Below are 71,973 nucleotides of genomic sequence, written 5' to 3' on the forward strand. Positions count from 1 at the left end.
ATCATTTTAATTTTATTTGGAAGTAAATGGGATAATGTTTGTAATAGGCTTGTTTATTTTGAGCCTAAGTTTTAAGGATGGTGAAACACATCTGCTCAATCTCACCAAGAATCTTGTTAAGACCAAGCACCCAACCACATCTGGCTCCATTATCACTCACCACTGAGAAATCTGCTCAGCCCTACCCATTCACCGGTCAAACTCGGGATAACAGCGCAATATACTGTACATAATTTAAGCTTATGGGAATTATTCTTTTTTTTTCTTACCATGTTTTTCTGCTCTTGTTACGGTCAAAGAAAAGGCTCGAAGAGACTTCTTAAACTCTAGCGCGCTGGTTGACAGATCATCTCTGTAAACACTGAACCGCCCCGCTGAGTGTGACTTGTGTGATTAGCAAGAGTGAAATACCAGCACCATCTGTCGAACTGCCAAGCTACCTGACTGTCAGGGCATGACGTCTGTGATCGCCGGCTGATATCTTCAGGAATCTCAGATGGCTACTTTGATTGATTTCAATTGCATGCCTGTTCGAGCCCTACAATGGACTTATGACCTGCCTAGGGTCTTTTACATTGTCCACTGCAAAAAAAAAAAAGTTCATTTTGACCTTGAACAGTGAAAGAAAGAGAGCTAGATTCTCCTCTGGCTATGTCTCTTCGAGGGTTTCATAACCTTGATAAATAGTTGCAGTCTTACAGTTAAGCACAAGCTGTACTTACTATACTATATTTCTACTACACACATTGAGCTAAATGTAAAGATGACAGTAGCTGATGTATGTTGTGCACAACTTGGCGTTTGTGTGAAGATGTCCAGTCTCACAAAGGCTACTTGTTTGCTCTGCTGCAGAGCCATGGATGAAGCTAAGAGGTACTCTTAGCATTTAATTTGGAGAGCATGCTGGCAAGACACACGTGAGGTGCATATTCAAAGTGAAATCACATCTGAAGCCCAGTGGATACAAAACAAAACACAATTCAAATGCAAAAAGGTGGTTTTAAAACCCTGTCAATCATGTTAGACATAAGGTTAAATCTATTAACTCTAACCAGCCATAAGCTCATGTCATGTCCCTCCTAAAACTACCACGTAAGACTGATGACAAGCCCAGAAGGTGAGTAAACTGAGTGTTCAAGAAACACAACAGCCATCTGCGATGCAGTTTCCTTTCCACCTCCCCCAGTTCACAGACGTCTTGCAACACAACTGTAAAACAGTTGCTTTTCCTTCTGCACATGCAAAAATGAGGGCGATCGATTGAGCTGGAGCTGAGTGCAGGGAGATGCTGATGGTGTGCGGTGGGCCCTGAGCGAGTTGTTGATAGGTCGTCAGGTCACCCACCCACCCACTCCTCATTTCCCATACCGCACTGCTGACATGGCAAAGCTCAAAATGGTAGGCGGTGCTTTTTAAGGTGAGTTTTGGGGTTAAGACCTATCTATCTATCTATCTATCTATCTATCTATCTATCTATTTGTATGGTATGTCTGTCTGTCTGTCTGCCTGTGTTTGTGTGTGCGAAACAGACATTTCTGTGTTTTTATGTTTGTCAGCTTTTCTGGTTATGTGTGTGCTTGTGGGCACAATTTTGCCCACCTTGTATTTTGCATAGCACCACTTGCAACTCAAGTCATTTACTATAAGAATTGCGGTATGTGACTTAAAAGTGTGTCAACACTTAAATATATGCACAGACCTATTTTCTTTTTCACAACAGACATTTTCAAATGTCAGGAGAGGCACTTGTAGAATTAATCAAATGAATGATTGCTCACTACCATTATGTGTACTATTAAAAAGCCATTACAGAGAACCATCATCCACAGTCGCAAAGAAGCAGATATATAACCATATACCTTTCTTCTGTTTACCGTTTACCAGTAATTAATAATCCACTTTCCTTCCAGATATCACCATTTGCACCAATCCCACATTAATTTTTTATTTATTTGTGATTCCCTCTTTTCAGATGTACTTTTAGGACCTTTTGCATTCACACAATGTCTAAGATCTAACCATACAACGTCCTTTTTCTTTCCAGAGGTGCACTTTAGCCTTTTGTGGTATGACTTTTGTGCTGACTTAGCAGGTATTACTCTTCTGTGCAGACCCTGTTTGTGCATCGGGGCTGCACAGTGGAAATGTGCACCACCACCCTGCGGTGGTTGAACCATCCCGCTGATTGTGTGCAGGGGGGGGGGTTGCCTTTCTGTCTAGCAGGCACAAGCTTCAGTCTGAAAGTTTTCTGGTCTTGTTTGATCTTCTTGATTTCTGCAGGTCCCCTTAAAAGCTTTAGACAGTGGAAACTGTATGCTCAAAGTGTTTTGATGTCTTTTTACTGTTATTCCCTGCTTCGTAGGGTTACATTCATTTTTAGGTCATCAGGTGTTCAGTTTGTTGCTTAGTGGCACAATGCATGTGGCAGCTTATCACAGGGTTTTAAGACTCATTGGGTAAGCCAGTTCAACAATCCTTAAAAAGTAGGTACAGGTGATAAAGTTCAGAAAAAGTAGCACCGTTTTATGTGTTTATGAAACAAAATGTGACAGTTCATTAACATTTGAACAAAGACTAATTTGCTTTATTGAAATGCATTTATTTTATTTGTGTTTTCCTCTCTTTCTTTCCTCTTACCTCTCTTTTCTAATTTGCCTAGGGTGACTGAACTGTTGGAAAAAGGTGTACGCAACAAAGTTTCAAATTGCACCAAACATTGCATTAGATATTGTTCGAATTATTATTTTTGTGTGCGTGTGTGCAGTTTTAAGGGGAGTGAAGCCTATTTTTAGATGATGAAAATTGCTTTAAGGGCACACAACAAAATTGGCATCCACCTCTATCAGCGCAATTGTTCTTGCCATATCCAAAAAAGAGCCAATTTTGTCAATTCTGTTTGGCAGCTTCAGGAGGACAGCCGCTACATCACGGACATTTATTATGAAGCTGACGGGAAGTGCTGAAGGTTTGTCAGCAGAGCGAGTATGGAGAGTCTCCGAAAAATGTGACTGTAAGAGCAAGTTTTTTGGGGTTTTTTGTCAATGAAAGACTGAGCATGACAACTAATCCCTGATAAACAGAGCACAAACACTGACTTGGTTTTGAGTATGTGCTGTTGTTGTGTGAGTCAACTCCTCTGTTCTTGTGGATGACTTTTCATCAGTGAGTCATCTTTTTGTACTAATGGCTGATAGATTATTTATACAGTAATTATATGAGCTCAAAAAATAGGATGCTAAATGTGAATTTTGATAATTTTATCTCAACGTACTGTAACATGCAAATAGTTTGAGAATGTAACTGCAACCTTACATTTCTGGATGTATAGTCACCTCTTTCTATACACTGCCAAACCTTTCCTCCACTCAGCTGTGTTTCTTGACCCTTCTCAACCTTCAGCTCATGTCAGTAAAGGCTGGCATCTTTAAGGAGGCACAAGAAGACCGCCAAATGGAGATCCGTCCACATGTGAACTCATTTTTCTGATGCCGAGACCTTATACGGGATCTGTAGGCTGTGTCAAGGTCCAAAAGTTTAAAATAGTAAGCAAAAAACTTAACAGTGTGAAGAGATTGCATAAAAGTGAACACACTGAGAGAGGTGGGTAGAGGGTAACAAGTGCGGAGAAAGGATGTTGGAGGGAGGGAAGATTAGGCATTAAAAGGAAGAGCTGGATGGATGGGTGGATGGATGGATGGATGGATGATGGATGAGGGAGGGAGCTAGAAAGCGATAGAAGCACAGAGAGAAAAAGAGAGAGGGATGAGGATGAAGTGTGAGTTTGGCTCAGTGAGAGCAGCTGTATAGAGGACACTGTGGGTGGAAGTGGTAGAGTCGTGGGTGAGCTCAGAGTTTAACTGCCAACCTTCCCTGGTCTCACAAACTGTCCGTCACACACACACACATTGCACACACGCAGTCATTCACATACATACATCCTGGCTTGCACATGCATACACACCAGCATGCAGAGTTTCAGCTTGACAACCTGGAAAACTTTCTATGTCGTTTAGTATATGCCAGACACGAGAGGAATCTGTCCCTGTAATGAGTCGTGTGCTTTCAGTGCCACCCCACTCACACTGGATGTTACATTGTTGGAGACAAGTTGGTTATAGCAACAGTTGAGGCAATATTGGTGCATAAGAATGAGGGAAATGCAACTGTGTGCAGGACGGTTTGGACGCAGCTTGTAGATGGAAGGATAAATGATCTGGGTGGGAGGGATTTGGGGCGGGGTGGGGGCTGGGGGGTGTTGCTCGGTTTGTGCCAATTTGTTCCCATGCGTGTAGTCAATTGTAGGTTGCCTCTTCTTGCCGAGACTTCTGCTATGATAAATAATGAGAGCACCAGATCCTGAAATAGAGTACCCCCCCTCCCTTGTCCCTGTGGTCCGCTCTTGTGAAGCTCCCGTCCAGCCGTGACTTTTCCAAGTGATCCCCTCCCTGCTGCCTCCTCCGTTATGGTTAGCATGCCGGCTAAATCTGTAGCCGTGCGTCTGTAATTAGGCTTCGCCTTTGCTGGATTGAGTGCTACACACTGGCAGCTGGCAGGCCAGGCCAGCGCAAACACACACAGACACACGCACAGTGATACGCATGAACGATTGCACACAGACACACACTTTATCTCTCATGTAGAATAAGAGGATAGAGGGTCTGATGGTTGCAGCGCAGGGTGGAGTGCTGGGGTTAAAGAGCAAAAGGAGCCAAAACACCGATCGTCACCCACCTCACCTTAGCCTTCATCCTCCTCTGTTCCCCCTTCATCATCGTGATGTCCTCAATGCTTCGACTGTCTCCTCTTTAGCTCTACTCTTTTGTCAGCTTGTCTTTTGCTTTTCATTTCTCCCCACCCCTCACCTCATTCCTTCCTCTTCCGCTCAACCCCTTCCTTCCTCGTCGTACCCCCACCCTGCCACGAAACCATACGCCTGTCCTCACTCTTTTGCTCCCCAAATTCTTTCGATTATTCCCACTTCTCCTCTCTTACCTCTTCCCCTGCTCAACCCATCCCATCCCAGTGCTGTTGAGTGTAGAGTGGGTAGGTTGACCTGGCAACACTTAAAACCACAGTAGTTATGAGAGCTTTTTATTTCCAGCTATATATATTATCAAAAAAAAGAGAAAAGAAAGGGAAAAAAAAGAAAACGTGTGATGTTACCTCAGCCCTGTTGCCGCCCAATGAGGGGGCTCCAGCACAAGGCAGCACGCGCATACAAAAGCACATGCTCATACGCAGATACAGGTATGACTGTAAGTTATAATTCCAAGTGAGGTTTAAGTGAGGTCATCTGTTTTTGTTTGTTTTGTTGTTTTAGAACCACAGGTATTAGTAAGCTTATAAATCAAACTCCATTGTTATAGTTTTAACAGTGACTTGTATGATTAGTTAACTATGATAACTATAAGTATTATATTTATGGATATTTCTATGTGTATGACAGTCAAGAGAGCTATTTTTGTGCTTAAATACTTTTGCTTGACACGAGCGGTGCATCCGTTCCCTCATGTATGTTGGCCCAGATGTCCCAGAACATCTAATAGCATGCAAAGGCATTCCTACCCTATAAAAGTCGAGTGTCTTCCTCAATTAAACGACCATGAAGATGTTTAAATAAAACATTTCCTGTCCTTTCAGCACTGTGTGTTTTTCCCCTCTCACTAGCGCGGCTTGACACCCGTAACTTGTGCTTTTGTGGCCTATAACTGCATGCTTGTTTCTGACAAGAGCCTCTGATTCCGTGTTGAGATGAAAGGCATGAAAGGCCAGTCATTTGTGTGAGCGTGTGGTTTCGTCAACTCTGCCAGGACACTCTCAAGTTTTGCCGGACCCTGTAGTCACATGCCCAACCAGCGGCGTGGCTATTTTAGCTGTTCCGAACTGCAAAACCCACAATCCTCCACTGACCAGCACCCTCTCCTCTCTGCTAGGTATAATGACTATGTGGATATTGATAGACCAGGGGGATTATTATCGTTCACTGAATATGCTTTTATTTTGTCCCACATGTGACTGGCTCAATCTGGAAAGCAGAAAACAAGCAATCATGTATCCTTCTTTCACTCTGCCTTTGTTTTTTTTCTGTCTTTGCTTCTTTCCTCTGTGACCTGAGGTTGCCCCATAATACGTACATTCATGCATATTTTACCTTAAGAATATGTGATTATAACCAAGAATCATAAACATAGAAAATGTCCAAAGCAAACTGAACTAATCCATAAAATATAAACATAGTGTTTTTTTTTCTGAAATGCACTAAATTCATGAAAATGTTATCTAAAGTCAGGAGACAGCTTTCGGTGTGCTCATACTTTGTAAAACATTTAATCTGAGTTGATAAAATCATCTGCTCAAATTGGCTGCTATGTGGATCTGAGGTCAACACCATGCACTTTTGTTTGGAGAGCAAAATGTTCACATATTTTTTTTAGTATAAATAAAACCATTTTAATACAAGCACTCTTGGCTGTAGTTGGGGGTTAATTGGACAGCTATGAGTTGGAATCTGACCTCCTGTGAACCAGCACTGTATGCTGCATAATGTGAAAATATTGTAAAATGTGTTTTAATTCCATTATACTTTAACATTGATGCATGTTTTTCCTATGAGAAAATGTCCAAAATGCATGCAAAAAATTGTAAAATGTGTAAAAGTGTAAAATTAAAAATAAGAATGTGATTCTTCATCAATGTATGTCTTACATTTTTTTGTACATTGTTCAAATGGGACACTATACCATATTTGACTGTTTGGAAAAAAAAGACAGATGATAAAGAAAATAATTTTGATCTCGTTCTCCTATGTCTTTTTTCAGTCAGTACAAAATACATTTTTGCTTGTATTTTTAGCCACACACATGAGTTTATGAATGACTGCTACTATAAGCTTAATATGTTATTTTCCTAGACTTTAGCTTAAGACTGAATAAAACTATTGTGATAAAAAAGCTATCAAAATGCATTCTTCCACTTTATACTTTGGTCCATTTTGATAATGGTCATCATGGTCAATAAGATAAGCATGTACTGATGTATATTTCCCAATGTTTGATATCGTGGCTATGTAGCTGAACTGCCGGGAAAATATGTAATCAGAAATAAAATCAAACACTGGGCACAGTTATGAGGTTCATGTTCAGTTTGGTGTCCTATTGCAAATTTATTAAGAGTTTAAATTTAATATCTTCATGTGATAACTGTTTGTTAAGTCAAATGTACTTTCACATAAAGTAAGTAGACTTATAATCCTACATAAGTAGCTTCACACTGCAAAAGTTTTACAATCAAACTATATTTCAAGTGCATAAAGTAAAGATTTTCAGTACTTATATGTTGCTGATTAGCTTGACCTATAATAATACAGTTTATGTGCAATAAGCAACTAAAGCTTTAAAATAAATGCCATGGACCTGAAACTGAAAGTAGCATAACAAAGAATTACTTAACTAAAGAACAAGTGCATCAAACCAGTACTTCAGTATTCAAGTACATGGTGCTGGGTAGTGTAAGATCAATAGTGACCTAGTCCATGGCATTTGTGGGAGGCTCCTCTGGAGCTCCAGAGAGGGCCAGTGATATTTAAGGCCAGTGCCACCCCATGCCCTCCCTTTGGACATGCCCCTGGACCGCTAACAAAATTTGATCCAGTGTGAGTAGACTATGTCATCAGCACCAATGGTAATGAAAATATTAGCTACTCTGGCTAACACCAGCAATTATCAGGCATTATGGCTGCCAGTATTGTGCTGTTGTCTGCTTAGAGTCTGTACATATTAAACCCACCACCCAATAGTTAGAGGTGTTGTCAGGATTGAAAATGTAACTGTAAAGTCCAGCAGTGAGCATAAGAATCGCAGTCAAATGATTCAGTCGTCATTACCAATCAGTGCACAACTTGCCTTGTCTGATTTTGAACTACACTCCTCAGTACAAGAACTAACAGAAGCATCAAAACTGAAACAGGGTTAGTATAACACAACACCAGCAAAATGTTACCACCATCTTAACAGGCTTATTTGACTGTTTCTCTTAAATCTGAGGCCTAATAGCTGATTTTTTTTTATTTAAAAAAATAGATTTTTTGTTTTCGCTTTTTACTTTTATAAATGTTTCTTGTCAAGTTAGCCCAACTCTGTCTTTAAGCTCTGTTTTTGTCTCCATTAACTCCTGACTGGCTCTTCAGGTGCTTAATACTCCAAATATTCACCAGATAGTCATTTACTGTCTGTCTATTAGTTGCTGAGCATGCAGCAAACTGCAGGTTAGCATAGCTTTTCTTGTATTTAGGGTGATGATATATGTGGGACAGGCTCAGTGTTTTTTGTTTTTTTTCTTTGTTTTTCTGTAACCGCTAACTCAAATATTTTGTATGAGACAATGGAAAGAGAGCAGATCAACTTTCCCTCAGTCTCACTCTCAATAGTTGTTGTCACATCTACACCAGGGGAGTGAATCTGCTGAGATCCACAGATGGATGCTGTTTCTGTTCAAGGGCCATGCTGAGAAAACCACAGCAGACTGATCGCAGGTATCGGCCCGCTGATAACAGACACTGTAACCTTTAAAGCTGTGTCTCTCTGTCTCTGTGGAGAGGAGTGGATCCTGCACCACATCCTGTCAACCCCACATGATCATGGCCTCGACAAGGCTGCTGCAAACATCAGCACGCAACAAAGAGAGCAAAAATGTGGGCCAGCTGAAGGATCGAAACCTGGAAAAGATACTTTCTCAAGTTTTTTTTTCTTTTTTTCAATTCACCGAAAGCAAAGCAGCAGATAGAGGAATCACGTTCACATTTCCTGCTGTCGTGTTTTTAGTGAAACAGTCACACTGCGTGTCCCTCTGTGATGGCGTTACTGCCCAACCAAAGCTCTCCCACCTCCTCTCTCAGTGGGTCAGCTGGGCCCAGGGTGTGTGGGATGTTGCTGTATGTAGAGGGAGAGGGAATCTGTGTGAACACTGTGTAGGAGAGGCTAAGAAAAACATTACGGCCTGGCAGCTATGTTGTAGGGAGTGGAGGATGAGGAGGAGATTTGGGGGGGGGGGGGGGGGAGTGAGGGAAGGGAACACTGGGGGTGTGGAGGGTGTGTGGGGGTGGGCATGGGCATGACAGAGGGGAATGGAAGAGTTGATGTTTGCGTGCATGTGCGTGTAAGGGGTGGGGGTGGCCGCTGAGCTAATATCTCTGAGAGTGTGGTTAGATCATATTCTCTCCATGTCATCCCAGGCTGTGGGTGGGGTTTTGTGGTGGGGCTCGTTGGGAGACGGGGAGGGATGGGGAGAAAGAAAGAGAAGGGAGAGAAAGAGGGAGAGGTAGGAATGGATCTGGTGAAAGACGGGTGGAGGGGGTTGAGAGATGGGCAGTGCCGACAATTCTCACTAAAGCGTACACCAGCGTTACACCCCTGAAGTGGCAAGACTGGTTCACATGAGCTCGTCTCCTGTTTTTTCCCTCTTCTTCTTTTGTTGTTCTTTTGCTTCCTTGAATCTTTAAACTAAGGAGATGCTTTTTGAAGTATGTCACAAGTTTAAGAATTTTGACAGGCGGAAAAAACACACCATTTACCAAGTATTTCTCAGACTGTGGCAGATTGCATTGTGTTGAAGGTATTTCGGGTAATGTGGCAAAATTTGACAAAGATGGGAAAACATGGGAAACTTCAAATACAGTATAAGGCCAAAGGTACTGGGCCACAACTCTTAATGTTTGAATTCAGATCAGCTATAAGTGGTATTACTGGAAAGTGGAAGTTTTTAAGAGCCACAGCAACTCTGCTAAACCACGTCAAGTTCCAGAGTGCTGAGGTACGTAGTGTGTAAAAGTCGCTAACGGTGCGCTGACTCATTAACTGCAGAGCTTCAAATGTTCTCTGGCATTAACATCAGCACACAAACTGTGCGCCGGGAGCTTCATAGTATGGGTTTCAACGTTTCCATGTAGGTGTAAGTTGTTAGGTACTTTTGTCCATGTTGTAGCCCACCTCTTTGGTACAGGATAGATTGCAACAGCTATTATTTTTGATACACAATTTGGTAAAGTCATTTACCTGCCGTTTAGGATGAATTGTAAATATTTTTCTGATTCTTAAGGTTTTATTTGGCATCACTATCTCATCAAAATTTAGACTCCTTTCAAGCCAGTGATCAAACTCAAATATATCCCATCAGACTAACATACAAATGTTAGCATAAAAAAAACCCCTGGTGGCAAACCTGGTGGTATCTCCTAAATTCAGACTTTAATAATACGGCTATAGGCTCTTAGCAGGGGTACCACCGGGGGGGACACTGACCTCCCCCCAGTGGCCCCCACTGGCAAGGCTGTCCTATGTTGGTAATAACTTTAATATATGTGAGCACAAGACACCCTATAATGAGTCAATGAGTTGAAACATTAACTTCTAAAATCTAATTTTGTTTTCATATGTACCCATTTTCAGTGATATTTACTCTGATAACAGGAACTTAACCTATATTTGACAACAACATAATACAACTGGAAATTCTGTTTTTGGTGTGCCACCCCAATATTTTTAGTGCCTCCCAACAAATTCTGGAGGTGCCCCTGGCTCTTAGTCTTCCTTATGGTCTGCAAAAATCAGAAGAACATAATTATACAGATACACATTTTCCTGAAGATTACTGTATTACCGTTTTTACTGTATAGTTACTGCATTTATCTAACTTACTGGTTGAAAAAAAACCCTCCAAAGCCTCTTGTTGTGGTGCCCAACCGTTTGCACAGAACACACCAACTTGTTTGCAAACACTTGCTAGTTGCTCTCTGAGCAGTAGAGAACCTATAAAAAGTATGACATAAATCAGAAACAGACACTGTTTGACTTCACAGTAAAAGCTTTATTTTTTGAAACACGAGGCTTTCGTGCAAACTACAGGCAAGCAAACCAAGTGCAATCAGGTTTCTAGCGCAGCACCTAGCAACAGTCAGCAACCTCCAGGAGCCACTCACAAACCAGTCAGGGGAATATACATTTTCCTTTGTCACTGGTGGTTGTATCACGCCCAAAATGGCAGACAGCTATGTGCGCACAATACCATGCAAGAAAACTCTCAGGAGAGCAGAGAAGAAGGAAATGACAGCTGCTGTGACTTCTCACCGAAACCATGGGGCGTGCAGGTTAGCAAATCAAACTCCAGATTGCTACATAATCCAAACACGGTCGGTGTAATGATAACACAGATTAAAAGACTTGAAGTGTGTGAGTGAAAATACCCAATACTGACATAGAAAACACAGCTAGGTTGGCTAATCTGCAGTGGCATCCAACATACTAATGAAGTTTTCATTCATACTTGTTTTTATCTTTTTCTCCCCCAAAAAAGAAATAACATGAAGAATCTGTAAAAATGGCCTGCATTGTTGCACATGTCAGAGTAAATGGATCTGCTGTAATCTCTGTTAAGACAGTTGACACAGTTAAGCCCTTAATTCTCAAACCACCTCTCTCCCATCCTCGCCTTTCCCTTCTTCTTTCCTCACCTCTTTCTGCAAGTAATTTTGGCTTCTTTCCCATTTCTGCTTTAGTTAGGCACGTCAGACTGGTTTTATGGGGGTTATAATGCAACTTCCACATGAGGGTGTCTTGTTTTGAATGATGACTAGTCTTAGCCCCTGAACCAAGTTTTGCCTGATCCCACTTTGTCACGAACACTCACACCTCTGGGTGTGTCTGCTTATTGTGTGTCTACAATGAGCAGACACACTCATACCAAAAATGGGTATTTGATTGGCTAAGCATGGTTACTGGGGCTGCCAACCATGACAGCTGACGCAAGTAATCAAAAAGACCACAATTTACCATTCAACAATGATTACAAATTGAGATAAATATCAAATGACAAACATGAGAGTCTCCAGTCAAAGTCCTTTGATTGGTTATGCTTCATGTAGTTACATTTAATCATGCTTGTCCTATTCTATAGGTGCTTAACAGTGAGTAGGGCCTTGTTTCTCTTGTGAGTCCAGTTACATGTATTTATTTCATAAATCACAATGTGTACGGGCTGTTCCTAGAGCCACCCCGATTCTCTAATTTAACATCAACAACACTCCTCATAACTCTGCTGCTACAGTAATAAATTTAACAGAGACAAAAACTTCTTTTGCCTTGTTTTTAAAACTTTTGCCTCTGTCGGGGTGTTGCTTTCAAACAGCACTAGCAGCTCAAGTTAAAATAGCTCAGATCAGACTTGCAAGCCCGAGTTCTGAATGCTGGTCAGTACATTGGAGCACCGCCCTGACACTGAGCTGACATACAGCAGGAAGCCATCTGTTTACACTGGTTTAACACTACATACAAATATCACACCAGAAAAGATGTTCAGACACTCTTCCTTTATCTTCAGCGTGTAAAAGAGATCCAGACGGATTAGTCTCGAATGCAGTCTGTTGTCATTTCAGAGACAGCACACAGTGAGCAATAAAAGCTACCTTGCTTTTATCAGAGCCTTAAAAGATAAATTTACTGATACTGACAAAACATGTCAGTGCCACAACGGACAATTTCAAAAGGGAGAAAATCAATGCAACAGAAGAGACATTTTTTTTATTCATGCGTTCTTCTTCCTTGTCAGAACCTGGTGAGTAGATTACCCACAATGCAACACAACTGCAACCCAGCAGAGATTCGGTTGTGTTCTGTTAGTAGCCTCAAGCCTCTTGCCTTAAGCAGAATTAAGTAGCAGATTACAGAGGGCTACAAAATCACCCCCACACTTTTTCATTTGAAAGCTTCAGACCTGATGATGTTGACTCAGCTGACATAATTTGAGAGAATTTCTGAGAGTAAAAATTTGCCTTTCAATCAGCACCGATAAACCTGAACATGTCTGGTGATTAGAGATGTACTGGGGAAATATTTGCTTTGGATTTATTAAACTTACATGTACATAAAAGGTTGCGTTTTTCTCTGAAAAGACCACTTTTACTTTATTTTTCAAACAGTTCTCTCTTATAAAGGACCCAAAGGACATCACATGTAAATGCACTGGGTATGGATCATGTTTCTGTGAGGACTGGTAATGTTGTGAAAGAGTATATTTATATGCAAGCCATTTTTCAAAACATGACCATCTATCCATCCAGTTACTGATGCTTCCTTGGGTTGGGGTTGCTGGGATGCCAGTCTAAACACAGATGTCCAGACCTCCATCTCCCCAGCTATGTTGTCTAGCTCTTCTGCTGGGCGGGTTTCCTATATGAGGCATATCCCCTCCAAGGAAGGCATGCCTCAAATGCTTCACCTAGAAGATCTCCAGGAGGCATCTTGGTCATATGGCCAAACCGCCTCGTCTGGCTGCTTTAAATGTGGAGGAGTAGCATCTTTGCTTTAAGTCTCTCTGGAATGTTTCTCATCCTAGCTCTAAGTGAAATCCCAGACACCCTTTGGAGGAAACTCAGACCCGCTGCTTGTATTGGTGATCCTTTTTGTCTGGTCACTACCAAGAGTTTATGACAGCAGGTGAGGGTGGGAACGTAGATCCACTGTCCTCTCACTCATGAACTCATGAAGACCCAGAGATACTTAAACTTCCCCACACGAGGCAGGAACTCCTTTTCTACCCATAATGGGCCTTAGACTTAGAGGAACTAATCAAAGTCGCTTACAAAGTGCCCCAGAGTGAGACAGAGGTCACCACATGATGAGCTCAGAAGAACCACATCATCTGCTAAAAGCTTAGCGCTTGTGCCGAGGCCAACAAAGCAGAAAGTCTGCATCTAAATATTCTGACCATAAACGTTACGAACAGAATCGTGAAGGTGAAGCAAAAAGCAAATCAACAACAAACAACAAGCTTCACATTCCCAATCTGTCCATCCATCCAACCTTTAAATGTACATTTTCACCAGTCTTAAAAAAGAAGATTGTTGCCTCTTCAATCTGAAAGCTACAACATTAAAGATGTGAAATATTGTCATACTCAACTTGCCGAGGACTCTGTGTGGGATGAGAACACATTTACCATGCAGCTGGCAATGGCTTCCTATGTCTAGTGTCTCTACTGACACATCTCATGAAGTTTCTGCTTTGAAAACATTGCCAAGCTGTAACATGAAGAGGGACTTAACATGACTTTTTTTGGTGTTTCTTTTTTCACCCCACCCCCTCGCTCATGCAGAAAGGTGGAGGAGGACAAAGAAGTGGTTGATGTTTGTACCTCAGGCATCGGGTCATATATGTTTGAACCTTTGGAAGCAAACAGACCTGACAAAAATGTTGATGTTGTTGCAAGCCGACGCCTCCCACACACACCTACACACCTCTAACCCATTGTTAGCTTGATGGACCAAGTTCACTTTTTACAGGAGGAGAAAAGGGAGGCTAAATATTTGGCAGATCGGAGAACAACAGACAGAATATGTATACTAAGGAAACCTTTCAAATTTTTGTTGGTCATGGGTTGTATATATTACGATCTTTAATTGTAATTTAACTTAATTATTTATAAAACAACTCATTTCTTAGTGTTGTCCCTGTATTCATAATGACTGGTTTGGCTTCTGATTGATCTCCGCATATTGCTGATGAATTATCCAGAAAGAACTGCGAAATTTTGAGCATCATAGTATATTTTATTTCTAAGCAATACATACATTACATTGCATATATCATTTCCTCTATGGATCTCTAACAGAGCACTCCACCTAACCATCTCTGGTGATTGTCCACATAATTGAATTTACTGCTCTTATACTTTAAAACCCTCACAATACACACACACGCACACAAATGCTATTCATGAAACAGATTTCATCACCCAAAAGATGGCCTGTAAGCAGAAACAGGTCTATGTGACAGATTTGGTGGATAAGATGGTGACACCCACTCCACAGGTGGCAGGATGAAAGCAACAGCAGCATGTGGGTGTAACTTCGAGTTGATGTTCTGTGTACCGAACGCCTTTTTCTCTTTGTCGTATTCAAAGGGGGAAGTTTTGTACCCTGGACCCCGGCTTCTCGCACGTGAAAAACAGCAGGTAGCAGACGCATGCAGAGACATAATTAAAAATCCTGATTTTAATCAGTGTTGGAGGTGATATTTATGCATGCTGTAGAGGAGACTTGTTTATACAAAATAAAAAAGAAAAAAACCCCCCAAAAATAACATTTGCACAAGATTATTCACTTTTTATCTGGCGAGGAATCAAAATTCTCAGAACTCCTCTTTTGCTCTGCTGCACTGCCCTTGATGTGTCTCGTCCTGCTTAAGTTTCTCAGAAACCCCGGTAATTAACAGGGTGGTAAACCTTGCCAACGGATTTATGCTAATGAATGTGAACCGACCCATCATGTTTGTTTTAAGCGGCTATGAAAAAAGTTGAGAATTTTTGTTTGTTTGTTTGTTTCTTTGAATGTATTTGTGTGTGTGCGTGTGTGTGTGTGTGTGTGCGCGTGAGGGCCTTTTCAGAACTTTCATAGCGAAATAATGCCGGCTATATTTATGTGCATCAATGATAGCATTTAACAGCACGAGATAACAACGTACTGAACAAATCATTTTGAAACCGTACAGCTGTCATTTACAGAAAAAAAATATGACTCAAAATCTTAATAGTTCAACTTTCCTGGAATGAAACGTATTCACTGATATCAGCCTTAATATCTATGTGCTTAACATGGTGATAAAAAGATAAGAAAGTTTGCGAACAGCTAGCATGGCACTGTGCAAACGTAGGAAAACCATCTACATACGCCTCTAAGGACTTTAGAGTGGTTATGTGCCTTCATACCTCATTTTAAAGTATCAGCCTTCATCATATGGACCACGTCGATGCTGACAGCAACCTCTGTAAACTCCTCATCTGGCTTCTTGAGGTCAGAGGACAATGGACATACTGCTTCCAGCTGAGAGGAAGGCAACAATAGCAACTTGTTACAACCAAGTCAGACAGAAGAGAATCTCTGAATGCATCAAATATTGAATCTTGAAGCAGATGGGCAGCAGCAGAAGACCCTGGAGGCTAAATTCACACTGGCTCACCAAAACTGGACATTAGAAGGTTGGAAAAATGCTGACTGGTTTAATGAGTCCTGATTTCCGTTGCAACATTTGAATTGTATGGTCAAAATCAGGCACTAAGAAACATGAAAGCATGGATCCATGCCTTTTTAGTAGACTTTTAGCACCGTAGTACTGATAAAGCATCGTGTAAATACCATAGCCTACCTGTTGATGGCCATGTCCATCCCTCTATGACCAAAGTGTACCCATCTTCTGAGGGCTGCTTACAGCAGGATAACACACCATGTGAAAAAGCTCAAATCAGCTCAAACTGGCTTGTTGAACATGGCAGCTCACTGTACACCAATGGACTCCACAGTCACCAGATCTCAATCCAACAGAGGACCTTTGGGATGTGTTGGAACAGGAGGCTCACATCATGGACATGCAGCTAGCAAATCTGCAGCAACTGTGTGATGCTATATGCTGCAATATGGACCAAAAATCTCTGAATGTTTCCAGCACTTTGCTGAATAAGTAGCACAAAGAATTGAGGCAGATCTGATGACAAAAGTGGATCCAGGTACACTTTTAGGCAGGTCTGGTGATGGTAAAGCGTCAAAATAGGCCCAGTAACCCCATATTTGTTTTATTTTGATTTAATAATTGAAGTTTATTAAAAAATCTAAACCTTTCCTAACATGTCCCACATGTTCAGACAACAGCTGTTGCTAGGTATCACGATCTGTGTGTTTCTGTTTAACTCAACATCTCGCGGGTGATCTCAGAACACACACACACACAGCAACTCCAACTTTCTGTCATCTCCTTCTGGTTTTGTTCTGTCTCTGAGATAGTTTGGAGAAAAGCAAGAATTTTTTTTGTTGCTCAAGCTAAATGTTTTTTGTTTTTTTAACTCGTGTAAATGTGTCAGTTTTGTTTGCACCACTGGAGGCAATTTCAGCACTAATTATGTCTCGCCGCTGAATTTGCATTACAATTACGCCACATCTGAAATCCGCAGTATACCTGTACTTTTCACGAATTGATACTGGCAAGCTTTATTTTTGCTTTTGTGTGTAGGGTTTGAAATCTCAGTGTTGCCTTTTGAAGAATGATTATTTCCTCACAGACTTTTTAGGTTTCAGCAACAACAACAACGCCAAAAAAAAAAAAGAGAGAAAAAAAAGAAAACGCTGCACAGACAGATCAGCTCAGTGTTATTTGTGTTACACCTGCTTTTCTGTCCTATTGTACGATGTTTCTATGCCAAATAAAAAAGAGAAAGCAAATACTGGATTCCTTGTTCCAAAGCGCACTGCAAGGGACAGGACACAAAATAATCAAACACATGTTGGGTGTGTACCAAGAACCTGCAAAAGACAATAACCAGAGGATGCCAGAGCTATCACGTCGGTATGTTCTTATGTCTAATTGTTGCTGGTTCAAACCCTAACCCTAGCCTGGGAATCTTCAGTTTTAATTGTCTGTCAGTTTGTTTGTTTGCACACTGATTAATTATAAAATAGTACGTTACTGTTAAACAAATCCTGCTACAGATTTATTCAAGACAGAGCTAAATAGGTAAGAGCAGCCCACGCAGCTCCTCCTCTGGGCTTAAACAAAATGAAGCCAACACAGAAGAGCTGAAAACTGCACTTCATCGAATGGCCACTTGGGGCTGACTCCAAAGTGAGCCGGTTCCCACAGTCCCTCAATTTAAAAAGCCCAACTTCACAGCTGTAATAAACATGTTTAGCTGCTTTCACCTTTTCTGACACCCCACAGGAGGTGGTGTTTTCTGATAACTCATGCATTTAAATTAAATTAACACTTGACGTCATGCATTTTAGGGGATGCAGCTACTTTAGGTGGCTACCGGCTGTCTCTAAAGCATCTGTTCAGTCTATTGCAGCACCACCTTCTCATCCAAATATGGAGAGCCCTTTCTAAAAAGAAAGCAAAAAAAAAAATCTAATAAAAGTAGACAATGGTGACCATAAAGAATCTGCACACCCAGCGTTAGTGTCCATCTTTGATATGCAGTCTAGCAACTATGATGGACTGACCACCTACCCTTTACCACCTTCCTTCCTTGCATACTGTGTATTTTAAGGGCTCACAGAAGATGTATTGATACTGAGATCACTGTTTTTGCCTCAACACTAGCAAGCTGTGAACATGTCACTGACAGATCACCACGTTTCACGCTCTCCCCCTTAGAAGGCCGTTGGAGTAAGATGTCAAAGGTTGTCTTTATGGGGTTTCTTTAGGAAACGTGTTAGCAAATATTTGCTCATCCTGACACCAAGATGTTACAAGGCAATATTCTCATCTTTTATGATGTTTTTTTTCCTTTAGTCTGTACCAGTCACTCAGGGAAGCACCTGGTACTTTAGCAACTAAATCCCCCAAAGTGTTCAACAGCTAGTCCCAGGTATGTCTGACTGGCAGTCAATGCTATAGAGTGATCCAAAACAGTAATGTTATGAACCAGACAGCTAAAAGTGATTAAACTCACTACAGGGCTCCATAAAGCAGGCGGGAGCTGCAGGTTTGGCTGAACAACCTTTTACTATCTCACGCAGTAAGAATGAGGAAATCCTTTCACATTTCCGCGCTGTTTTCACTTTGTCATTTGATGCCTTACTATAAAAATATGAATCATCGACACTTTAATCAAGTGATGCGGTTGCTTTTCACAAGTGTGGCATTTCCACGTGTTAAAGCGAAAAGGCAAACAGCAGCTTTTCTCTGGGGCTTGTTTGACAGACACAGGATCCACTGAAGCCTTTTGCCCCTCTATCGCCCAGCAACATTTACATCACCGATTACACCCTCTTATTATATTGCCATTATGCTGCATTATGGGCTTCAGAGCAACACAATGGTTCCAACATCTTGCCAGGTACGAGCTGTTACAGTGGAGCACACGCCCAAGTACATTCAGACGCTGTCAGCGACTCTTTACCACCCGTACCTTTCTCAAACTCCTTTCATTTCTCCCCCTGATACGTCTTTTGTTCGACACCTGATATGAACCCCTGGAGCTCCTGGTTGGCACAGGTAAAGGCCCACCCACTTTTTTCCCTTTACCATGCAGATCAGCCTCACTGTGACTATTTTATTCCCAGTTCCTGCCTTACTGCTTGCTTCTAACCCATGCTCCTGGTTTGGAGCTCTTGTCCAGCATCGTGTCAGGCTCCAGACCTTCAGGCACTGGTCAGGCCTAAGAGCACTCTCTCAGCTCAAGTCAGCACCACAGCTAAGCTCTGTCATTTCTCATCCGTAATCATACCACTCCAGTCAAACGTGCAAGCAGGTTTTTAGGCTTGGCTTGTTTTAGTGTTAGAGTGTGTGTATGTGTCACTCCCCTCCCCTAAGCACAGGTGGACTTGTAGGGAACATTGCCAAATAGTTTTGGTTTAGAGGGAGGGAGGGGTGTTGGCTGAGGCTGGTGGGTGTAGCAGGTTTTTTTTTTTTTGTTTTGTTTTGTTGTGTTTCTTAGATAACCGCTTCGTGGAGCGGTACCTTTTCACTCCCCCAAATCACGGACACACCTTCAGAGCAAATTTGAGTGTGTTTCGTGCCTGCTCTCACTTTCACAAGTCTGCCAGTGCTGAGACAGTGCTGTGTTTCCTGACAGGGAGTGAGAGAGGAACTGAAATCAAAACTTCTCTTCTTAAAAGGTCAGTAACATCTCGCTGTCTCTGTTCACTTTTCTGCTCTTTTCTCCGTCACGCTATCATTTGTCATCATCGAAAAAGTCGTAAAGTGAGGTTCGCATTTTCTCTCTGTTCTGGCAAAAAAAAAAAGAAAAAAGTTCAAAGCATACACAAGCTGCCGGCTACCTCCTGCGCACCAGAATCAAACTAACGGATGGCTGACCTTTGCAGAATCGGGCTCTTCTGTGCGACCCATTTTGAATTGCAAATTGCTCCATGTTTCAAACTTTTCACGATGGAAAATATATGTTTAAGAAAATTTAAAAAAAAAAAAGACTGCTCAGCTATGCAGAAACTTTTCTGTGTGCATATCTCGCAACAGATGTGCGCACAGTGAGTGAAAAGACTCCCCCTTTCAAACAGCAACCGCACACCAAGGGAGGAAGCAAGTGAAAGCATGACAGAGCTGGAACAGATTGAAAGACTGATATCATTTTTTTTTTTTTCACTGTTACTTGTTTTTGTTGTAGTAGCAGCTTGTAGAACTACACGAAGATTGATCGCACGTGACTTTAATCTCGCATCTGCGACTGTACGATCGGCCCGAGCACAGCCCGAGCATACAGTGCCTCTAACTGACGAGGTAATAACAAGACGATCGGACACATGGGTTAACATCTGTCCGGCAGGAGTCCGTTTAATCATCGCTTGCGTTTTAGAGCAATCTTCCAATTCGGTTTCACTGTGCAACAGATGTGGGGGCAGAGGTGTGACATTCACATTTATTTCACTCTTCCTGTGACTCCTCATCAAATGCCACGAATAACTTCAAGAGTATCATTACAGGGCGGTTATACGCAATATCTGTAACAAGGTACTGAAGTGTTCTTGAGACGACACGACTGAATCATAGTGCGAGATGTCAACTGTCCTGCTTTCCGTGTTAGTAGGGCTGGCATGGTCCTAACTGAAGTGGCGAATGCGAACCTTCCGCTGATTTTAAAGAAACTTGCAATTATGCACTGTATGCTTCAAATACTGTACAAACTAGCTGTGGTTTTAATCAACAGGTTATGACAAATGATCTCAGTTTCCAGTACCGACCTAAAAACAGGCGGCTGTGGTCTAAAGCAGCTTCACAGCTCACGAACCACATTATTATCGCCAGGTTCTGAATTTAGATACGCAGTGTGTTTCCGTTTATCAGAGAACAAGATGGATCGTATGAAAATGAATGGAAAATTAGAAAATGAGCCGCTTCCTCAAAATGCGGTGTGAGATGATAAAGGGAATGTGAGCAAAACAAAACTTCAATTACAATAAAGCAGCATGTACAGAGCATATCAGCTTGAAAGCTTATCAGCCATCATCGTTAATGGAAAAAAAAACAACCTTACAGAGCTTTCTTTCCTGTTGCTGTGAGGTTAGATGGGGATAAAATCAAGTAGACGCTACCACACCTATTTTCTTCTCACTACAGCCCCACGTCTGCTTCTTTCTCTCTCTAGGATTAGTGATTTGAACCTGATCCTCGCTGGTCTTTTGTTACAGGGCCTCGCTTACGTCGGCTGTGTTTAACAAACATTACCCGGGACAGATTTCAGCCGGTGTTTGTACAATCTCACCTACAGTATGCCGTGCAGATCATGACAAGCCGGTTAGCTTAGCGAGCCGGCGTGTAAGGGCACAAAAAGTGCTTGACTAAGAGATTTTAACAGCCCTGAATCAATTTGTCAAAATGAATGAAGACGCGGCTTCACATCTGAAGAATTATGCAATGTGTTCATTGTGAGACTGACGGTGAATGAGTCCGCACGCCTTCTTCCCACCTGACAGCGTGTGGGCATGCCCATGTAACAGCATCCACACAGGGATACACAATCTGATGCTAACCTTCTGTGACACAGATGTCATCACGGCAGCTGTCCTGAATCTGATTTTTTTTTTCTTTAAGAAAACTGCTCAGAGAGCAGGGAGGACAAAAAAAACGCCCTCCAAAAAAACCTGATCTGTTAGACGCATACCCGCAAAAACTTGTGTTCAGGTTAATGTGCTGCGTGTGTTTGCATGTCTACAATGGCAGAGGAGCCATTTTTGTGCGCACGCGTGCGTGTCCGCCCTCCTCCGTAGGATCGAGGTCCAGGTTTTGTTGTGTGTGTGCGTTTTTCTGTGTGTGTGTGTGGAGTTGGGCTGGGTGAGTAAGCCGCCCCTCACAGATGAATAGAGGATGGGAGGAGGCTTGAAGAGGCTGCCGTGGGTGGGAGGCCCAAGCCCTGCCAAAAAAGCTCCTTCTGTGGGATTTGTGTACTTTTGCGTTCCTCACGAAACACAGCGCCTGGCTCCAACGACAGAAGCTGCCGGGGGGAGGGAGGTAGGCCCTTTCTCTCCCAGGGGTCGGCTCGATCACACCCTCTGCTTTTCAAGCTATATCCCATCTTTCCGTTTACAGTGCTCCTCCTTTTCATCTCCACATCCAGTATTTTTCTTAAAAATAATAAACCGACCGATTATACTCGCACACTTTGACTTCCTGGGAACACCTCTTGCCTCACACTTCCTGCTCACCACCTACCCTGACACTAAACTCTTCAAACACAACATAATCAAGGCATTTGGGTTCCTTTAAGTTATTACTGCTTTACATAAATATATCACTTTACTTTTGAGCTTTGTGTGTCTGTGTTTTATCTCAAAGGTCTCGCAAAACTGCAAAAACAAACTCGATCACACAGAAACTTGTTTCATGTTATGAACTTCTATTAATAATGCAACATTTGCTTTGTATTTACTAAATCAGAGAGGAAATGTGTCTTGTAGTGGTTTTTTATGCATTCCTTAGCAGGGTCACAGTCATCAGAGAAATATTTTTGTCATACATTTCAACATCTGAAATGTCAGTGGCAGCCGCAATTTGTAATGTGGTTGCGCAGTAAAGCATTTCACATACAAATTGTGGGTGTTTCCTGAATGTTACCTAGATAATACAAAATAGGGCCCCTGTAACCACTAGCAACCCACCTAGCTTTAACCTGGCGACAAGCACAAAGAAAGGCATTGGCTCTCGGCAGTTTGGCAATCGGGTAAAATGACTGGCTGGTAAATTAGAAAACGAAGAGCAGCCGCACGTACAGTGCGGGAAAACATATAGAGCATAGAGCTGCGTGTCATTCAGCATCAGGGAGTTAGATGAAGAAAAGAAGAAAGGGAGGAGAAGGAAAAAAGAGAGCGTGATTTCATAATGTCTAAAAGAAAGATCTGGGTTGAATAAGTGGGTCCACCCACCTGTGTGTGAGAGGCAGTGAGAGAGAAAGCAGGGCTGGATGGCAGTTTTAGAGACATGAGTGTGTGGGTTAGGCTAGCTGGCCTGCTTATGCTATCTAATCACTGGGAGAGAAAGGAGAGCAACATGCCTTGATCCACCCACCTACCCCAGACAAACAGCAGTTAGCCTGCTAAGTACTATATGTAGTCGCCTGCAGCTCGAGGTGCTTCACTGGGAGATAAAATGTGACAGAGTTTGCAGGTAACACACACACACACAGAACAATTATGCCTCACTCTGTGCTTGGGAGAAACAGAGATGTGTCAGTCTAGAGGCCACTGTGGTTCACAACTTCCACGTAAGAGTGAGCGTTTGAGTTTAAGCTGCCAAACACACAAACACGCAGGTTTCAGGTCGAAATAACACTAATGAGACATCACTCACTGTTTTTTGTTTTCTATCCAGATTAGTCAAATTAATTTTAACCCTGTCCACGCTGATTTCAACTTTCTTTATCTCAGAATATTTGCTTTCCGTGTGTGGATCATTTTATAAGCTCTGCTTGTGTTTTGTCACAGATTAGTTACCTGTGTGATACCTGAGTGGGTGGGATGAAATTGGGTTCGCCTCCAAAAATAGCTGACCTGCGCATCGGGCTTGTGTATTTTGCCAGCGTGCATGCGGTTCACCGCGGTCCGCCACCTCGTGCATGTGTGTGTGTGTGTGTGTGCATGTGTGTGTGTTCCATGACAGGCATCTGTCTCCCCTGCCCTGCAGCCTGACTGGTTTTAATTAGAAGGTGCCAGAGTGCCCGAGGGCTCTCTTGCTGACACACACACGTACACATGCTCTCTTTCTCACACTCGCACACACACACAAACATGCGTACATACACACAATACCTGAGGGCAGACAGAGGCTGTCCCACCAAGGCTGGCCTCCTTCTCGTTATCACCATAAGGAGTTGTCTTCATTCACCTGACGACCCTTGCGAAACACGCGCGCACACAACGCTCACACAAAAATACCGACACCAAACCAATCCAGCGAACACAACACGACGCTGAAATGCATTCTGAAGTCGCATTGTGCTAGCGGGGGCATGACTCTTTGTACATTTTGTTGGGATTATTACGCCTCGAATACATTCTTCTCAAAAAAGCGGCCTCAAACATGAAGAATGATCAAATTTACCTTTAAGAAAACACTCAGTGGATTCATACAAAGGAGTGCAGCCAACTGTGTGAGACTTTCACTGAGTACTTGCAGTTCTTTACCTCCCTTCTGGCAAAGCTTCCCATATTTATTAGGGTGTTTGAAAAGAAGGCACAATGGGAGAAAGTTAAAGCCCAAAACAGACAGGTCAGCAGACAGGAAACGCCCTCGTCTCACTCACCCGAATGGCATGCTCCAAGGTGAGTTCTAATGACCTCAGTGCAATGACAGATGGGTGTGTATCTCTGTGAATGTTTGTCTGCGAGTGAGCCAGGCAGAGCTTGCAGTGGGTTTGAACACATTCAACCCTCCCTTTGTGTTTAATCAACATTGCATCTCCGAGTGCCTGGCTGTCCTTGGCACTTGAGGCAAGGGATGTTAGACCTGGGAGGCTGCTGTGATGCCCTATCTCTGGATGGAAGAGGAGTGGGGGTAGTGAATGCCTCCCTTTCCTGCTTCTCTCCCACAACAGGCCACACCTGGCTTCAGAGTCGAAGTATGAGTTTGTCTGCCTCTACAGTTTTTATTAATCCTGGGAAGGTCAGCTGAGCTCGTCCCTGAACTGTTTTAGCACGTTCGTGGGCTATGTGTATACTGCTGCACTTTAACACTGATTCTTAGCTGTTATAAGTACTTTTTGAAAAGTCAGAATCCAGAACTGCTTTACAGACCCCCTTCAGGTCAGTGTTCACATTTATCCCATCAGAAAGCGGTCGGTCACCTTTGTGGAGGTGAAATCTATATTTACGCAGCTACTTTTGTCAGCTTTGGATATTCGCAACTTGATGAAACAATATGAATGTCTTTTGGGAACACTTAAGAAAAAGTGATTCAGAACCAAAGTACGTCCATAAGACAGCCTCAACACTCTGCAGGCATCCTTGTAATATCTCTGTGCAGCTAGTCTGAGAAGCATCTACCTAAAGAGAGCCCCAACCTATTGGATCATCAGTTGGTCTGCCTTCTACAGCAACACTGGGTTAGCGTTTTCTGATCTGACGTCCATATCGGCAGGCCAAGAAACTTTGAAAAATATGTTTACAAGCTCTGGGTAGTGACTAAAAGAATGACAGTGCAGATACAAGTGCCAGAAAGGAGTTTTCTTTGAAGGTTGGCTGTGCTCTCCTTTAGTAAGAGTGTGACGAGCTCCTCCACATCGAAAGGAGCCAGTTGAGGCTGTTCGGGGATCTGGCTGTGCCTCCTGGATGCCTCCTAAGTGAGGCTTTTTCCAGTATGTCCTACCAGGAGAAGGCCCTGGGGCTGAACCAGGACTCGCTGGAGAGATTACGTCTCTCAGCTGGATTGGTGGAAGAGGAAGAGCTGGAACATGTGGCTGTGGCGAGGAAAGTCTGGGCTTCTCTGCTCAGACTGCTGCATGCACGGATGGAGCTTAGTGCTTCCAAGCATGCTGCATCCTGACCTTTAGCTCTACTTTATTCTTCTCGTACAAGTGTAACAGATGCACCGTTTGGGCTCTGATGGTGTAAATATTTGAAAATGGAAAGCAATAGTACTCTATAAAAGGCAGGGGGGGAAATCAAAATTAATCATTTTCAACAACTGTCTGGAGACAGGTGGTGGAGGCAGGGCCCTGTGTGCCAAACAAGGCGACCTAAAAAGCACAGCAGTCTAGGATCACACTATTTCATACCAGTGGCACGTGTAAAAATTCACTCTGTGATACGTGGCTGCTGTGCTGCTACGAGACCATCTGAGATATGCTGATGAGATCTTCTCAGACGCGCCAAGAAGAGCCAATTTTAGTCGTTAAGAATCGGACTGCCGTGTTTATGGTGCTGCACAGAAGGCCAAGCTGAGTATAGCACCAAAGTTTTCATGATATCAACTTTATGTAATGATGCTTCACACCCCATCCCCCATCCAAAGTGCCAATCTGGTGCCCTTGTATGTGTATCTTGCTGGGAGCAGCAGGTGGCAGTAAACAGGTACACTGACACACCAGTCAGAGAGACAGACAGACAAAACAGATGACTCTTACTCAGCCCTCATGACTGTGAGCAGGCGGCAAGATCCACCGCTTTTTCCTGGAGAAAGGGGAGGAGGAATGAGTTGTTAGCTTAGAGAAACACAAAAGAATGAGAGACACAGAAAAAACTTTTGATTGTTATTTGCACAGCAGTTAAAAATAGCTTATGTTATTTTGTGATTAAGCTAATTAAACTCATCGCTTCATATGGGATGAAGATGCACTTTTTTTGGCCTTAATGCACATTTCTCACCAGATTTTCTGATTTAAGTCATATAACATGTTCAGGTTGTCCTGAAAAGGAAAAAAAAGGCAGAGCTGAGATTGTACGAGCCTTTTTAAAGGCCTTTAAATTAAGCTGCGTATTAATTTGCCGTAGACGTTTGTGAATTTTCGTCACCAAACACAAAGCTGCATGGCAAATCTGTGTGTTTAACAAATTGCATGCCAGCGCCGCGAGATGACTGTTTTCAATCTGCAGTTCAAAAGCCTGCACTTCTTTTTTTTTGTGCTTTTTTTCTTCCGAGTTTAGAACAAAGCAATACGCACAGGTACCACTTACAGAGCGCTGCTGTGACGGCAGCAGGCGTGTTTAGAACAGATAGTCGAACTTTTTAGGAAGACAAACGCTGTTTTTCTGGCTGTCTGGCTGGGCTGCTAGCAGTTAGTGGCTTACCCTGTTTATATATACTAGATGCCAATGCGAACTGGCCTGGGCTCTCACCCTGTACAAAACAGTGTAAACCACCGTGGGCATGGGCTGCGGTTTGCTTTGGTCCATTTTTTCCCCAAGTGGAAGTGGGCATAGCATAGTCTGATGTACGCTCTGATGTGTACTTGTTTGTGGAGGTTAACTCAACACAATTTGACTCCTTTCACTGTCTGATTGTCGGTTATGATATACGGTCGGTCAGAAATATTTTAGTAGATTTGAAGGTCCAGCAGCCACCAGGAAAACAATGGCTCGCTGTGTGCTCTACGTTCGTGGACGCGCATCTGCTCGGATCTCGCTTGCTGCCTTTAAACAGCAAGACTGCCGCTCTCTCTCATATTGCTTAGGCGGTAAAACTTATACGAATAAAAACAGTGAAGTATGACGAAGGGTGTGGTTTAATGATGTCACACAGGAAAACCCAATGGCTTTTTCGACACTGCGAATGTGCTTTGTCATAACATTTGGCTTGTACGCGTGTGTGTGTGAAAGCAAAGGCAAAGGAAACACTTGTTCTCCCTTTTTCTTTCCCTCCGTCTTGCCATCACAAATATCTGACTCAACACAGAAAGGAGCTTAACAGGCAATCTCGTCTTGAAGTTTAACATCTCGTCAAAACTCCTGCCGAACCCAGTTTCCTCCTCTGTGCTCGAGCCTTTACAGAATGGCTTATTTCTACACCTTTTTCTGCATGAACTTCCTCCTCCTCTCCACAGACTGAGGTGGTGGTGCTCACCAACTGTTACCCTGCCTCGGCGCTTTCTGACTCAAATCAGGACTCTAACGTTGGCCGTCTGCTCTTCACGGCCGGGTTTCTGAAACTTAGTTGAAACAACGGTTCGACAAAGTGAGAAAGAAAGAGAGAGAGAAAAAAAAATAAAAGGTCTGTAAACAGACGCTTGTGGTATTTTTTTTCTTTTTTCTCGTTTGTGGTCTAATTCTGTCTCAGATACAGACAGCTTTTAAATAATACAGCCTTTTAAATTAACGCCACTGACTGAATCAGCTAGTTTAACGGGGTTATGCAGAAGTCTCTCAGGTCAAAATAGGTTGATTTATTAGGTTCTTTTTCCAGAAACTAGTCAGTTCTTGCTATCAGTATTTCTCTAAGGGGGGGGGGGGGTCAGTGTGTGGCTTCCTGTGGAAATACATTGTCTCAATCGCTTTAGATTTATTTCAAGTTTCATTTTTAATAGAATAGAAAAGAGCAGGTGTGGGAATAAAACTAACCTGATTTAAGTTCCACTTGCATTTCTGCTTCTCCTCATCTCAGTCTGAGACTCACCGTGCACAAAGCGCTTTCCCAACTTTTCTCTCCGTCTCTCGCTCCCTCTCCCTCTCTTTCTCCTTTCCATTTTTACCCTCCCTCAGTCTCCCCAAACAACCCCTTCGGGTTTCTTTTGCCCCGGTCCCTTTCTACCAAAATCCACTCTAACACAACTAAAAATTCATTTTGTCTGACCTAAATCAGAGGGTGTCTGCGCCATGGGCTTATTACACACTGCGCTTAAACTTGTGTTGTGGAGGAGGATGGGGTATTATTATCTTCCAGCTACCCACCCTGCTATAAAAACTAGTGGTGCGACATCTCCACAGCGCAGAGCTGCTGCCCTCCCTCCCTTCTTCCTCTCACTCTCTCGCTCGTCCTACATGAGCCACACACAACAGTGAGCCTGCCTGACTCTAAACTCCACACCAGCCACTCGGCTACACAGACAGACCCAAGAATCGCTCTCTGCTCTCCTCTGCTGCGCTGCTTTGCTTCCCTTCATTGGATATTTTTCCTTCCTGGGGTGTTTTTTTTTTTTTTTTTGTGAATGGGTATCTGAATCTAGTGTGAGGAGCTTGTGAATGGACTGACTGACAGACGGGCAAAGAGCGAGGCAGCTGTGTTTCAATTAAAGAGAGCTATGCTGAGAGGTCAAGTGAGGAGCAGCGGAGCTTCTTAGTAGTCTGGAAATACAAAGACACGTGAGAGGAATTGAGAAAGAGAAGGTACGGTAGGTGATGCCTGCTGAAATCTGTGGAATGCTGGGGGAACGTATCAAGACATGTGCAAATTTATTTGGATGTCAGACTTGTGGAACATCCACATGGGTGTGTGTGTGTAATCATTTCTGAGTATTGCAGAGGATGTGTGTGTGTGTGTGCGCGCGCATGTGAATCAGCTTGCACTTTTGGGTTGTGTGCATCACTTAAGCGTTCAAATGAGCGCTTTAGACCATAAAGGCCCGAAAAGGTGCAAACAGGTCAATAAAACCACTTAACGACTCGTGTCATTATTCGGGCTGTGTAGTGTAAACACTGTGCCGTAAAGATGCTGGAAATAGCGCGGGCATTTATAGCATCACAACACATCTCGGAAGTGCCAAACATAGTAGTTTCGGTGGACTTAAGTGCGTGTTTTGTCTCCAAAAGTAATTACACATTACAGTTTCTGTATCTATATGACACTCTCCGTTAAATCCACAAATACTCAGGTAAAAAATTTTTTTAAAAAAGCAGGGAGGGGGCATGTTTTAGAGCACAGACAAAATAGACAAAAAAAAAACATGTTATGGATTTGAGGCTGAGCTGTAAATGATTGTTTACAGCAAGTCAGCTCATAAGACCTCTTAGCTCATAAAGTTACAAAAAGCAGTGACCCGTAGTGCTGTTGTAACTGTTTACTCGCCGCTGTTTTAAAAGTTTCTGGTCTTCTTTTTTTATTCTACATCAAATTCTTTGTTGGAGCCAAATGAACAGAAAAATTGTAAATACGGTTGCCTACAACTGACTGTGAGTGGCACATTTTAGAAAGCATTATTCAGCGGCATGCAGAGATGCAAAACAAGGCTGTGCTGTAATGCTGAGGTGCTGGTGGTAAACTACATGCAGTTACACACTATGTTAAAAGTCTGCTTAATGATTTGTTAATCATATCTCAATTAATCCAATCAGTTTTTAAGCTTTACCTGCCAGTGTGTAGCTTAGTAAAGACACTCAATATTGTCCTGTTTAAATATAAAGTTTAATCAAGCCTGACTTTTTCTTTTTTCTTTTACATTGTAGAAAAATACAAATAAATGTGAATAAATGCAAATTGAAACTGAAACAACTTTTTTTTAAAAAAAAAAAAATGCTGTAATGATCATTTTATACCGTACCATCCTCACTTGTGGTGCTGGATATAAGCTTCCTCTGCTCATTTTTGGTGGTCTTTCCTCAGGCCTAACTGAAGAAAGTATCAGATGAGATTTAGAAACTGTCCATTATTTCAAACTGAATATGTGTGATTGAAAATAAAAAATCTTTCTTGTTTTATTGGCAATAAAGTAAACTTTTGGGGTGATTGAGACGAAGGCGGGTAGCTGTGGGCCACCCTGAAAGGCTCGAGAGATGACATTTAGCGCAAAGAGGCGCTTTAAGGAGCCGTGAGATTTGAACTGACCTTGGATCAGTTCATTCATTTTTAATCAGTCAAGGCTGAGCACTAGCCAAAGGTACAAATAACTGCAGACTTTCTGAATTAATTAAGTGAGCAATGCAGTATAACATTGTATTTAATGGCACTTTATGTATTTGACTGTGAATCTGTAGTTTGAAGTTACTTTGAAGTGCTTTAGTTGGGTTTTTTTTAACCTAAATGCTAACAATACTTAAAAAAGAATGTGCTTTTGTTAAAAAACACATACACTAATTCCTAAAGCCCTGATTGTTCCAAATATGCAGAGGTTTCTGTTTAAATACTCGGATTTTGACCCTGACATTTCACCATTACCGCAAAGAGAAAATAAAACCCCAGTCATGAAGTTTAACTGGCATCGTGTCCTCCTTCCTCACCTGCTCTAATTGACAGCAATTAAGATAAAATATAAAAAATCTCCCCCCCTTCATGCGGCCTAGAGACTCAAAACTAACACTAACCACGGAAGCGTCTCCTTGAGGTGCACTGCTGTTTCACTGGCGATAATGGACTAGTTTACACAGCAGGTCAAATGAATGTCTTCCCTTAATAAGGGGGGTGAATTTTGGCTGTCAATACTGTAAATTATTGGCCGTGCAATTGTCCACCTGTGACAGTTGTTTCGCAGGTGTTTGCTATGGGCAGTCGGTGACAGGGGTAAACTCTGGCTGCTGGTGATTTAGCATGTGGGTCAGGCGGATGAACGGGCCTGACAGGAATAAACTAGGCACTGGGTGTTGGAGCGCACAGGCCAAATGAGCGTCTGCCCGTCACAAGGCTTGAGATGGACATTAGCTGGTGATTTGTGGCCTGAGCGGTCAGGGTTGGGGACAAGTTAGCCACTCTACTCTAGGCATAATGATGATACAGCTGCAACATGGACAGAGCGAGGTGGAGGAGGAGAAGGAGGAGGTGGTGAGGAGGAAGAGGAAGAAGAAGAGGAGAATCATTAGGAGGAGGTGGCGCTGGTGGTCAGTGCCCGCAGAGCAGATGAAGTTCTCGGGAGAAAGACGACACTGGATGGAGGTGACACATAATTTGGGGCGGGAGTGCTGAGTTGAAAGTGTTGGTGACTAAGTGAGGCATGAGAGGAGATGCTGGCCAGTACAGGAAGGCAGAAAGAGAGGGAGACAGAAAGGCCTTTATTAGAGGTCAGTTTAGTAAATGAGTTGAACTTAGTGTGAACTTTTTTTTCCCACACTTGGAAGTTCTTCCTTTAAAGCGGTAATGCAATTGTAGTAGGTGCTATAAGTTTTAATCACAAACAAATTTTGTTAGTTTTTTGGTTTTTAATTCATTAAAAAAGTCCAGCCACCTCATAATGGCAGGTTGTTAAACCTGACGACTACTTACTGAGTTGAGCTTTATTGCTAATAACTTGGAGTTGCTTTGAAAAGGGGACAGAAGGCGAGTCACTTTGTGCCCTTTCTCAAGGCGTCGCCACCCTCGCTCCCCTTGATGGGTGGGTGGGGTGTTGCGTGTGCGTCTAAAGGGCTAAGACTTGTTTGGCTGATGAAATGTCGCTCCAGGACCTTGTGGTGGGAAAGCGGTGCCCTCCTCCCCTCCCTGTCTATGTGGCACATCCTCCTTAGATCCTCTCCACATTGTAATTAGGGGGCCGGCCGCTAAGAGCTAGTGCTAGCTAGTGGCAGGCAAACAGTGGGAACGGGGAGGGGAGTGGCACTCGTCGGTTCAGTGGGTGAACAAACAGCAACAGCAGCACGTGTCCCATAGTTCCAGGAGTGGGTGGGATGGTTCGAGAGCAAAAAAAGAAAAGGAGGAGAAAAAAAAAACGAATGAGAGACAGTGAGTTCGCCAGGCCCTCCCAGTCGTTTTCTCCTGCTCTTATCCACTCAGTGTTGTTCCAAGCTCTGCACTATTGTTTGCCTTGGCAGGCTGTCGCAGGGAGGGGCCCCTCCGCTGGTGTTTGTGCAACCTGTTAGGGAACTTTTAGGGCCATCTGATCTCTCCCTGCTGGAGATTCTCTCACCTTTTTGCCCAGGCTATTAGTTTTAGGGAGGTTGTGCACATGGCGTGGGAATACAATTAAAGAAAAAAACAAAACTCTTCTATTCCTTGTAAAAGTGTAAAGTTGTAGTGTGAGCTGCATACATCCTCATCATCATTTCCATTTTGCAAATCGCCAATCAAACAGCTTCCCCCCCCAGCTCGCTGTGACTTTCACTGTCGCATCGAGGCCAGCGCACGTGCCTGCGGACATATATCCTACACTGCCACCTCCTCTATAGACATTTTAATTATGTCCACACTGTATCAATGGCACGAACATGGCAACAGTTCCCTAGCAACAAGATCGACAAGAATAAACTACATGTAAGATTGGTAAGGTATCTGAATTGTACACCTGCAGGTGAACTTGGGAATTTTTTCTGAAATAGGTTTTTTTCCATCTTGTTTTTCCTTTTTTTTTTTTTTTTTGACTTCTGGCGTGATTCACTGCAGGAAGCTCAAGAAAGTGAGACACTTGGGTCTGTGTGTGTGTGTGTGTGTGGCTTCAGAGCTGGCCCATTTCGGTTCAGTCAACAATGCAGCTGTGGTGTGTGGGGCTGCTTCAAAGTATTTATCTACACATGCCTCCAGTGACCACCAAGTGCGGATGGCTAAGTTTGAGCTCTATTCATAGATGTGAATGAATGAGCACCCTGCCAGCGGAGGTTTGATCACTAGAACTGTAAACAACAGTACAGTGAATCAACAGGTGGGAGCTCAGGCAGCTGTGGAGTGGAAAATGTGAAGAAAGAGAGCAGACCGAGCAGAGATTCATCTGTGCGTTTAGACCATAACGTGCTATATATCAGGCTTTTCAGGCACCGCGCTATAAGTGAAATGAGTGAGGATAGACTGCAAGTAAGCATTTTGACAGGATACAGTATCTAGAGTACAATCTGACCTCTTTTGTCGTTTTCTTCACTTCTCACCACATCGCAGTCTCTCTCTCTCTCTCACACACACACACACACACACACTGTATTGTTCCGATGAACGTATCGGCTTGCCTCTTTCTCATATCTGATAGACGCAGACAAGAGGGATGGACATTATAAGCGCTATCACAGAACGTCTCTCACACACTTTTTTTATCACACCACCCAGCTTCGAATTGAAAAGTAAGAAGTAAAAAAGAAAAAAAAAATCAAGAACCGCTTTAGGACTTTAGGAAAATGACGGGCTTCCCTAACTCACACACTTGCAACAAAAAATGATGATAACACATTCAAGAATAAATATTACCCAACGTGATGTTTGCTCGAAATGAGACATGCTGTATTTACCACTTGTTGCCTTTGCTGCACAGATGGCACGCAAACAAGCATGCCTACAGTATATTTTAATAAAGCTAGACTGTCACTCATTGTGTTAACACTATCTGCCTCGGCGAAGAGACTCCCCTTATTCGCATATGAAAGCTTTTTTTGAAAGCCTTCACCCCATGAATGGACGCCGCTTGTCACCGGTGACAGCAGCGGCACCCGTCGTTACCGCTGCACTCTCTGCGTCGGCGTTTCAGAACCCCGTTTTGTTGTTTTCTTTAACATGCCTTCATTAAATCCTGCACCATCCACGTGGATGAGTCAAGTCAAGTTTACAGGGCAGGCTCTTTGCACAGCCAGGAAGCAAGAAGCCAGCTCTGTGGATTTAAAAGAACTATTATTCACCGCTTTCAAGTCAAAGTGAAAGTACATGTGACCAGTCATCAAATGCCAACAGGAAATTAAACAGGACCTGTTTAAAGCGATCAGCATAATATTTCACACTTGTGTGTACTGTTTTCGTGTCAGCACGTGGGCTTTTTCCTGAAAGATCCCCCCATATTAAAAAAAACCAAAGGGCTCTTGAACAACATGTAATAATATTGAAAGTATTTTCAGATTTCTTATAACGTCAGTTGTGAGAAAAGCGTCAAAGGAGCTTTTGTGATGAGTATATCAAAGTATTTGCATTTATTACACACAGTAAATCTGAAATGTAGAAATGTACAGTATTTAAAAATACTTTTCAATACCGGTTATTAGTTGTTTGTTGTTTTTCTATTTTTTTGATGTTGTTAAATTATGCATTTATGGGGTTTTTTGTATTAAAAATCAAAACCATTCACTGTTTGTTTTTTTAATTAGAAAATAAAAGAAGCTCACCTTTGGGATTAAAAAAAAAAAAAAGTGCATTAGATTCAATTTTTTTGTAATCCTTGAAATGCCCAAAACATTATTCAAATAATAAAGACACAGACTAAATGATGGGAACCTTGTCAAAATGTAACCCCGCTTAAGTAAAAAGTAAAGTTTGAGGTAAAGAATAAGAGAATTATTTTCCATGACGATTCAGAATTTGCATCTTTTTTCAGTTGCCACCAGATGTTTCACTTCTACCGCTTTTTGTCTGTATAACCAGCAGAGATAAAGAAAGAGAAGATGGTCCACCACAGAGAGGAGGATCTGATCGGAATCCCCTTCCCGAATCACAGCAGCGACGTCCTCTGCAGCCTCAACGAGCAGCGTCGCGACGGGCTGCTCTGCGATGTCATCCTCATCGTCCGCGACCAGGAGTACCGCACCCACCGCTCCGTCCTGGCCGCCTGCAGTCAGTACTTCAAGAAGCTCTTCACAGTGGCCACTACTGATGGCGGAGATCCCAATCACGCCGCGGCTGTGTATGAAATTGACTTTGTGGCTCCAGAGTCGCTCACAGCCATCCTGGAGTTCGCCTACACGTCCACGCTGACTGTGACGGCGTCAAACGTCAAAGAGATTCTCAACGCAGCTCAGATGCTGGAGATACCCTGCATCATCAACGTTTGCCTGGAGATCATGGACAGCGGTGGCGGAGGGGGCGGCGGCGGGGGTGGGAGAGAGGTGGAAGGGGAAGAAGATGAAGAGGAGGAGGAAGAAGAGGAGGAAGAGGAAGAAGAAGAGGAGGACGAAGAGGAGGATGCAGGGTCGAGAAAGGATGAGCATGAGGAAGAAGAGGACAATGTCAGCGAGAGGTCGCTCCAGTCTTCCATGAGCAGGGGGGAGCGGACGCCCCCGGGGATGGAGGATTCGCCACCTCCGAGCACCTCTAAGTACCACCAGCAGTTCGGGCTGCACAGGGAGACGCCCCAGTCGCAGTCTCCAGAAACCACGAGAAAGCAGGTGCATTTCAGGGGATATCGTATTGGTTTTGTTGCTAATCTTGTCTTATTTAAGCTCGAAAACTAATGTGTCTAAACTTGTGTTGCAGGAGAGCATTGAGACTCGAGCTCTGAAAGATTTCTCCATCGAGTCTCTCCTCCAGGAAGGGCTCTACCCTCGCATGCCAGCACTGGACAGGAGGTCCAACTTTTCTCCTCTCCTCCCAGGCTTCTACCCCCCGATGTGGGCCGCCGAGTTCCCAGCTTTCCCCCAGCAGCTCCTGGAGCCAGCTCACCACCCTCACGCGGGGTCTTCACCGCAAACCAGGCTCCCCCACAGCTTCCCTGCCTCCACACCACTCGAAGCCTCCAGACCCCTCGATCTGGCTGTAAAAAGAGAGATCATAAAGGAGGAGATGAAAGATGAAGTCCCTCCCAGTATGCTCCAAGGCGAACTGCTGAAGGAGTTTGTCAGCTCGAGCCTGGATGGCACTATGAACGCAGGGTCAGTGCCAGCAGAGAGTCATCCGCTGGGTCCCATTAAAGATGAGGCAGACTTTCGGTCGTACCTGAGTTTTCTGAGCTCCGCGTCCCACCTGGGTGCGCTGTTCCCCCCCTGGCAGCTGGAGGAGGAGAGGAAGATGAAGCCCAAAGCGTCACAGCAATGTCCCATATGCAACAAGGTCATACAAGGAGCTGGAAAACTACCACGGCACATGAGGACACACACGGGGGAGAAACCATACATGTGCACAATCTGTGAAGTACGATTCACCAGGTATGTGGAAAGCAAACCCAACTGCTGCACATTAACAATTTGCATTATCTTGACATCTTCATCTAGCATACAAATCGTGTAAACTGCAGGGTTAACGGAAAAGTACCCCATGCTCTTTTCACTGAGGTTAATCTGTTTTCACCTCATCTGAATATCAAAGACGTTAAAGTGGAAAGCCCCCTCTGCTTTTGCATTAGTGGTATCTCACTTACCTACATCCTCCCACTTTGGCATAGTTTCCACTTTTATTTTTAGAGCAGAACTTTAATGTTGACACTAAAAGCAAATCATCTGTGTTGGCTTTTTTATGTTGTAAATCAGTCACTTGTAAAACTCGAGAACCGAAAGGGCAATGGTGTAGGATTTATGTGTTAATCTCATTTTGTGAAAGCGTGCGGTTTTTTCTTCTTTTCTCAGACAAGACAAGCTGAAGATCCACATGCGGAAGCACACAGGTGAACGCCCCTACATCTGCCTTCACTGCAACTCCAAGTTTGTCCACAACTATGACCTGAAAAATCACCTGCGCATCCACACGGGCGTCCGTCCGTATCAGTGCGAACACTGCTACAAAAGTTTCACGCGGTCTGACCACCTGCATCGGCACATCAAACGGCAGAGCTGCCGAATCTCACGCCCCCGCCGGGGACGGAAGCCAGCTGCTTGGCGTTCAGCGCCCCCCGGCAACTTCCTGTGTCCCCCTACTGCTGCGACCAACCGGTTCGAGGAGACCAGGTTGAGCCCCGCGTACCAGGGGGTCAAGAGTCACGCACTTGGGGAGCTGCTGGGCCTCGGGAACAGAGGTCAGGGGTTTAAGAGCGCGGACGCTGCCGGCAGGGAGAGCAGGGAGGAGCTGCGGGCAGAAGGGAAGCACATCGCGGAGGAGGAGAAGCCGGGAGCTGGGAGGCAGAGGGGAGTGTTTGCTTTTGCTCTAGCTGGAGAAGAAGTGCTTACCCAATCTCCATATTATGCTGCGACCTCTAACCCCTGGGCCATGAGGCTGGAGCGGGCTCCACCCATCCCTGAGCCGGCCAAATGAACACTGGTCTGCAGAAGACAAAAGGAAAAAAAAGACAAAGAAAATGTCTTTAATCTCTGCATCTCATCTGCTCCAGAAAGCTAAAGCACCTTTTACAGAGGGAGAGAGACAGCAAGAGAGAGTGACGCGTCAATGAATAGCTGCAAGCCTGCTGATAACAGATAACAGATAATTCAATCAAAAAGCAGACTTTTGTCACCTCAGCACGAAACAGTAGGTCAACACAGGTCTTACTATTCACATTAATGAAGCTTCTCTTCTTCTAAATGAATGTGATTAGCAGCACCCGTAAGTACCTGCAGCACGATGTCGTGGCCGACGGCGACAAAAAGGTCTATTTCTTCATCCCCGTGAATGTTTACATATTCCTTCAAAAGAAGCAAAACAGTCTGTTTATGAGGAATGCCGGTTTCGTACATGTATATTTTTTTGCATTATTTATTCAAAACGCTGTAAAAAAATTTAAAAAATAATTCTGATAAGATTCCTCTTTTTAAAATGCAGAATGTAAACACGTGATCACAAATGTACAAAAAGGGGGAATTCATTGTTGAAAATGGCATTAAGCAGATAGAATTAACATAAAAGAAAATTGAAATATAGCTTAATAAATCAATAAATAACCCTTCACTGAGACAATTTTACGTTTTTATTTTAAGTCGTTGGGTTTACGTGTTGAAAAAGGACAGCGCTTTCAAAATAAAAGCATCTATGGTGCTTGGATGCTTTAGTTGTCATCTTATAGTTTTCTAAAAATAAAGAGAGACCACTTGAAGACTTAATCGGGAGACACAATGATGCGTTACTATCCCTCCACTGCCTTCATTCTCATTTAAGCTCTTTTGTCTGCACTATTGTACATATGGACCCAAACTTTTTGGCCATGCTGGTGTTAATTACGGTTCTGTTGCTGATGTTGTAAAAATAAAGGAGTAAATAAAGAAAGAAAAGAAAAAGAAAAGCTCTTAAAAGACTATGAGAAATCCATCCAAAGATGTGTGCTTTGATATTTCAGACTTGAATAAGATTTTGTTTTAATGTTTATGACCACGTGTCTTCAGAGGATGTATATTTCTGACTAATCGATTTCCGCTCTAGCTACACGGTATGCTTGTGTTTTGTTTTTTGGGTTTTGGGGTTTTTTTTGGTTTGTTTGGGGGGGTTTCTGCTGCAAGAAATCAATAATTTTTTTTTTCATCTAATGTTCATCTCTGATTTGTGTATAAAGAAGTAACAAAAAAATATTTGAATTGAAATGGGAAAGTATTTTCTTGCTATTTATGGCGTATTTAAATGAATGAGCCTTGGCTATATTTTGCAAATCTGTTTTATAAAGACACTAAATGCAAAAAAACCCAAACTTTGCTCTTGTCTTTATTATGTCAAATGTGTTTGTACTCCTATCTTTGTTTATTTCTCCAGATCCTGGCGAAGGTTTTTGGAAAGCTTCGACACCTCGGTCACATGCTAAATTGTTAAAAGTTAAGATTAGAATAGGGTTTGGGTTTAGGCTTACGTCGAGCAAAAGTTAGTGGTTAGGTGTGTATTTGGCATAAGTGCTAGAATAATACAAGATTTAGAAAACGCAGGAAGCGATTATAGTGAGACAACACGGTATCACTCGTCAACGTGTGTCCGCACAATTATGGATGGTTGTATATCAAATCAAGTAGCCAGTATTAATTTTGTGCTGTTTTTTCTCTTGCATATTTTAATCACAAAGCAACACAAAAATAAAAACTTTACCATCAAATGATCATAAAACGTAATAATAGAAGGCCTCGTTCAGGTCTCCACAGACTCTAAACACAGAGAAGTTCCCTCATGTCACAAAGTATCTGAGACGCACAGTTATTTAGGCATTCATTCATCACTTTTATATCAAGCAATTTAATTACCCTAACATTTAGCTACTTAAGAATGTGTTGGTGGTGGTGGGATGCTTACAAGCTCCCTGCCCAAAATTTTTAATCGTGCTATTTATGCATCATTTTCAGGAGGCACGACAGCCATAGAAGCTGCTTGTGGCCAAGAAGTTACACAATAATTTAAATGTCTTTATTAGCATAAAAAAGGGCGAGCGAAATTAGTTTTATCCAGTAAATCAAGTGTAGGCTTTGTTATCTGCTATCTGCTCTTTATAATCTCCACTGCCACTACACTGTTTATTATTCACACCCACACAAACAACACCACAGAGCTCCTCAGCTGGAGCTTTTATGGGTAGGCAGCATTACTGTGATGCCGGGTTCATATCCCTGCAGAGGTCAAGCATATGAGTCCTATAGTAGTATATATAAAACACGTATTTGTCATTAATGAGACTGAAATCGAGACAAAAAGAGAACGCAGCAGGATGAATGGTGAACTGTACAGAGTAGGGTTAGAAAAGTGTTGCTTGAGAAGTGATTGATGGATTTGTTGAACGTGTTACTGGGATGATACATCACTAATTAACCCCTGACACAAAGACTCAGAGGCCTACGTCCTGCTCCCTCTGTACCAGATTAACAGTTAGATATGTTCAGCTGAACTTTAATCTTCCAGAGAAAAACCACAGGTAAAGTCAGCATATTAGAATATGTGTGCAAATGTACCCGCTGATAACAGATCACCAAAATCACAGTGCAGCTCACACATGAATGACATTTTGAGCAAACCCATACATCCCTCGGCTGTAAAGAGATAAAAGAATCCGTTATAGATTTATTAAAGTTTAATGACGCGTTTGGCATTAACTAATAACTCATCGTGTTGGCCTTATGGTCATGGAGAGCCTTCCCAGAGGTGTCGTTTTAGTATTTATCTCTAAATGTATGAGTAACACAGAGAAAGTACTGTCACTTTTCACAAGATAAAAGCAGATAAAAGAAGAACACTCAACTCACAAAAAGCCTCTTCATGACTTCAAATACAAATTTCCTTCACCATGCCGCCCTCCATGGTTCTATATTTTCGCTCTGACCTCTAGTGGAGGGTTGAAGGTACTGTAAGGGGAAGTGTATCAAGAGAATATCCAAAAGTGTTTCCTTTTTAAAATACAACCTGTGTAATTTTTAATAAGACTGATGTTTAAGTATCATATCAAAACTACCGATCTTGTGTCATTTCCGCTGCTGTAAATAACTTCCACCCATGCACGGGCCCATTAAGGAAATTAAGTCTCATTGGTTGCCTGATCTGTGCCTTTAAATCTAGACACAGCTTAATACCTCCAGAGGGCGCTAAAGGTTTAAGTTAAAGTCTCACAGTTGGCCTTAAGGTTATTTCAGGGGTAAGAAAAAAATACAACAAAACCAGCTTTGTGATTGAATCAACCAATTTTGCAGAAGTAGCGGTGTTTTTTGCTTTCTTCTTGTTCTTTTTTTGAACTTTTAGTAAAACATATCTTTTTTTTTTTTTTTAAATGCTTTAAATGAGTCACTCCACAACAACACAAACCACATCCTTTTATGCGGAGCAAAGACTCTCTACAGTGCCAGCTTTTTCTGATGTATATTTTTTTGTAAATGATGATTCAGTGCTGCGATGACCTGTCCACCTGAAGAGGCTGAAGACTATTCAGGGAAATACGACAAAGGTTAAGGCATTTCCAGTTAAAATGAAAGGTCGCTTTAAATATAAATGAGGGTGCTGATTGAATGTGTTGCCATGACCTTTATACGATATGGCCTTGTTTAGTCAGATTGCCAGTCCTTAAACATGCATAGAGCTATTATAAACGTTTCAATAAACAAAGAGAGAAAAAAAAAAGACAAACACTTGCGTTTGGATTCCCACGGCTCACAACATCCATCTGTCCATAAATACAACTTTACAATAAAAGAAAGAGGCAAAAAGAAACCTGACTCCATTCATTAAACAGCCCCAGCCGCTATTTAAAGAAATTAAGAGCCATTCCAGAAAATACATTCACATTCACGCTGCTCAGAACCATATTTAATGTTAACAATAGGTCAGATATGAATAAAGACAGACTCACGTGGCATTATTTATAGGCGATTACGCGACTGTTATTTCTCATCATTTCTTTTTTTTTTTTTTTTTTTTTTTTTTATTAACCTGTCCCGTTTGGTTCTTTTGCCATCAGAATTATTGTCTAAAGGCGAAGAAAGATGCCCAACGGATTTACTTTACCAAATGGACCATCCCAGCCTTGCCGTAATGGTCCATTTGATTCACCTTTTATTGTTTATTTTATTTTCACTTGCTGAATACGGGACAGACTTGACTGGTGGAAAGAAAGGGGAGAAAGAAAGAGGGAAAGAAAAACAGCTGAGAAGAGGGACGGGGGAGAAGGGCAAAAACCAAAAACCAACAGAATAAGCAGACAAAAAATACATATATCGATCACCTGGATCACCTGTTAAGAAAAAAAGAAAGCAAGCAGAAGAAAACGAGAGTAATAAACAACATCACAATGATCTATGGGAATATGACAGTAAATACTAAATATTAAACATTATTGTGCAGCACGTGAGATCGACAGCGCACAGTGTGCTTTGAGGTAGGAGCCAAAAAGGGTGTAGTTTGTGTGTGTGATCACCCGTGTGTGCACCTGTGAGCATGAACGCGCTTGTTTTTAAAAGGTTCCTTCATGTAATGATCTGCTAGAGGGTGTGGGGGGCCACTGCCCCATCCTCCAGGGCATGAAGCAGGTATGGAGGAGATCAAAACTCCAGACATCCAGAGGCCCCCAGAACACAAGAGACCAAGGAAGACCAACAGAGGGGCAGCCGCGCCACTATCCCAGAAAGAGCTGAGGAGAGTCCCAGATGAGGGGTCTCTCATCATTTCTGCCGCGAATCACCTGCTCAGCACCAAGAAGGAAGACAATGTTAGTGACTAACTGGTGAACACAGAGTGCAGCACTTAGACATAAATTTCCCTGAGGATTTGGTGGAAACTAAAACAGAGGAAACATGAGAATGAAGGTGAGTAAGATTCTTACTTTCAATCAGTTTAGCAGAAATATAACCCTAAATGGATGCAACTGTGGCTTCGTGTTTTCTGGATGTGTAAATATGAAACTCTTTGATAATAAATAAGTGCAACATTGTTCCACTCTTCTCTTGTTCTATTTTGGACAGCTCGTGTGAACTTTAGCCCACTATCATTCTCTCAGCTGGCAGGAGAGGCACCTGGTGTGGTCTTCTGCTGCTTTAAGGTTCCACACTTTGTGCAGACAGAGATGCTTATCTGCACAATTTGATTACAACAAGAGCTTATTTGATTTACTGTTGCCCTCCTATAAACTCAAAGCAGTCTGACCATATTCCTCTGACCTGAATTGGTGCTCACTGGATATTTTTGTCTTTTTTTTTTTTGGACCATTCTCTGCAAAGAGACGGTTATGTGGGGAAAACCCAGAGATGAGTAGTTTCTGAAATACTCGACCAGCCAGTCTGGCACCGACAACCATGACAGATTTAAAGTCAATTAAAATCACCTTTCTCCTCCATTCTGATGCTCACTTTAGACTTCAGCAGGTTATCTTGAGTATGCCCACATGGTTAAATGCACTGAGCTGCTGCTATGTGACTAATATTTGGGTTTTTGAGTGTACACAAATGTTGATCAGAATAAGATGGGCTTTTATGGATATGTCTTCGCAGCAAGATCTTGCATCTGTGTGAATAGATATAAAAAAAATACAACACCTTTTTAATCAAAGCAGATGTTGTAAAAATCACACTGATGCTTATAATACTGTCTAGTGATATGAAACAATGTGGTTAAAAAATGTAAGTCGCAATGTAAAACGTGGCTTTACTGAAGTGTGCGCGTGACTTTGTGAGCCCCAGCCCTGCTGTGGTGTGACTTCCTGGGTTCCTCACCCTCTCTTTGCCTGGTTATTAACTTAATAATCCTCGGAGGCCTGCAGTGGTACGCACAGTGACTCCTGCTGCGTCTGCCTGTACAGTGTATGTGTGTGCCTGCAAACACACAAAGCATTTCTAATGGGACATCCTCTGAGGAAGCAGTCTGACAATACAGCTACAAGTTGACCACAGGGGCTGTTGAAGGTAACACGGTCTGATGTTCTCTGTGGGATTTCTGAGAGACTAAAGAGGAAACGCCTTCAATACAAAGAACCTTGAAAAAATAACTTTTTTTTTCTCAAGCACAAGGAACAATACGCATGACGTAATCAGAAACCAGCTTACCATTCATGTCAGTCCAAAGTAACTACATGCTGTAAATATCTGGGTGCTGATAGAATTCAACACAGAATAAATCTCATTTAAAGAAGCTGTGTTTAAATGCTAGTCATCTAAAGTCGTTGACAAATGACCAGAATGACCATATCTGGATGAATGATGTAATATCCAACAGTGTGACCCCAGGGCAGCCCCTCAACATCACACTGGATATTCACCTTCACAATGTTTCAGTAAACTGGACACATTATAGGAGTTCCTCTACATGTTGTATGTATGTTCAAGTCATGGTTCTATGTGTGAATAAAAACCTAACTTTTACTGGGTAATTTCACACATCACTGATTAAAATGGGCACCTTTGCTGAAAATGCTGGCAAATATTTTACCTATACTTCCTAACCATGCTCTCTGCCATTTGTGCCAAATGCCTGCAAACTTGTTGATGTCAACTATGCAAGGATTTGTCTTTCTGCAAGTGTCTTATAGAGAAGTTAGACAGCAGCAGCATTTTAAGTCATGTTTAGCAAGCATAACAACAACAACAAAAAAAAGTGGTGCTCAAAAGAGGAAGCAGAGAGAGAGAGAGAGCGCAGGATGAGTGTACCACTAAGACTTCGGATTATCTGAGCTGAGCACAAGGTCTGAACGATGAAAGATAAAGTTCTTATGGATGAGTGCTTTGTGTTTTTGTACAGCTTAGGTGTTGATAAAGGGTATTCTCACTGTGATACCTGCTTTCACGCCTGTGACCTAGGTGTTGCCAAAACACCTCAAACACTTCCTTCAAAAATATTATGTCATGATAACCACAATGTGATGTCTCACATTTAAACAACAACTACTGCTATGTATTGTGCATCCAGAAGGTATTCAAAACACTTATCTTAATAACAATGATAATGACAAAATGACAAAAAAAAAAAAAACAGAAGAAGTTGGCTCAAAACTCTTGCCACTCTATTAAAAACAAAAAGATTGTACCCAAGTATTATTTTTTGAAGCACCTCTGACAGCCTAAAATCTTTGTGAGTATGATGCCACAAGCTTGGCACTCCTATTTTTGGGCAGTTTCTTCCATTCACCTTTGTAGAACCTCTCAAGCTCCATCAGGTTTGATGGGGAGCACAGCCATTTTCAGATCTCCCCAGAAATGTTCAACTGGGTACAAGTCTGGGGTCTGGCTGGGTCACTCAAGGACTTTAACAGAGTGGTCCCAAAGCCACTCCTTTGGCTGTGTGCTTAGGGTCGCTGTCCTGTTAGAAGATGACCCTTGGCCCCAGTCCAAGGTCCAGAGTACTCTGGAGCAGATTACCATCAAAGATGTCTCTGTGCATTCTTGCATGTATCTTTGCTTCAACTTCAGTCTCCCAGTTCCTGCTGACAAAAAACATCCCCACAGCATCATACTCCCACCATCATTTGAAAGCGGAAACAGGATTCACCTGAGCTCAGTTTTGAGTATCACAAGAAATGCTGTGAATACTTATGTAAGAGTTATACTGGTGTTTGTTTGTCTGTTTTTTCATTCTTAATAAGTTTGCAAGATGAAAATTAATTTAACCCACTTTGGAATAAGGCTGCAACGTGACAACATGTGGAGTAAGTGAAAAGCTGTTGTTGTCACACCTATAACCTATCGATCTGTTGGCAAACCAAGACTTTGAAATGACAGTGACAATACCTACTACACACTTTACCTAAATGACTTTCTTACAATAGCAGTTTCTGACAAATCTCCCACAAATTCCATGAAATTCCATTTCATGGGATATAACTCCCTATAATATCACAAATAGTTTGTCCAGTATTCCTGAACTTTATTACACAATCATAAGTGTGCAATGACTACATCTGCAGCAGCTTGGAGTTTCTTTTTAGCCCAACTCTAAATAATGTATGTGTCCAGTGATAAGGGTATATAATCTTAAATTAAATAATTCACACCCATCCCTTCCAGTCCCATTCTTTATTGTCCCAATTCAAATTTAAATAGCTTTCCACCTTTCTTCTTGAGAGTAGTAAAACCTTCCTTGTCCAGGGTCTTGATCAACAGAATAGTACAGACATGCCTAATTGGGTGACTTTGATATAAAGGTCATCCAATGTAGCCACTCCCTTTTCTTTCCAGTCTTTCCATTATTAAATGGGGTTTTGCCCAAACATGGCTTTGGGTTCAAATAGATAGTGGATGAGATGTTTAAGTATGGTTGTAAATTAAACATCCGAGCCAATTTAATTCAGATTGCATTCAGATAAGCAATTACTGGCTGATAATTTACTGCTTTAGCCAGTCTGGAAAAAAGATTCTGCAATACTTGATACTGGGACTATAAGATGACATTAAATACCATACCAAGGTAGGCCTCTCTCAGGGGTAATCTTACTTGTATTTGAATTCTAGTAATCTAAAGTGGTTTGCATGTTAAAAAGTCTGAGTCATCCTCTTTAGAGGGAAGAGTGCAACACCTGGGTGTTGCTAACTCAAACACTTCCTTTTAAAGAATGATGTAATGGTAGGCATAGATAGTGACAAATGAGCTACATTTGTACAACAACAAAAGTAAAAGTAAAAAGTAGTGGCTGAATTTTTTTGCAATATTATAATCGATCACCCTAAAAAAAGCAGATAAAAATGTACAAGACATGCTGACAAAGAGTAACTTACACATCTAGCAGATTGAGCATTGATAGGCACACCAACTGTATGTGCCTTTGGGTGGTGCTCTCACTTTGGTGTTGGTTCTGTTTGCGGTAGAGTAATACTTCTTGTTCCTGTTACAGTGTTGTTTTTGTGTAGCTTATCTGCGTACCTTATTTAATTTAAAACTTAAAGATAACATCTTATTTCATAGTGTAATCTTTACGTGCTTCATCCAAAGCACACGTTTAGGGATTCACTAGCTGAAGTTAGCTCCTAGCCAATTTGCAAGCAGCATAGCCTCTTCAACTGTCCCTCCTGCACTTTCCTGCTCATTGTGTCAGATGTTTAGTTACTCCTTGGCGCCTTCAGTAACAATGATACTTGTAATAAATTTAGCCTGTTTGTCTTTCTGGAGGCCAGGATAACTGAACTGAAGAACCAGGCTTTGCAACCTTGTAGCCAGTGCAGCCGAAGGTAGCGTAAGCCCTGTTAGCTCTCCCCCGGAAGATTGTCCTGAGCATCAGGAAAACAGGATGGCTAGGTGACGGTGAGGAGGAAGCATAGTCCTAATCAGAAACTCCCAGGACACTACCAACCCATTCATGTGTCTAATAATTTTTTCCCCACGCAGCAACATACCCAAGGTCACTAAAATTAATATCAAGTTGGTGTGCAACTTTGCCAAAACAATGTCTGGTCTGGTCCCATCCCAATTGAACCAGGAGTGACATGTTTAGCTGCACGTTCTCCTTAAATTGCTGGCTGTCTGAATGGTGCCCAAAAGACAATGAGGGGTTTATAGATAATTGGATAACCTTCTGGGGGAAAACTGATCTTGTTAGGAGAAACTGCATCCATCCCACTTTGGATGGAGCAGCTCTCATTTCCAGAAGTCTGGCCAAATTTATTAATGGGACGAGGAAGCAGAGTTCCAGTGTTAAACATTATGTCTCTTCCTTTCAAGTCCCTGTTAGTACATGAATTAATAATTGATCAACAAATTGATTTACTCTGCCTGACAGAAACCTGTTTACAGCATAATAATTATGCTAGTTTAAACACCCCTGAGTTATACTAATTGCGGGAAGGCAAGGGCAATCTCTCACTTCAGCATGTTAAACAACCAAAGACCTAGTGTAGCTGCCGTCATAGGCAACTCGCGCATTTGAGTTCATATTATTAGATATTTAAGGGTGAAACAATAAGTAGTTGAAATATCAATAAATAAGAAATAAATAGTAATTCATGTTTCGTTGATTAGATTTATATGTTTAAATGTGTTATTTGTGCTAATTGTGCAATTAGATGGGAACCTTTTCTAAAGTTCCGTCTGTTGTTGCTAAGAGGGCATTTTTTTTGGCTGTCACTGTTATGTGACGGCTGTGTGCAGGCAGGAAAAGGACCCAAAGTGCAGACTCCAGAGACAAACGTAAACTCAAATATAGGGATGGGTACCGGTTCTGACATAAACGGTAGTAACCAGACCGAAAAGCAGCGCACATTTCGGTGCTTTTTTTTTTTTTTTCCTGAGCCAATTCTAGCCAATCATTTTACGTTTCCTAGGATAGTAGGCGGGGCCAGGTACGTACGTTCTTTTAGAGCAGAGCTACAGATTAAAAATGCCCAAGGCAAAGCGATCAAAAGTCTGGCTGTACTTCACAGCAAAAGCTGCAAACTCAGCAGCCTGCAACAAGTGCTTTAAGCTGATACTGTGATACTGTCAAAGGAGGTAACACCTCAAATCTGATGAAACACCTGGCGACGCATAGCGTTTTTTGTTTTTTTTAAAGCCGAGAAATGCGCCGTGTTTGATAGCTTGCTGCGAGACCTCACACCGAGCACATCTACTGCGGGTGTGGTGCCTGTTATCGGACCTGGAGTTAGCAACATCCCCCAAAAACCCGAAGAGTAGAGTTATGGCCCCTAGCCCTGTCAGTGTAGCAGAAATGATGACGGATGATGATGGCAGCAGCAGCCGTTCTCCTCTGCGTGAGTAGCTTCATGTTGTTCGTGTGTAATTAACGTTGAGTACGCTAACCACGTTATTACATTAATGCATGTAAGGTGAACTAGCAAACACCGTTGTAGTTACATGCGGCTGTCTTCTTGTTTGATGGCAGATACTCCCTTCACCCTGGCCAAAAAGGCTAACAAGACCAAAGAAAAAGTGGGAAACAGCTAAACATGAGAGGTTTTTGGACAAAGTTTGTGTTCTCCATTCTTTAAGCACCGGTTTGAACACCGGCACCGTTTCAAAAGTACCGCTTTGGCACCGGTATCGGATAAAAACCTAAACGATACCCATCCCTACTCAAACAGCTTTAATGCTAAACTCAAACAGAACTAAAGTAAGAATCCAAATAACTTACATGGGCAGACAAAACACACATCTAGATAAGGGTAGATCGCAACAATGACAAACTGAAACACAGGGCTTAAATACATAGAGGGAGCAATCAGGGAATGGGCAACAGGAGGGAAACACAGCTGGGGCAAATCAGGACTAACGAGACAAGGGAAGCAAAACCAGATACACTAACATGAAACACGGACTTTCAAAGTAAAACAGGAAACATAACACAGAGACACGAACTTAACAAGGGGATACAGCCGACAGGGCAGACCGAGCAACTATAGAACACAGAGACATAAACCATAAGACGGAACTCTAAGAAAGAAACCAAAGACTAGAAAAGATAAATAATATAATAAACTCAAAAGCCCTGGGTCAACGACCCAGGCATCCTAACAGTACCCCCCCCTAAAGGGCTGGCTCCCAGACAGCCCAAACCGAAACACCAAAACAAAAAACAACCCAACCAGGGTGGGTGGCAGGGGAACCGGATGGAGGGACAGAAACAAAAACACAAGGAGCCAAAAACCAAAACACAGGGAACAAAGTCCAAAACAGAACAAAACAACAGCACTGAGGCCCAGGAACAGTCCAAAAGAAAACAAACAAAAGGGCCCATGAAAGGCCGGCCCAGAGGTCGACGGCACAACAGCCCAAACCCGGGCAGCGCGGGGGGCCGGCACAGAGGTCGACGGCCCAAGAGTCCAGGAAACATTTCAGGAGGTCGACCGCGAAGCCAGCGACCGCGACTGAGCAGGTCCGGAGGCCGGCCGCGAGGAAGGCGGCAGCGGCGACTGAGCAGGTCCGGAGGCCAGCTGCGAGGAAGGCGGCGGCGGCGACGTAGTTCAGGGGGCCGTCCATGACGGCAATGACGTCCAGTCATCGGCCTGGAAAGTAGCCGGACAGGACGAGCAGGACGAGCAGGCCCAGACGGCATGGAGACCTCAGGCGCAGACGAAGCTAGATGGAGTGAGGCAGGACCAGGCGAGGATGAAGCCGTAGCTGAAGCTGGACCAGGCGAGGATGAAGACTCGGAGGCTGGACCAGACGAGGGTGGCGCTGCAGGCGACGAAGGCTGGATGGGCCCCTCGGACCCTCCAGCGGAGGCAGGTTGCTGTGGCTGGACGGGCCCCTCGGACCCTCCAGCGGAGGCAGGCGGCTGGACGGGCCCCTCGGACCCTCCAGCGGAGGCAGGTTGCAGTGGCTGGACGGGCCCCTCGGACCCTCCAGCGGAGGCAGGTTGCTGTGGCTGGACGGGCCCCTCGGACCCTCCAGCGGAGACGAACAAAGGCTGGGGCGGTTCTCCAGAACCCCCAGCGGGAACAGAAGGCTGGACGGACCCCTCGGACCCTCCAGCGGAGACGAACAAAGGCTGGGCAACTGATGCAAAAAATATAGCCCCAGAATAAATAGTCCCATAGCCCGAAGAAACAGAAAAAGTGTCCTTTTCACTCACCACAGCCGGCTGTTTTGACATCCCGAAGTCCGGCTGTGGGGTGACACGCCGGTGGCGCGGCTGCCGCTTCCTCCTCGGTGATGGCTCCAATGGGCCGGGCAACTCCAAGTCCGGCGGGCTGGGCAGCACATCTTTCTCCGAGTTGGGTAGGTGAGCGGTAGCAACAGGGGGATGCAGATGAAGCTCATTAAGGAAAAACTCCTGTATGAGTGGGTGAAGTGAGTCCAAAAGCCAGGGGACACCAGAAACCAGTCGCTGTAGCCGGTTCGCTACAGCACGCTGAAATTCCTCCCCTGGATGATTCAGCCACAGGTCACATAATTTATCCACTGAATAAATTATATCCTCCCTGAGCTCATCAGACGGGGCGAGTGCTGCTGGGTCCATGTTCTGGTCACGATCTTCTGTTATGTGACAGCTGTGTGCAGGCAGGAAAAGGACCCAAAGTGCAGACTCCAGAGACAAACGTAAACTCAAACAGCTTTAATGCTGAACTCAAACAGAACAAAAGTAAGAATCCAAATAACTTACACGGGCAGACAAAACACACCGCTAGATAAGGGTAGATCACGACAATGACAAACTGAAACACAGGGCTTAAATACATAGAGGGAGCAAGATAAATAGATAGATAGCAAAGATAAATAATATAATAAACTCAAAAGCCCTGGGTCAACGACCCAGGCATCCTAACAGTCACACTCAGCAAGCTAATTAAGAGAAGAGCCACGAAGTTTGCACGTCTCCAGAAAGTTATGAAAGAGTGCCTTTTTTTGGATTTTCTCACGATGTAAAGATTAAAATTTTATTCCCTTTGAGTGAGGCCAATGAGGTAAATGTTTTATTTTGTTTCTTATCATTGTATGTGAATGCGTGAGTGTTGCGTGATATTCAAGTGCAGTTACCGCAGTGTGAAGTGTAATGTGTACTTTATTGATCCTTTTGTTGGAATGTTTCGTCATATATAATGCTTAAGGACTTTATTAAGAATATTCATTTAAGTTTGTATTTCTTTTTTAGTTATGACGGCAATGTATCGGCTGTGGTTGGACATCATTACATGTTAAGACATGTCGAAGAATCCTCCTGTCCGAAATAAATGTCAGTTAAAATGCAAAGAACAAGTTAAGCTTTGTTATAACTCGAGGGGAGTAACACCTAGACAGTTTTTATTCATTTGAAAGCCGGATTCAACTGACTTGATTCAAAATGTAAAAAAAAAAAAAAAAAAATCATACACCACTTTAATCACATTCAAGATCTTGTTCTGACATACGGCATATCACATATCTTTCTGAAAGCGCTGTAACTAAGTTTAAGGATATAATTAATCCACTGTTATCTTCTTCAGTGCTTTGTGCCAAAAATTGGAAAGAGTAGCTACCTGAACGCTACTCCCAAAGAGGTTGATTATTAATATTTTTGCTTCAAGTGTGCCTACAACTCAGGATACCGATCCTCTGAAAAAAAAAAAGAGCCTCAAATCAGAAGTACTTGACTCCCTGGTATAACTATGAAGTCTGCACCTTAAAGCAGATAACTCATAAACTGGAGAGGAAATGGCATCTCACTAATTTAGACGATCATTTAGCTTGTAAAGTTAGTTTGCTGCTTTATAAAAAAAAGCCCTCCGGTAAAGCTAGAAAATCTTGCTATTCATCACTGATTGAAGGAAATAAGAATAACCCTGGGTTTTGTCTTCAGCACTGTAGCCAGGCTGACAAAAGTCAGGGCTCTGTTGGGCCAAACATTCCTTCAACATTAACTAGTAATGACTTCATGCTAAGAGCAGTTCTTTTTCCATTATACATGCCTCCCTTAGGCAGTATCATTAGAAGGCATAGCATATATTTTCACTGCTATGCAGATGGCACCCAACTTTATCTATCCACGAAGCCATATACAACACACCAATTAGCACTGCAGGAATCTCTTAAAGACATAAAGACATGGATGACCTCTAATTTTCTGCTTCTAAATTAGATCAAACTGAGGTTATTGTACTCGACCGTAAAAATCTTAAAAATGTGGTTTTTAGCCAGATGGTTACTCTGGATGGCAGTACCCTGGCCTCCGTTAACTTTGTGAGGAATCTTGGAGTGATTTTTGACCAGAATATGTCCCTTCAGTGCACATATTAAACAAATATGTAGGACTGCATTTTTCCATTTGCACAGTATCTTTAAAATTACAAAACATTGCAGAGTAATGCTGAAAAAATAGTTGATGCATTTATTACTTCTATGCTAGACTACTGTAATTTGTTATTATCAGGATGTCCTAAAATTCCCTGAAAAGCCTTCAGTTGATCCAAAATGTTGTATTACCGTAGTAGCAGTACAGTACTGACACAGACTAGAAAGAGTGAGCATATTTCTCATGTACTGGCTTCTCTTCATTGGCTTCCTGTTAAATCCAGAATCAAATTTAAATCCTGCTCCTCACACGCAAGGTCTTGAACAATCAGGCCCAATATCTTAATAACTTTATAGTATGGTATCACTCCATTAGAGCTCTTTGCCCTCAGACTGTGGGCTTATTTGTGATTCCAAGAGTATTTAAAAGTGGAATGGGAGGGAGAGCTTTCAGCTTTCAGGCCCCTCTTCTATTGAACCAGCTTCCAGTTTGGATTTGGGAGACAGACACTAACTCTACTTTTAAGACTAGGCTTAAAACTTGCATATTTCCCTTTCTTACGCTGCAATAGGTCTAGTCTGCTAGGGGATTAGCCTAATGCATTGAGTGTTTCTTCTTCAGTCACCTTTCTCATTCACTATGTGTTTAAACTAGAGCTGGGCGATAGAACGATAACAATATGTATTGCGAAATAACTTTTTCTCGATAGAAAAATTAAACAATTGCGATAGGCCTCATCTCTCTTGTCCTCTTAAAAAAAGAAAAGAACAGCCAATCCAAATTAAGTAGCGCAGAGCCGAACCAATCACAGCCGCAGAGTCACGTCATGTGACTTGTTACGTACAGCACAAGCGCCAAGGCGCACATGTGTATTTGTTTTTGCAGCCGTGCAGCCCGGGTAATGAAGGAAATGAGTTTGCCGACTAGAGAAAAATCAACCGAGAGCGTGAGTGAAGGTTACCGAAGAAAAAACAGATGATGGTTCCAATGCCGGAGAGACTGTCGAACGGAAAGGCCACAGAAATTCCGTAGTGTGAAGGTATTTCGGCTATTTCAAGTCTGACAAAAAACAGAGTAGTGCGCACTGTAAATTGTGCCGAAAGCAAGTCTGGAAATACAATAAACCGGCGCATGCTCAGTCTGACTGAAAACGCTAATTCGTCATTCGGCTTTTGTCAAACTAAAGTCACTGTTAAAACTGTTTGAAAAGCTAAGCTATACAACAAGGAGAGATTGAGAATTTCCTTTTAGTTCTCAGTTTATTTGATATTGACAAAAGTTAGTCAATTTTGTCTGTTCTTCTGTAAAACGACCTAAGATTTATTTTTAGAATTAATATTTTGTTTCTAAGTGGAATTGACAATTTAGAAGTCTGTTTTGTTTGTTCTATTTTGAAACTTAAACGCTTTAGCGGCTACCTTTTGTGTAGTTTGCAATATTTGCCTTTATTTATCTGAAACTGAAGTCTTATGTTCCTTAAGTACATCTACCCTGTTGAACTTATTATGGGAAATAAATATTTTAATTAAAACAAGCTGCTAATTATTTCACATTTTATTTGTGAGCAACGGCACATTTAAATCTTACAAATATAGTTATTTGGCTTATATCGTGATATATATCGTAATCGCCTGAAATGAAAAAGACATATCGTGATATGAAAAAATCTTATATCGCCCAGCTCTAGTTTAAACTCCTCTCTGCATCTAATTATTTGGTATTACTAATCTCTGGCTCTCTTCTGCAGCATGTCTTTGTCCTTTCTTTATCCACTCACCCTCAACCAGTCGCAGCAGATGGCCGCCCCTCCCCTGACAGTGTTGCCAACTCCTCAGTAAGGAAAATCGCTATTGGCTGTCCTAAAAAGTCACTAGAAGTCGCTAAATGACATCATCGCCTAATTTGCATAATTGGCCATGCTAATGTAATTGTAATTTACATTGTTGGAGAGAGAAATAACATTGTGGAAGAGACATTAAGTGAGTAAAAAACGTCCTAAATCAATTTAGAATTTATTTAGAACTACAAATTAAATTTCTTTTAGCAATTATTGTTTTTTTAATGTCACAATTACAACCCTGCTCCTTTATCCGGGCTTGGACCGGCAAAAGTGACCCGTCAAAAAGTCGTCATAAATAAGTCTCCAATAACACCAGAAAAAGTCGCCAGATTTGTCGCTAGTCGCTTTTTAGAAAAAAAAGTCGCTAAGGGGGTCTGAAAACTTGCTAAATATAGCGACAAAGTCGCTAAGTTGGCAACACTGCTCTCTGAGCCTGGATCTGCTTGAGGTTTCTTCCTGTTAAAAGGGAGTTTTTCCTTCCCACTTTTGCCAAAGTGCTTGCTCATAGGGCATCATATGATTGTTGGGGTTTTCTCTGTTTTATTTGTATTATGTATTGCAGGGTCTTTATCTTACAAAATAAGGCGCCTTGAGTCAACAGATGTTGTGATTTTTAACCATATAAATAAAACTGAATTGAATTGAATAGCAGTCATTTCAAATCACGTTTCTGGTAAACAGTATGTCCATTTTTTAAAATTCTCCTTCAGATGTGGCATTTGTCATAGTTGTCATGGAATCCATTAATTTTTAGTTACTAGACATTTTCTTCCTGTGCCCTCTGTGCATTCTTGTCTCTCTCTTCTTACTTATTGTTACTCTTCATGTTTCTCTATTGGTTGTTTTATCTTCCTGTCTGACTTTAAAGTTAGATATCTTCCCCTTATCTGCCTTCACTTAGCCTAACAATTGATCCCTATCAATCAGGCCAAGCAGTCACATGAAGGTGATTATCAATAAATCAACCAGGATTTACCAGTCCACCTACGAGCATCCTCACATAAAAGAAGCAGTGTTGGCAGAATATGACCAGACAGAAACATATACGGGTCTCCCAGCAGCAGAGTGGTATAAAAAATGAAAAGGGTAAGCAAACAATATTATCTATCTAGTTATAGAGCTGTGTGTAAAAGGGTTAAGTGCAGCAAGAAAGTATTAAAAGGCACTCTGTGAATATGTTTTCACTAAGCACTGAGATCATTAAGACCAGAAAAGTGCTATATTAATGCTGACACTCAGTTATGTATAGGACTATAAGGTCTGGAAGTACTGTGCCTGTTTTATGATCATGTCACTATATTAAGGCATACAGAAAAATGCAATTGATTTAAACTTGCTTGCAGGAAATATAAAAAAGAAAAAGGAATAAATTAACTCTGGCATCAACCAAGAAATAGATTTTTTTTTCAATCTAAAAAAGACATAAAAGACATACACTGACTGGACAGTAGGTGGTGATTTGGTGTGTGACAATCATTTATCTTGAACATAATGTGCTCCCGAGAAGGCTAGGTTTGCAGTGCAGGTTACCATGGTAATGTAACAGGCGAGCCAACTTTTAATACTGAAACAAGGGTTAACTCTGAAGTTATGTAGTTGCTCACTACGGCCCTAATCCAGCTCTGCAGATCAGGGCTTTGTATTTTGCTTTTGTCAGACTGTTTCTTTGTGCTCTTTGTGTTTTCCTACATTTCTTTGTAATTTTAATTCTTTAATTCTTTTCTACTTTCATTTTCTTATCTAACTTTGTGTTTCTTTTTTTTTCTGTCTGCTGATGCTCGTTTTTTATTATTAGTTTAGCCTGCCTCTGTAGGTTACAAAAATAGAGAGATACATGGCTTGCTGAAACAACACCAAAGTGACATCACTTCTGTCTTCCAGCATTGTTCATGAGGGATTGAATGCAAGCACGGGCCCCGAGTTCTCACCTTACAGTATCTCTAATGGTGAGACAGGACAACCTATGGAAGAAACTAAGTTCTGCTGCTTGCGACCATAGTTCAGGGGTTTGTGATTCAGTAGATGGAGCTGCTGTTTGTGCATAAGAACAGACTTCTAGCCCTGAATAACAACCCAAAGGTAGTTTAACTTATCCATTTGCAGAAACACCCCAATTTCCTACTCATAATGCAGCATCCAACATTTTTCAGGTAGAAAGCAAGGCTTCAGGCTTGGAGGGACTAACTCTACTCTATGCTGCAGGAGTTCATCACCTGATGAGGCAAGAGCAGCACATCATTTACAAAAAGAAAAGACGTGATCCTGAGTCCACTAATACCCATACTTGTCAATTTTAAGTGTTATGAAGACAACACATTGACACTACAGAGATATTTGATTACATGTTAATGCCTAAACATTGGTTCAGCTTTTGCAATGAAGTTGCAGTGAAGCTAAAATGACGTTTTTTGCAACTTCATTTCAGTTTTTGGTTTTAATATCAGTCTTGTGTCTTTGTCTCTTTCCGTATGGCAGAAAATGTCTGGAGGTTTGTTTAATAATATGGATGTCTTTATGATCTTTGCGACACAAATTCAATTTTACTTCTATATTTACTTCTATTTAACTTCTATATATTAATTCACAACAACCGTCGCCTCAAACCCAACCCAAACATAATGATGAGTTTACTGTACTGAAATGGCATCCATAGTCACCAGACCTTAATCCAACAGTGGACCTTTGGGATATTCAAATGACAAATCTGCAGCAACTGTCTGATGATGTCGTGTCAATATGGACCAAAATCGCTAAGGAATCTTTCCAGCACCTTGTTGAATCTATGCCACAAACAATTGAGGCAGTTCTGAACTCAAAAGGTGTATCTAATAAAGTGTCTTGTGAGTGCACACATTAGAGAATATGTTGTTGTATATGACAGTAAATTATTGCATGTGCTGCATTTTGTCATCTGCCTTCTAAGACTTTGGTTCATCAATACTGTGACTCGCAGACAGTCCCTCTACAGTCATCAGTGGCAGACTGAACTATCAGTGTGTGTGTGTGTGTGTGTGTCTCTGTGTGTGTGTGTGTGTGTTCCGAAATCTGCATTCTACAATACTTGTAAGAACCAACAGTCACTTGTGAGGACACAACCCGGTCCTCACAAATTTGAAGGCATTTAAAGCCATTTTTGAGGCTCAAAATGTGGTTTTAGTGTCAGGGTTACAATTAGGTTATGATTAGGTTTAGGGTAAGGGTTAGGGTTGGGCATTCATTTTTAATGGTTAGGGTTAGGGTAAGGGGCTAGGGAAACCGTTATGTCAATGAAGGTCCTCACTAAGATAGCTGAACCGGGTTGTGTGTGTGTGTGTATGTGTGTGGGGGGGTGGCCTGAGATAACTGGGCTCAGGAAGGCACCAGGACAGCTAATGAAATATTTATAGGAATACAACACTAGAAGGCTTTACTGTACAGAGCAAATTCACTGTATACAACTGTGACGGCAAGTCCGCACACATGAATTCAAGACATCACCAAGAACATTTTTTTTTTTTGTTCATTTCAGGCACAACAAAATACATATATTGAACATAAAGTGCACAAAAACAAAAAAAACAAAATGTACCTGAAAAGGAGTGGGACGAAGAAAACGTATTAAATCCCACCCCTATATTCACTCATCAACAAAAAACAATAAGCTTCCCGCAGCTACGCCCATCGTTGCAAACCAAACAAACCAAACCAAGCAAAACAAATAGAACCTTCATAACTGAATACAGAATATGTTAATTATAAATTACGTTACCACAGGTAACAGGCAATAATAATTACAAAGTAACAAACACACATACATATACATACAAACATATATATCTACACACACATGTACATATATATACACATGCATACGCACACACTTTTTTTTTTTTTTTCCCCTTGGAATCCATACCAGCAATGGTAAGAGAACACATTACAGAGCACACAAAAAAACATCATTGAGTATACTGTGACCAGACCAACTGTTTGTAGAGGAATTTAAATCTATGAATATTTTTGCATTGTTTCAGCTGTAAACTCACACTGTTCCAGATTTTCACACCACATACAGACACACAAAAACCTTTACGGGTTGTTCGAGTTCTGGGTAATTTAAATTCTCCGAAGCCTCTCACATTATAAACCCTTTCTCGAATTTCAAATATAGTTTGTAAATTTGCAGGTAGAAGTTTATTAAAGGCTTTGTATAAGATTATGGATGTATTGTAATTAACCAGATCCTGGAATTTAAGTAACTTTGCCTGAAGAAAGAGTTTGTGAGTATGATCTAGATAACCAGCCTTGTGAATAATACACAGTGCTCGTTTCTGTACTGTGACTAATGGATTAGTTGTATTTTTATATGTGTTTCCTCACACTTCCACACAATATGTAAAATATGGAAGAACCAGGGTACAGTACAGAGTACGAAGTGCATCTTTATCAAGGTATGGTTTCACTTTGTTCAAAACTGCGAGGCTTCTGGAAATTTTGGTTTTTATGTGTCTGACGTGGGGTTTCCATGAAATTATGTTATCAATTACGACTCCCAAAAATTTGTTTTCACTCACATTATCAATTGGTACACCTTCTATAATAATTGGTACTTCTATATTATATTTCAAATTACCAAAAAACATTGCTTTAGTTTTATTTATATTTAATGATAATTTATTTATATCCATCCATTTTTTAATTAATTTTAGCTCCCTGTTTACGGTCATTACAAGATCAGTATAATCATCGCTACTGAAAAATATGTTGGCGTCATCTGCGAACAGTATGAGTTTAAGTACTTGAGAAACATCAAAAATATCATTTATGTAAACATTGAAAAGTTTTGGTCCCAACACTGACCCTTGGGGAACACCACATGTAATACCAAGTTTCTCTGAATGGTAATGCCCTATGCTAACATATTGTTCCCGACCCGTTAGGTAACTTTTTAACCAGTTACCAGCTTTCCCTCGAACACCATATCTTTCCAATTTATCCAATAAAATTGAGTGATTGATTGTGTCGAAGGCCTTTTTGAGATCAATAAAAATACCAACTGCATATTTATTTTTATCCAGTGCATTAGTAATTTCTTCTACTGCCTCAATTATCGCCACTGAAGTAGTTCTTTGTGTTCTGAAACCATACTGACCAACATTTATTATTTGATGTTTTTCAAGGAATTTTTCTAATCTTGAATTAAAAAGTTTTTCTAAAATTTCTGAGAATTGAGGCAGTAGAGAAATAGGCCTATAATTGGTAAAACTGTGTTTGTCATTACTTTTGTATAGTGGTATTACTTTCGCAATTTTCTTTTCTTTTTTTTTTTTTGGACAATAAAGAAAGTGTCTGCGCAAGGACCAGTTCTTCTTTTAGTTTATTCATATTTATTTTTAAATATGAATAAACTAGTGTCTGCACAAGAAAGCGTCTGCACAAGGACCAGTTCTTCTTTTAGTTTATTCATATTTATTTTTATCCAGTGCATTAGTAATTTCTTCTACTGCCTCAATTATCGCCATTGAAGTAGTTCTTTGTGTTCTGAAACCATACTGACCAACATTTATTATTTGATGTTTTTCAAGGAATTTTTCTAATCTCGAATTAAAAAGTTTTTCTAAAATTTTTGAGAATTGAGGCAGTAGAGAAATAGGCCTATAATTGGTAAAACTGTGTTTGTCATTACTTTTGTATAGTGGTATTACTTTCGCAATTTTCTTTTTTCTTTTTTTTTTTTTTTGACAATAAAGAAAGTGTCTGCACAAGGACCAGTTCTTCTTTTAGTTTATTCATATTTATTTTTAAATATGAATAAACTAGTGTCTGCACAAGAAAGCATCTGCACAAGGACCGGTTCTTCTTTTAGTTTATTCATATTTATTTTTAAATATGAATAAACTAGTGTCTGCACAAGAAAGCGTCTGCACAAGGACCAGTTCTTCTTTTAGTTTATTCATATTTATTTTTAACCATGAGGTGATTTTAACCACCCTCACTGACAATCCTGTGTGGAGTATTGTTCTCTTCCTGGGATCTAGTCCTAATTTCTTTTTAAAAAAAATACAGTTTGACATTTAGGTTCTCTTAATGTTCCACACACACTCAATTGAAATAAAGTCTAAATAAAGGTTTACATTATTAGCGACTATTTTTAAATCTAAAAAATGTTGACCTCCAATTGTTGCAGAAGAACAAGTGAACTGAAATATTCCAATCTATGATATTTCCTGTGTTTTCGCTACATGCTCAGTCTTTTGTGATCAATTCTCTGGAAAAACAAATGTGTATTGTTTCTACTATAGAGCTATACAGCCAACTTAGAGAGATTAGCTCTGAAGACAGGTAAGCTGCATATACTGGCATGTAAGTTTTCCATCCATCACCGGGATGCACAACAGGATTCTGTGGTATGATGTCCATCTGGAGTTAATTAGAAAAGCTATAGTGGTTTCCTGTACACTTACTATGCATCTTACAAAGCTTATAGCTAGCTAAAGAGACATTTTATTGATTAACAGGAAGCAACACATGACGCACCATTTCTTCTCTATCTTGGAAGGCATCAGCTGAAACCATACTGGTAATAACACGAGAAGTGTATTTAATTTTGAGTCTGTTGCTCTGGTGGCACACAGACACAGAAAAATCTAAAAAAACCAAAACAAACTGTGTAATACTGTAAGGCTTCACCTAGCCGTCTGCTGGAACTCCTAGATGTCTGGTGGATGCAAAATATTGATCCAACAGAGCATTTATTTGAGATAATATTATTATGCAACACTGATGTTGTCTGCCTTGCGCTAGAAAGAAACGATGATGGTACCTGAGGCTTCCACCAGAACATTTCAGACATAATGTGGTTTTAAATATGCTCTTAAGGTAATAGCACGTAGGTTATGGGAAATTAATAAAAATAAACAGTCATGATGACAGAGACATTGATTTGAAATGCATTTTGAGCCGAGTAAACAATGGCAAGTCGCTCCTCGGTATTTTCTCACCAGCTAAGCTCTTTCAGGATTTCAGAAATTTAACATTTAAGATTTCTTTTTACATAAATACAAAAACTCATTTAAAGTGTATACCGAACTGATTTTGAATATATTTTTTGAAGCTACTTTAAACTGTGGCCCTTTATTGCACTGAGCTAATAATGATGGAACAAGCTTTTACTAGTTTAAAATGTCAGTAACCTTCGTGAAATTTGTTTGAGTTTTCCACAGAGGGAATACCTAATTGTGTTGAGTATAAGTACCTTGCATAAAATTATATAGCTTCCATGTCATGTTACTTACTGGTTTAAATCTTTAAGGTGCAATTGCACGGCCCACAAGCTGCACACTGTGTGGTAAGGTTTTGTCAATAGTGTGCAAAATACAGTTTACAGGTGCAAAGTTGACATCAAAGACATGCTAGGTTATTGTGGCCTTGGCCAGTTGGTTGCATCCATGGGTCCTGCCCCCTTATTCTAGTTTCCCAATAGGGATGAAGAAATATATCTAATTTGTTCCTCTTAGCAACAAGGCCAAGTTTAAAGATGGATGTGGTTCAATTCATGAGTATAACATGGTGATGGGTTCACTGAAGGGACATACAGTCTATATGCCATCCATTCTCTTCCGCATATCCAGTTCAGGGTCGCAGGGGGACTGGAGCCCATCCCAGCTGTAATAAGGCGAGAATACGCCTGCTGTAGGGCCAACACAGAATGACAGACAACCATTCACACCTATATCCTATTTAGATGTATTAAAATAAAATAAAGTAAATAATTAATAAAAAAATTTTAAATATATTAACCTATTAAACCACTAACTGCATGTCTTTATGTCTTTGGACTGAGGGAGGATGCCAGAGTAGCCAGAGATAACCCACCCAGATAAAGAGACAACATGTCAAATCTACACAGAAAGGCCTCGGCCAGGTGGTGGGTTGTTTGATTGATCATCAACAACTGTGATTACATTTGGCAGTTTTGGTTTGGACCATTCACCGCAATCTTCCCAGTAATGGATATTCCAGCCAATTCAGCTCAGTGTCCGCAATGATCAGAGAAACTGTGAAAACCCAGGAGCTATATCTCTCTACAGGCCTCAGTTAGTATGTTAAATGTTAAAGTTCATGATAGTACAATTAGAAAAAGACTCAACAAGTATGGCTTTTTTGGAAGAGCTACCAAGAGAAACCGTCTTCTCTCAAAAAACAAAACAAAACATGGCAGCACATCTTAGGTTTGCAAAGAAACATCTGATCAAACCACAAGACCTGTGGAACAAGTCCTTTGGACAGATGGAAACAAAGGGAAAATACAGTTTGCATCTAATTAGTAGTGCAAAGAGCAGTAAATGCAACAAGAGCAGATTATATATAGGTAAGGGTAGTATAAAAGGTGGAAATAGTTATGTACAAATAAGTAGTGCTGTCAGCGTTAATCTTGTTAAAATGACGTTAGCGAACGGCAAATCTCCGTTAGCGAGTTAGCGCGGATCCCCCCGTGCATGGGGCTGCACGGCGCTAACGTGTTAATGAGCTAACCGTGCTAACGCGTTGATGCCGTGCAGCCCCACGCACGGGACGACCCATGCTAACTCGCTAACGGAGATTTGCCGCGTTATGCAGTTATGGTGTTAACGTCATTTTAACAAGATTAACGCTGACAGCACTACAAATAAGTTAAGTATACAAATGTTTGTATTGCTACACAGAGAGCAAATATACAGATGTACTACGGACAAATGTACAGATGTACTGATATACAGCTGAACTGTACAGCATACAGACATTCTATATTGCTATACAGACGGGCAGATATACAGATGTACTGTGAACAAATATACAGATGTGCTACATATTCAGATGTACCGATGTGTGGTAAACAGATCTACAGAGTGCTATGAATATATCTACAGTAGTGGAACAGTAGTGCTCTGAACAGACTATAATAGTGAACAGTGTAAGTGTAAGTACGTACTATAACAGAGACTATGCTATGTCAGTGTCCTAAACTATAGCAATTCCCAATGTGAGCATACAGTGAATGTTGAGAATGAATGACAATTATTATCATGGTCACTGGGAGGGATAAGGGGGAGGAGGAGTGTAGAAGGTTAAGTGAGTGTGGGGGAAAGGTTCAGCGGGGGGCTGAGTTCACAAGGGTGAAAGCTGTGGGGAAGAAGCTGTTCCAGTTTTAACCTGCTGTAGCACCTTCTACATGACCCTTCTGGAGGGGACAAGCTGGAAGAGTTTATTGGCAGGATGAGAGGAGTCCCTGAGAATGATGTGTACTCAGCGTAGACATCTCTTCTTGTGGACATCCTCAATGGCAGGAAGTAGAGTCCCTGAGATGCGTTGGGTACTTTTCACCACCCTCTGCAGTGCCTCGCAGTCAGCAACAAAGCAATTCCCATACCAGACTGTGACACAGTTGGTCAGGATGCACTCTATCGCACAGTGGTAGAAGTTACCCAGTATGTCAGTAGACAGGTGGTTCTTCTTCAGTGTCCTTAAGAAAATAAGGCACTGATTTGCCTTCTTGACCAGGCTGGAGATGTTAGTTGACCAGGACAGATCTTTAGAGATGTGGGTCCCCAAGAACTTGAAGGTGGAAATCCATTCAACAGCCGTGCCATTTACGTAGATGGGGACATGTAGATGGGGACATGGGTGTCTCTCTTCTCCCTCCTTAAGTCCACAATGAGCTCCTTGGTTTTGCTGGTATTCAGGAGCAGGTTATTGTCAGTGCGCCATACAGCTAGGTGCTTTACCTCTTCCCTGTAGTCAGACTCATCGTTGTCACTGATGAGACCAATCACTGTGGTGCCATCCACAAAATAGATGATGGAGTTGGATCTATACCTAGGCTGCAGTCATAGGTGAAAATGGAGTAGAGAAACGGGCTCAGCACACAGCCCTGTGGAGTGCCAATGTTGAGTGTGATGGTGGTAAAGCAGTTATGGTCTGACCTAATATGCTGGGGTCTGTTGGTCAGAAAGTCCATGATCCAGTTACAGATAAAGTTGCTGATTCCAAGATCCACATGTTTAGTGATCAGTTTAGAGAATATTTTCTTGCATAAATATTCTTGTTGTCCAGGTGTGAGAGTACACAGTGAAGCGCTGTGGATATAGCATCCTCTGTACTCCTATTGCAAGCATGTCTTGAGGTGTACCAGGGCCAGTCGCTCAAAGCACTTCATAACTATGGGCGTGAGTGCTACAGGGCGATAGTTGTTCAGGCACGTTGGTGATGACTGTTTCAGCACTGGCACAGTGGAGGTGGTCTTGAAGCACGCTGGTACTACTGGCTGGGCAAGCGACAGGTTAAAGATGTCTGTAAAGTCCCTGCAAGCTGTTCAGCAAATGCCTGAAGTACACGTCCAGGAATGCCGTCAGGGCCAGCAGCCTTGCAAGCATTGATACTGCTCAGTGCGTTATGGACATCTATGATGGTAAGAGTGAGGGTATAGCAGTCATCAGAGGGTAGGGTTTTGGCAGACTTTTCCTTGTTGTCCTTGTCAAAAAGAGCGTAAAAGTCATTTAGCTCACTGAGGGAGGACACATTCACGGCTGTCTGTGTAGAATTGCTAGGCCTACAGTCAGAGATGGCTTGAGTGCCCAGCCACATGCATCGTGGGTCAGAGTTGACAAAGTGTTCCTCCGCCTTCAGCTTGTAGCTGTGCTTGGCCGTCTTGATGCCCCTCTTCAGATCTGCCCTGGATGTACTGTAGGCCTGAGCACCACCTGATCTGAAGGCATTGTTACTTGCCTTTAATAGAAGCCGCACTTTCTTGTTCATCCATGGTTTCTGATTGGGTACATTGTAATCTGCTTTTCTGTGGTAACATTGTCAATTGTGGTGTTGATGTATTCCAGTACTGAGTATGTGTAAGAGTCGATGTTAATGTGAGAGCCACAGGTGCCCTGAGAGGCAAACATGCTCCAGCCCAGTCCGTGTTTTTAAACCAGTCCTTAAGTACAGCATTTACTCCCACTGGCCGCACTTTGATTGTCTTCACTGATGGTTTCACACCGTTGATGAGTGGTGAATAAGTAGAAATGTTTGGTAAAAACAAAACACACCATCTCATACTAACTATCAGGTGGTGGAGAGGTGATGATTTGGGATTGTTTTGCAGCCACAAGGTTTGGTTACCTTGTAGTTACTGAGGCCATCTTACCAACAGCTAAAGTTTGGCTCAAACTGGGGCATGCAACAGGAGAATGATCCCAACCAAGCACAGCAGCAAATCTACAACAGAATGACTGACAAAGAAAAGAATCAAGATGCTGTAATGATCCAGGCCTCAACCTGACTGAAACGCTGTGGTGGGACCGTAAGAGAGCTCTCCAAGAAGAGTGGACCAAAATTCCTCCATAACAACATGAAAGACTCTTCTGCAAGTTATGGAATCATGGGCTTAATTTTTAACAAGATTCCATCTGTAAGGGTTTATCATTGTGTCGTGCACTGTTGAACCAACACCTCTACAAACAGTCTTTAGCCACAGGAGCCAAGGTTTTGGCACTGCCTTCATAGCTTTGAGCCATCCATGCAAAATGCAGATTGCATACTCATTGTGATTACAGTAACATCTGTTAGATTTCATGCAATTTGCAGTAAATGATCTCCCACAGGCATTGTAAATTACTTGCGTGACTCATTTAAACATCCTCTTCTTGAAAGGGAAACTCCTACAAATACACATGTCACACGGCCAGCTACAAAAATACTCCTGCTCGCAACTTTCAGTCACAAAACTGACACTGTGACTCTTTAGTAAATCCAGCAGCGGATGTCAGTAAATCTGGTCTTAAATGTTCATTCTTCCTTAAAATTCCAACATTTGTAATGAAGGGCTATTGTTTACATGCTGTTCTCATTTTAATGATCTGCATAAAACAGCACAGTTGCAAATTGTAGTTTCAACACGGTGGACGCACAGCTTAATATTGTAAAGGACACTGATCAAGATTTTTTGGATTCTCAGCCCACCACATTCCCCCTTCCCGAAGTCTAAGTTATCAATTCTCCTGCTCACTTTTCTTCAAACTCAATTATATTTTCAACCTCAGGTAGGAAAGGTGAGTAAGAGAATAGTAAGAAGAAGAAGAAAAAGGAAACGGAGGAGGAGGGGTGAAAATGTGAGCGATACAATAACATCTGTGATGTGTAATAACTGTATTTACACTTTATGCAATGACATTTTGTCATAACTGCTGCTAAATGGGCAACATTTGACTAATTTTGCAGCACAGACTTCATATAAATAAATGTTAGCGATTACGCTGTTCTGTATAATATGCTTTCCTCCGTAACACATCTAAATTACTGCATTGGCTGCATCTTGCCAGTTTTCCAGTTTGTGGTTTAACTGAATTTCTTCTGACTCTAACTTCAAACGTGGTTTCACAGCAGTGTCGCACAGATAGATTTCTCTGTCAGCACAGACTTAAAAAGCGCTAACTTCAAAGATACTGACAGATTACAGATATCTATTCATTATTTTTTAAATCTCTTTCTAAACAGACCAGTGTAAAAAGAAAAGGAACAGGTCACAAATGAGGCAGCTGTAAATAATGAATAAAATACATGCTTCACTGAGCTGTTAGGAGGACCTATTATGAACTTTCTGGTTAATGTAATAGCCATCCATTCAGCAATAAGTCAGGTGATGAACAAAGACTGTTGGACATCAATACCACACTCTCTAAGTACTGAAGACCTAATGGACCTGAGAGAGAAAAGCACCGCTCAGCCTTGTGATAAATGGACTCCTGCACACGCTCACATTAACTGTCTGGACGACCAGTGCAACTGCACTCAACAAAGGAAAAAAAGAAGAAGCTTTTGCTCACTACCTAATGCAGCTGAAGAATGGCAGCCTGACTAACAACTTATCAGGGCCAAAATAAAGTCTCAACGTGAGGTAAGGACAAAAACTTAATAGCTGAGGCTTCACAGCACTGAATAAGCAGCCTTAAACATCTACTCTGAGAAACATGTCTCACAGTTATACTTAGACCTAACTAAGTAAAACCGTGAGACATGACGGTTTCCGTTCTCTCTAAGTTGTGAAAGCTTGTATACTACTACACTCATGGGACAGAATATGTTTTTAGAAGAAACACCATTAGCCTTTAGGTTCTAATAACTCAAGATGATAGAAAACAAATGATGTCCTTGATAGAGTCTGGGTTTTTTCAGGATATTTGATACTGAACTGAAGCTGGCTTTGTTTAGATGTTAATTTGCAGTTGGCACGACACATGGTCTATACAAACAGACAGTTTGTATAGGATCCAAATAGAGGGTGAAAGGGAGGCCAGGGAGGTAAAAACAAAGAGAGCCAACCGCCCATGGGGTGGTTGATTCCCCTTACCTGCTGGGAGAAGTAGCACCCCAGAAACTGTACCTCACTCCGTCCAACAGCACAATTCTTCGGATTGGCCGGCTCTGAACAAGCCGAACGGAAGTGTGGCACATTGGTACAAATCATATGGAGTGGAGCCGGTCGATGATGTTTAACCTATTCCCATTTCCCCTGGAGGTCCCTCTATGAACTACTCCAAGACGAGGCCATCCAGGTGTAACCCTGGAGAGTTACTAAGGGTTTCAGTGTGTTATGAGCAGAGTTGGTCAAGTTACTTGAAAAAAAAAAAATTAGTTACTAATTACTGATTACTTCTCCAAAAAAGTAATCCAGTTACTTTACTGATTACTTATTTTCAAAATTAATTAATTACTCAGTTACTTTTCAAAAACATGATACACAACCTGAATACATAATAAAGCAATAGACCTTTCAGCCCACTTTGATTTTTTATGCATAATCCATCATATAAAATTGAATCAAATGGAAAACCTCTTTCTAAAAATTGTTTTATTTGTTTTTATCATTTCATTTTATGCACATTGCATTAAGCAAAAATTAAATTATATGCAACTGTCTTTGACTTGAAGAAATTGTTTAACATTTAAACCTATTTTCTGCATATTCCATCATATAAAATAAAATAACATTTTGTGTTTACACTCGCTCCTTCAAATAGATGCAAGTAAAACACAGCAAAAAATAAATAAAGATCAAAGATGGCACTAAGTCCTGTCGCTCTTAAATCTGTTGTCACCTGTTTAGCAGGAGTGGAGCAGGTGGAGGTTTGCCCGGTGCTGCAGTGGTCATGTCAGTGGAGGGATCTGGGAGTTTCTCTGTGAATTTCACATTCCCATGGCTATGGCGTTATTTTTGTGCCACTATTCTGAGCGCAAGTAAAAAAAAATTGAGCGCACATAAAAAACATTTGCAGGTGCAAGTGTCACATTTTGAGGAAAAGTTTATTTTGAGCGAAGAAAAGCTAAATTTGAGTGAACAAAATTCATTGCTGCGTGCAAAAAATGTATTTCAGTGTTTGCTATTATCCATACACACACACAATAGCAGCCCCTCTCGCTCAGTTTTTGCATTTGCGCTTGCTCACAATGTGTTGCTCGCGCTCTCAACATTTCTGCCCGTGTGCGCTCAACTCTTTCTGTACACTGTTATACTTGTGCCACAAAACCAGCCAATCACAGACTTGGATGCAAAAAAATTTGATTGGCTGTTTTGGTCTCCAATCAGATCGAAATGATGAAATGCAATATCCCAGAATCCATTTCGTCCAAAACTCAAACGAGGCAGTAGCGGAGGAACACAGAGTGGCGGAGTTTGAAATATTACTCTTTCTGGGTCACAAAATAAAGTTTTAAGATATTTTCATGCGAGAATGTTGCTGTGTAAACTTCAAATGTCTGCTCCATTTATCAAGACATCACATATTTGCAAAAGTGCTCTAACGTTCTCGGAGATGCCTGTTACCCACCAGCTGACTGGGTGGTCACTCGGGTTAAACGTAATATATAAGACTGAACTGACAAAAAATCGGCCGACTACACCACCAGGTATTATAGGAAAAACCATAAAGCCTTTGAACTAAAACAAACGCTGTTGTGACAGTGATGTACACTCCAGCAAACAGCTGATACTAGAAATTAATATTAAATAAATTCTAACAACAGCTTATCAAGCTTAAACGTGCTCCTGTTGTTTAGCGCAACATCCGCTGGTTTCCTCTTTCTGGCGCAAAGTGGGCGATAAACAAACGAGAGACGATCAGCTGATCATTGATCAGTTTCATGATTGAAGTAGCAACAGGAGAGGGAGGGGAGAGAATGAGAGAAGAAGAGGCAGCTGACAGTGTAAAGACAGAATAACTCCAGCTTTGTGTCTTTTTCATTCTAGCTGAAGTACAGGACGAAACGCGTTCCTTTTCCCCTCAATACGGATGTATTGTAATTGGTCCAGCCCAGAGTTGATCATGACCAGTTGGCTAATCCACCACCTTTCATTGTTTATACAGTTACAAAAACAAACAAACAAACATAAAAATGAAAAATCATTATTGGCTCACCGGGCAAATGCCCGGTATGCCCAATGGCCAGTCCAGCTATGCGGTCAGCTTGTGGGTAACAGGCATCTCCGAGAATGTTAGAGCACTTTTGCAAATATGTGATGTCTTGATAAATGGAGCAGACATTTGAAGTTTACACAGCAACATTCTCGCATGAAAATATCTTAAAACTTTATTTTGTGACCCAGAAAGAGTAATATTTCAAACTCCGCCACTCTGTGTTCCTCCGCTACTGCCTCGTTTGAGTTTTGGACGAAATGGATTCTGGGATATTGCATTTCATCATTTCGATCTGATTGGAGACCAAAACAGCCAATCAGATTTTTTTGCATCCAAGTCTGTGATTGGCTGGTTTTGTGGCACAAATATAACGGTGTACAGAAAGAGTTGAGCGCACACGGGCAGAAATGTTGAGAGCGCAAGCAACACATTGTGAGCAAGCGCAAATGCAAAAACTGAGCGAGAGGGGCTGCTATTGTGTGTGTGTATGGATAATAGCAAACACTGAAATACAATTTTTGCACACAGCAATGAATTTTGTTCACTCAAATTTAGCTTTTCTTCGCTCAAAATAAACTTTTCCTCAAAACGTGACACTTGCACCTGCAAATTTTTTTTACATGCGCTCAGAATAGTGGCACAAAAATAACGCCATACATGGCAGTGTGCTAGGTGCTTGCTCAGATTTAAAGTTTAATTTTTTGCTGTAGAAAGAAGTTTTCTTCCCACGCAGAGTGGACGCTAATGTTTTTGTCACTTTTTAGGGACTAAAACTTAAAGTAATTTTAATACATCCACACTTTAAATGCTGCATGGTTGTACTCTCTCCCGCACTCCATATTATCCATTGTTGATCTACACACGTCTGTTGCTGCCACGCACGTTGCACACGCTTACGTCATTGTCATGAGACACTCTCACAAACAAAATCATGACGATTTAGTAACGCAGGTAACACGTATGCTGTAGTGAGTGTATGTTCCTGTATCAACCCCTACTTGTGTTCATTGTGAACTGAATGCAGTTTAAAGAAAAAGGGATATGTTTTTTTGTAGTTGTGCTACGAAGCTGCACCATCACCATTTTGAAGCTTCAGGAGAGCCCATTTTGTTGTTTACTTTGGTAAGGAACTATCATTATCAATGTCATGTGATAGCTTGTCATTCTTTCTGTATACTGGAGAGATGGAAAATGCAAATTAGTATGTATGAAGAAATTATAGGAAAGAATGTATGCATGAATGTGTAAATGTAGATTTTTGAATGTGACTCTGTGTTATACAGGTCAGGATTTTTTGAATGTACGGTTCATTGATGATCCAGTCCAAAGATGGCGAGCCACCATTTCAGGATTCCATGAGATGACTGGTCTGAGAAGAAAATTAAATTCTTTGGACAAGCCTTGAACTGTACAAATTCTACTTAAGTAGCAGGAGAGATTTGCACCTCATTTCTCCTTTGCACATCCTGCAAGGAGACGCCTTATTGCTGGACTTACACTTAAGGGTGTGGGCTGACATGACAGAGACTCAGAGTCAAATCCTCCAGGGGTGTGTTTTGTTTATTATTTTTCTTGATTTGGGCCCAATTTTTCCTGTCATGTAATGCTATTTTCAATTGTATATATATGTGATTATTCATATGTGAATACAAGTTCATCAAACCAAGTTTTCTGAGCATTTCATTAGTCATTCACTTTGCTCTGCAGTCGAACCTTAGCTATTGGCTCAGCACCCAGGTAAACATTCAAATCTTTATCCTAACTATCAAAAGGGATGTTACAGATAATTGGCGAGCCAGCCACAAGCAAAGGGCAGACTTGCAGACGTTCTGCTTTCATTTTTTACCCTTTTGGGTGAAATTCCTATCTTTTATTGTCATACCAGTAATTTATTTAATTGGTGACATGGAAGTAGTGACACGTGAGCTGGTCTTTTATGGTTGAAGGGTTAATCTGGACTGAGGTGGACAATGAATCCAGAGCTATTTAGACAGTCATGGTTCTGTGTATAGATGAACCAAACTCAGAGTTCCATAACAATGTAATTGTTGAGTTCACCTTTGGTACTGTGTTGCAAACGCTTGCTCCCTTGTTGCCATTTCACCACAAAAGCCCCACACAGCCTGATGTGACTTTCCACGTACGTGCGCTTGCTAGGGCTTATACACCTGCGGTTAGCCACAGTGTTACTGAGAATTAGATATCTGAGTTGCAAACCATTGCTAAGTTAACAGGGAAGTCATTTCAGCTTCTTTTGCAAGATAAGCTAACTTGGTTGAACTCTACAGTTCCAGCCACAGTAGAAAATGCCCCTCTAGACAGGAGCCATCATGAAGGAAGTCAGGCACCTAGTCTTAGCTCAGAGCAATGCAATCTAGAATTGCGCCTGATACCACTATTCGAGGCACTGCACTGCGCTCAGCTCCAAAGATACAAAACCTGACCAAAGAGCAACATCTGGGAATACCACCACTGACGGTGAGTTCATGCCCAAATTTAAGCCCCAGTGATTTCAACCCACCTGAGATACAAAAGGTGGCTGTGGAGCATACTGTGCGAAATGAGGAGACCCCACCATACCATTACGCTGCCTTTGAGTCTTTTCAGGCAGATTGCCACGGCTAAGTAATGAAACAGATTATGAGACCTGGCGCTCAATATGTGGAACTTCTTTTAACAGACCCAGCATTGTCTGATTTAAGATGCTCCAGGAAGATTGTTGATAGCTTGTTGCCCCCTGCTTCAGATTTCATTAAGCATCTTGGTTCA

General features: G+C 41.7%; 1 protein-coding gene across 5 annotated transcripts; it reads left to right on the forward strand.

The window, feature by feature from the left end:
- The first annotated feature begins 19,489 nt into the window (after nucleotides 1-19,489).
- On the forward strand, nucleotides 19,490-38,550 carry zbtb7c (zinc finger and BTB domain containing 7C). Of its 5 annotated transcripts, none has more exons than XM_005456289.4 (4): nucleotides 19,490-19,654; nucleotides 34,665-35,401; nucleotides 35,490-36,157; nucleotides 36,575-37,196. In XM_005456289.4, the coding sequence occupies exons 2-4, from the start codon at nucleotides 34,682-34,684 to the stop codon at nucleotides 37,194-37,196; spliced, it is 2,010 nt and encodes a 669-aa protein (XP_005456346.1). In that variant the 5' UTR covers nucleotides 19,490-19,654; nucleotides 34,665-34,681. The 5 variants fall into 5 exon arrangements, with proteins under 5 accessions (XP_005456346.1, XP_005456344.1, XP_019216569.1 ...); XM_005456287.4 differs by having other exon boundaries at nucleotides 19,491-19,654; nucleotides 34,662-35,401; nucleotides 36,575-38,550; XM_019361024.2 differs by lacking the exon at nucleotides 19,490-19,654 and adding an exon at nucleotides 28,381-28,806 and having other exon boundaries at nucleotides 34,662-35,401.
- The last annotated feature ends 33,423 nt before the right edge of the window (nucleotides 38,551-71,973 follow it).

This window comes from Oreochromis niloticus, linkage group LG7, assembly GCF_001858045.2.
Source record: "Oreochromis niloticus isolate F11D_XX linkage group LG7, O_niloticus_UMD_NMBU, whole genome shotgun sequence".
Classification (NCBI taxonomy): domain Eukaryota; kingdom Metazoa; phylum Chordata; class Actinopteri; order Cichliformes; family Cichlidae; genus Oreochromis; species Oreochromis niloticus.

Excerpts from the sequence above, each read along its gene's own strand:
- zbtb7c (XM_005456289.4), top strand. The coding sequence starts at position 34,682 with ATGGTCCACCACAGAGAGGAGGATCTGATCGGAATCCCCTTCCCGAAT. Across the intron at positions 35,402-35,489 it reads CAGAAACCACGAGAAAGCAG|GAGAGCATTGAGACTCGAGC; the intron begins GTGCATTTCAGG and ends CTTGTGTTGCAG. Across the intron at positions 36,158-36,574 it reads TGTGAAGTACGATTCACCAG|ACAAGACAAGCTGAAGATCC; the intron begins GTATGTGGAAAG and ends TTCTTTTCTCAG.